The 72,089-nt window shown below is 42.2% G+C and overlaps 1 protein-coding gene across 1 annotated transcript; it reads left to right on the top strand.

Moving 5' to 3' along the window:
- Positions 1–17,916: 17,916 nt before the first annotated feature.
- On the top strand, positions 17,917–54,443 carry LOC110504820 (NGFI-A-binding protein 1). Its single transcript, XM_036975235.1, has 8 exons — positions 17,917–18,124; positions 28,110–28,930; positions 29,145–29,278; positions 36,201–36,252; positions 38,713–38,832; positions 47,987–48,170; positions 53,710–53,874; positions 54,028–54,443. The coding sequence occupies exons 1-8, from the start codon at positions 18,100–18,102 to the stop codon at positions 54,096–54,098; spliced, it is 1,572 nt and encodes a 523-aa protein (XP_036831130.1). The 5' UTR covers positions 17,917–18,099; the 3' UTR covers positions 54,099–54,443.
- The last annotated feature ends 17,646 nt before the right edge of the window (positions 54,444–72,089 follow it).

The following is a 72,089-nucleotide window of genomic DNA, read 5'->3' on the forward strand; positions in this document are numbered from 1 at the left end:
ACTGCAGCCCTCTGGCCCTGTATTACAGACCAGACCAGTACTGTATTACAGACCAGACCAGTACTGTAGAACCTTGGTCATCCTTGTGATGATTCAAGGATGTGTTAGCACATTTAGCACATTTAGCTAAGACATTAGTCATGAACATAACGGAGTTTGACTAATGACGATCACACTTCCTAAACTAGAAAAATAAATCCTGGAGAGTAAACAGAGGCGAAACAGAACCAGAACTAGAACCAATGTGGAGCGGGTGACAGCGTTCATGAACTGGGTGTGCAGGCTTTTGCTTCAGCCCTGCTCTAACACATCTTATTCAGATAATCATGGTCCTGGTTAGATGATTAGTAGAAAGATAAATTGGTGTGCTCAACTCAAAAGGTTGTAGTAGCAAAACATATTTTGGTGTCGGGTTCAAAAGGCTGGACACTGCAGAAAAGACTAAACCTGCACTCACTGAAATATTCTATTGCACTTGTTCTACCTGTATTTATTGTTTGTATACAGTATGTCCTTTGTCAATTTTCCATTATGTTTTGTTATGTATGCATAGAACCGCAAGCAAACTTTCCCGCGGGGATAACAAACTCACTATCTTATCTTAATGCCGTTTTTTAACAGCAGAAGTCAGAGCAAAATGACGTGTTTCAGAAACGTGTAGAGGATGATTTAAAAATGAATCAGAAATATGAATAAACCTTTTGATAAGAGAGAACCTGGATAGGGAAGGATGAACCTTTAAAGAAGAGATAACCTGGATAGGGAAGGATGAACCTTTAAATAAGAGAGAACCTGGATAGGGAAGGATGAACCTTTAAAGAAGAGATAACCTGGATAGGGAAGGATGAACCTTTAAAGAAGAGAACCTGGATAGGGAAGGATGAACCTTTAAATAAGAGAGAACCTGGATAGGGAAGGATGAACCTTTAAAGAAGAGAGAACCTGGATATGGAAGGATGATGATTGCTAAAATGAGACCCTACTCTCTGTTCTGGAATACTTGACTGTAATCTTAATCTCTCTCTCTCTCTCTCTCTCTCTGAATATGTTTTGATACATTTGTGACTGCTTGCCAATGGCCACTTACAGTGCATTTGGTAAGTATTCAGACCCCATTACTTTTCCACATGTTCTTATGTTACAGCCTTGTTGTAAGAATTGATTGAATATGTTTTACTCATCATTCTACACACAATAACCCATAATTACATCCCAAGACCCCATAATGACATCACAATACCCCATAATGACATCACAATACCCCATAATGACAAAGCAAAAACAGGTTTTTAGAAATTACAGCCTCGAGTATTCTTGGGTATGACGCTACAAGCTTGGCACACCTGTATTTGGGGAGTTTCTCCCATCCTTCTCGGATCCTCTCAAGCTCTGTCAGGTTGGATGGGGAGCGTCGCTGCACAGCTATTTTCAGGTCTCCCAGAGATGTTCAAATTCGTGGTCTGGATGGGCCACTCAAGGACCTTCAGAGACTTGTCCCGAAGTGACCGTCTTGCGTTGTCTTGGCTGTGTGCTTAGGCTTGTTGTCCTGTTGGAAGATGAACCTTCACCCCAGTCTAAGGTCCTGAGTGCTCTAGAGCAGGTTTTCATCAAGGATCTCTCTGTACTTTACTCCCAGTCCCTGCTGCTGAAAAACATCCCCCCACAGCATGATGCCGCAGGTCCTACATGCCCTAGTTTTGTCGCACCTTGACTACTGTTCAGTCGTGTGGTCATGTGCCACAACAAAATACTTGCAATTGGCTCAGAACCGGGCAGCATTGCAGGCCCTTGGATCTACACAGAGAGCTAATATTAATAATATGCATGTCAATCTCTCCCGGCGGAAAGTGGAGGAGAGATTGACTTCATCACTAAATAACTTTATTTGATCAAACACCATTTTTTCCAAAAGTTTGCTAAGCACTTTCAACAGGTTGATTGTTTGGCAGTTTGAACATTAAAGGGTACTCTGCTATTCTTGGCTAGTGGAATGACCTTTGACTCCCCCCAAGTCTGAGGGCACACCGTCTTCTAGGCTTAAATTGAAGATGTGGCAAACAGGAGTCACAGTGTATTCCGTTACCAACCTCAGCAATTTACCATCCAGGTTGTCAGTACCAGGTGGTTTGTCCTTATTTATAGACAGCAACAAATCTTTTCACCTCTTCCACTCCCACTTTGTGGAACTCAAAACTACATCGTATGTCTTCCAATATTTGGTCCATTACGCATGAATATGAAGGCTCAGCATTTGCTGTTTGCATGTCAGGCCTAAGTTTTCTTGCATGTCAGGCCTAAGTTTTCTTGCATGTCAGGCCTAAGTTTGTTTTGCATGACAGGCCTAAGTTTGCTTGCATGTCAGGCCTAAGTTTTCTTGCATGTCAGGCCTAAGTTTGTTTTGCATGTCAGGCCTAAGTTTGCTTGCATGTCAGGCCTAAGTTTTCTTGCATGTCAGGCCTAAGTTTGTTTTTCATGTCAGGCCTAAGTTTGTTTTGCATGTCAGGCCTAAGTTTGTTTTGCATGTCAGGCCTAAGTTTGTTTTGCATGTCAGGCCTAAGTTTGCTTGCATGTCAGGCCTAAGTTTTCTTGCATGTCAGGCCTAAGTTTGTTTTGCATGTCAGGCCTAAGTTTGCTTGCATGTCAGGCCTAAGTTTTCTTGCATGTCAGGCCTAAGTTTGTTTTGCATGTCAGGCCTAAGTTTGTTTTGCATGTCAGGCCTAAGTTTGTTTTGCATGTCAGGCCTAAGTTTGTTTTGCATGTCAGGCCTAAGTTTGTTTTGCATGTCAGGCCTAAGTTTGTTTTGCATGTCAGGCCTAAGTTTGTTTTGCATGTCAGGCCTAAGTTTGTTTTGCATGTCAGGCCTAAGTTTGTTTTGCATGTCAGGCCTAAGTTTGTTTTGCATGTCAGGCCTAAGTTTTCTTGCATGTCAGGCCTAAGTTTGTTTTGCATGTCAGGCCTAAGTTTGCTTGCATGTCAGGCCTAAGTTTTCTTGCATGTCAGGCCTAAGTTTGTTTTGCATGTCAGGCCTAAGTTTGTTTTGCATGTCAGGCCTAAGTTTGTTTTGCATGTCAGGCCTAAGTTTGTTTTGCATGTCAGGCCTAAGTTTGTTTTGCATGTCAGGCCTAAGTTTGTTTTGCATGTCAGGCCTAAGTTTGCTTGTTAAAGTGGTTGGCAATATCAAAGGGTTTTGATATGAACAAGCCTCAATGAAGGATGGAGAGTTAGCTTTTCTAGCCTAGAATTTCATTTAACAGACTCCAGAGCTTTTTTACTAGCATTCTTTATATCATTTGTCTTTGTTCCCCATAGTATAGTTAATTCTTCTTTTTGTTTAGTTTAGTCGCGATTTTTTTAATTTACTGTATGTTTGCCAGTCTGCTGTGTTGTCAGACTTATTTGCTATTCTCTTAGCCTCATCCCTCTCATCTATACGGTTTTTTCAATTCATCATCTATCCATAGGGATTTGACAGTTCTAACAGTCAGTTTCTTGATGGGCGCAAAGCCTATCAGCAACCGGAAGAAGCAGTTTCATAAATTCTTCAAGTGAAGCATCAAGATGTTCCTCATAACACACATCAGAGGAACAAATATCTTCGACATAGGAATCATTGGAAAACCTCTTGTATGATTGTTAATTAATACACAATTATAGGTTCAATCTTTGCAACTTTGGTTTTTCTAGACATGACCATTATATTATGATCACTACATCGGATGGGTGGGAATACTGCTTTAGAGCAGATTTCTGCAACATTAGTAAACATGTCATCAATAGACGCGTTCTGGTTCCTGATCTGTTTACAAATAACCTGGTAGGTTGACTGAAAACGTATAAGATTGCAGCCACAAAAAAAGGACTTGGAATTGGCTCAGAACAGGGCAGCACGGCTGGCACTTGGATGTACACAGAGAGCTAATATTAATAATATGCATGTCAATCTCTCCTGGCTGAAAGTGGAGTATCACTACTTGTATTACTACTTGAGAGCTAATATTAATAATATGCATGCCAAAATGCAAATTAATTACATAAAAATCATACAATGTGATTTTCTGGAGTTTTAGATTCAGATTCCGTCTCTCACAGTTGAAGTGTACCTATGATAAAAATGACAGACCTCTACATGCTTTATAAGTAGGAAAACCTGTAAAATCGGCAGTGTATCAAATACTTTTTCTCCCCACTGTATATACAGTATGCCAGTTAGGCTCTACACCCTTTTAAGTTAATTTAAGTTATTTGGCAACTTTAGATACAAACCTTATCAAAACATATAGGCCTATGGGCTAGGCTACATGATGTGGGACTGTGATTCAAAAAAGTTGCAAAAAAATACATTGTTTCTTATGCTGGGTATCATTCACAAGTGATAATATATAATTCACAAGTGATTGGCTAATACTGTCACCCATCAGACTATTCTTGATTTAATCTTGTCTGTACATTTACTAAATAATATATGTGGGAAATTTGTTTTGATTTAGAATGGACCATTATCATGCACCTGTATTGAAACAGGGGCAGCGGAAAAAATACATGTCATCTATGCACTTAAATAGCGAATGGAGGACGCTTTTCCCCGCGGTTCATATAATCAATGTGTTAATATTAGGAAAGTTGAGAAATAAATATAGTAGGCCTAGCCCATAGAAAACTGATGGGATCCTCCTCTTTTTAGTAGAGGCCATCACTCTGTTTTCTACCGCAATTGTATAGCCTATAGATATGTTGTGCAACATGAGCTCATGGAATGTTTGGTTAGATTTTTCATTTGCAATGATGTCATAGATTAGAGGGACAATAGGGTGCAGGTAGTTAGCAAAGTTGGTATGCTACAAATGACTAGCAGCAGCATCAGAGCTTGGAGAGCCTAATTGCCGTGACTAAACGGTCACATGGATTTTGACTGCCTTCATGACTCGTGACCGCCGGTGTGGCTGTAATACGGTCACCGCAACAGCCCTACTCTGGACATGCATGACAACACCTCCCACATTCGCATTTCTATGTTTCCTGTATATTCTATAACCATATATAGCTCCTGCATTGAATCATCAAAGGAATGATCTAAGTGTGTTTCAGAGATATGAAGGTTTTTTCAGAATATGAATGTTCTCTGATGTTAACCTCTCTGGCCAAAAGCCAGTGAAAATGCAAACGCCAAATTCAAATAAATTACTATGAAAATCTAACTTTCATGAAATCAACACATGATATGCATATCTTATCTTCTGGGGATGAGTAGCAGGCAGTTGAATTTGGACATGCATTTCATCCGGACGTGAAAATACTGCCCCCTGTCACCAAGAAGTTAATGCAACCGCTGTGTCAGATTTCAAAAAAGCTTTACGGAAAAAGCACACCATGCAATAATCTGAGTACAGCGCTCAGACACAAAAACAAGCCATGTTATGGAGTCAGTAAAAGTCAGAAATAGCGTTATAAATATTCACTTACCTTTGATGATCTTCATCAGAATGCACTCCCAGGAATCCCAGTTCCACAATAAATGTTTGTTTTGTTCGATAAAGTCCATAATTTATATCACAGACATCATTCAAACCGTTTCAGAAACTTCAGAGTGTTTTCTATCCATATATTAGCTTCTGGGTCTGAGTAGCAGGCAGTTTACTCAGGGCACGCTTTTCATCCGAACGTGAAAATGCTTCCCCTTATCCCAAACAGGTTTTAATAGCTGAATCTGATCTTCAATGATATATGGAGGCCGACCAGACTGCTTCCCACCCTACCTCCTACGCCTTGCCAGCGTCCAGTCTCCCACTGGCTGTGGAGTTGAGCCACCATCTGTCCAGTGGATTGGAGCAGGTCAGTACCGCCCACCTCATCGACCCCTTGTCTGTAGGAGGCATTAAAAACTGAAATTCTGTGTGCCTGAGATGCATCAAAGCACTTAGAAAGTACATCTTGTTTTTTCTGCAGCTGAGCTAGCAGTCGGAGAATCTCTACTTGATGATGATACATTTGGGACAGACAAAGAATTTATGGACACATATCCCAATGACTGACATGTGACTCTAATATCAGTGGACTGTGATGCAACTGGTTTTGGAAACATATCCCAATGACTGACAGGTGACTCTGATGCAACAGGTTATGTATGCTGTTTCTTCTGACAGGATCTGATTATCAATCAACACTGAGTCCTTCTGTCTATCAGTGGTTGTGGGAAATAATGCCTCATGTACATGGGGAGAAGGGGAGAGAGAAGGAGAGAGAGAATGGAGGGAGGGATGTATTGAAGGATAGAAGAAGAGAGGTAGGAAGAGGAAAATTACTGAAGGGAGAGAGAGGGAGGGAGGGAGGGAACTGAAGGGAGAGAGAGGGAGGGAGGGAGGGAGGGAGGGAGGGAGGGAGGGAGGGAGGGAGGGAGGGAGGGAACTGAAGGGAGAGAGAGGGAGGGAGGGAGGGAACTGAAGGGAGAGAGAGGGAGGGAGGGAGGGAACTGAAGGGAGAGAGAGTGAGGGAGGGAGGGAGGGAGGGAGGGAGGGAGGGAGGGAGGGAGGGAGGGAACTGAAGGGAGAGAGAGGGAGGGAGGGAGGGAGGGAGGGAACTGAAGGGAGAGAGAGGGAGGGAGGGAGGGAACTGAAGGGAGAGAGAGGGAGGGAGGGAGGGAACTGAAGGGAGAGAGAGGGAGGGAGGGAGGGAACTGAAGGGAGAGAGAGGGAGGGAGGGAGGGAGGGAACTGAAGGGAGAGAGAGGGAGGGAGGGAGGGAACTGAAGGGAGAGAGAGGGAGGGAGGGAGGGAACTGAAGGGAGAGAGAGGGAGGGAGGGAGGGAACTGAAGGGAGAGAGAGGGAGAGAGTGTGCGAGAGGAAGAGAATTGAAGGGGGAGGGAGGGAGGGAGGGAGGGAGGGAGGGAGGGAGGGAGGGAGGGAGGGAGGGAGGGAGGGAGGGAGGGAGGGAGGGAGGGAGGGAGGGAGGGAACTGAAGGGAGAGAGAGGGAGGGAGGGAGGGAACTGAAGGGAGAGAGAGGGAGGGAGGGAGGGAACTGAAGGGAGAGAGAGGGAGGGAGGGAGGGAACTGAAGGGAGAGAGAGGGAGGGAGGGAGGGAACTGAAGGGAGAGAGAGGGAGGGAGGGAGGGAACTGAAGGGAGAGAGAGGGAGAGAGTGTGCGAGAGGAAGAGAATTGAAGAGGGAGGGAGGGAGGGAGGGAGGGAGGGAGGGAGGGAGGGAGGGAGGGAGGGAGGGAGGGAGGGAGGGAAGATAACTGAAGGGAGAGAGGGGTAGGGAGAGGAAGATAACTGAAGGGAGAGAGGGGTAAGGAGAGGAAGAGAACTGCAGCACCCGTCCTCACCCTACTAGAATTTAAATTAAATGTCTACTGTTCACTGATGACCTGGTGCTTCTGTCACCAACCATGGAGTGCCTACAGCAGCAGCACATAGATCTTCTGCACAGATTCTGTCAGACCTGTGCCCTGACATTAAATCTCAGTAAGACAAAAACAATGGTGTTCCAAAAAAGGTCCAGTCGCTGGGACAAAAAATATAAATTCCATCTGGACACTGTTAACCTAGCCCTTGTGTAGGCTTAACATTCTGTATACTTTGACCTAAGGGTAAAAAGTAAAAAATTACCCGCCTTTACTAAACCCATAAAATAATCAGCTTAACTGAATTTTAAACCCCAAATCTATTTTGCATGAAGAAACAACATGGCATTCATTAAAAACTTTGTGAATTTCTGGGGTTTCCCTCTTCACAATGCAGAAAGACTGCATTTAATTAGTGGACACAACTCGTTTTTAATACAACACACCTGTCATTATTGTTTTCTTTACTAAAGTAGAGGTTATTATTATTATTGCTAAAGGTACTGCATAGGTGTTAACATGATTTTCTTAGCAAGACATAGCACTTGTATAGCCTGAGAAAGTAGCAGAAATGTGCAGAAGGTAGTTTTGAATGCATTTTATTGAAGGGAAACAATAACAGTCGTCTTGAACTTTGTTGGCAACATAGTGATATATTCTTATAAACTGTACCCCAATGCGGGTGAAGGTCGAGCTGGTAGAGGAGGACCCTTACACCATTCAGAAGGTCAGCTGGTGCCCGCAGAGCTGTCTCTTCTGTGTGGTGGGCATCTCTGCCCACGTCATCCTCTTCCGCTTCAGCAAACACGACTCCAACACGGAGATAGTGGTGAGTGGATGAGAGATGTTTCCTAACCCGCTTCCCCAGTCAGTTGGGGAATTAAACTACAAAATACTAGTCTTCTCCCATTTTTTTTAACCTTTGCCCCAACCACAAGGTGTACAAACAAAAACAATATAAAAAATAAAAAAATAAGATAATGGATACAAAAACAAAAACGTGAAGAACATAAATCAATCAACTCTAATTAGCACATGTAGGACAGTATGCAGTGTGTGTGCATGGACTTTGTAGATGTATTTCTCACATGTAGGACAGTATGTAAGTGTGTGTGCATGGACTTGCAGATGTATTTCTCACATGGGCAGCACATAGTATTTATTTTACAGTCCTTCTTTGGGGGGCAGAATTGGCATCTCCTCCTCTTGCCTGCTCCAGGAACACCCTCCTCTTGTTCCGCTTATCAGGCATCCAGGTAGGGTTGATCTTGTTCCATATCACGAAGGCATTGTATGAGGACACATCATTGATGTTATGGAAGATGACCAGGGGCCAGCGGGCAGTCATCCTCCTGCAGCTGTAAGTTCTAATCACCTTGTCCAGGTTGTCCATGCCTCCTTTGTTATGGTTGTAGTCCAGGATGATGGCTGGCTTCCTGTCCTCATAATTACTGATCTCAGCCATGTTGTGCAGTGTGTTCAAGAGGACCACATTCTTGTTCCTCTTTGGGAGGTCAGAAACTTGAGTGGTGGTTGGGGGTCATGACTCACGGTTGCAAGTCTTGACTTGCAGGTCTTGACTCACGGTTATCAAATTGTAGCATTCTTGAGAAAGTGTGAAAGACTTTCAGCAGCATTGTGGCACGGAAAATCGCCCTTCCACTCTCTGTATCCCAGAGACTACATGTAGCCTCGCCTCGGGACCTATACACACCTGCTAAGATTAGCAGCCCTATGTAGGCATGCAGGTCAATCTCATCCATCCTTTTCCAGTTGTCCATATTTACGGAAACTCTCCAAATTTGTCATCTCCAGGATGATTTTTTGATGGCTGGTGTGATGGACATGTAGAATATTTGAGACGATGTCCTGGGCATAGGCAACTGCATGTCTTGTGGGCCCTGGGGTCATCCTTATGACCTGGTTGTCATATGGTGACAAAAATGTCTCTCTTTCAGATGGGGATTTCCTCTTCATCTGAAGATGATGCGTCATGCTCTGGGTTGTATTCTTCCCCATCTTCTTCTTCAGATACCTCCTTCTCTTCTAAATCATCGTTCTCTTGTTCTTCCTGGATATCTGAATAAATCAGACCTGCACTCAGGGCTTCAGCCTCTGACAGCATTCCCCATTAGTAAACAATGCTTTCAAGACATTTTTATTTGTATTTTATTTTGTCGTGTGTGTGTGTGTGGGGGGGGGGGGGGGGGGGGTGGAGGGGAGATGCTGCACATGCACAAGGAGGTTTTAGTTTTGTCTGAGATCAATCAGTTGCACACATAATCTCAATTTCTCATTGTGTGTGTGTGTGTGTGTGTGTGTGTGTGTGATTTTTGTGTTTTGAATTTCGCTCTCTGCAATTTCCCCGGGTGAGGTGAGGTAGCCCAAAGAGGTTTTAACAAATGGGCTGTGTACAGGTGCAATGATCGGTAAGCTGCTCTGACAGCTGATGCTTAAAGTTAGTGAGGGAGATATGTCTCCAGCTTCAGTGATTTTTGCAATTATCCAGTCATTGGCAGCAGAGAACTGCAGCCAAAGGTGGAGTTGACTTTGGGGATGACCAGTGAAATATACCTGCTGGAGCTTGTGCTACGGGTGGGTGTTGCTATGGTGACGAGTGAGCTGAGATAAGGCCGGGCTTTACCTAGCAAAGACCTATAGATGACCTGGAGCCAGTGGGTTTGGCGACAGATATGAAGCAAGGGCCAGTGAACAAGAGCATGCAGGTCGCAGTGGTGGGTAGTATATGGGGCTTTGGTGACAAAATTGATGGCACTGTGATAGACTACATCCAATTTGCTAAGTAGAGTGTTGGAGGCTATTTTGTAAATGACAAGCCAAAGTCAAGGATTGGTAGGATGGTCAGTTTTACGAGGGAATGTTTAGCAGCATAAGTGAAGGAGGCTTTGTTTGCGAAATAGGAAGCAGGTTGTAGATATCATTTTAGATTGGAAATGCTTAATGTGAGTTTGGAAGGAGAGTTTACAGTCTAACCAAACACCTAGGTATTTGTAGTTGTCCACATATTCTAAGTCAGAACCGTCGTGAGTAGTGATGCTGGGCGGGCAGGCAGTTGTGGGCAGCGATCGGTTGAAGAGCATGCATTTAGTTTTACTTTCGTTTAAGAGCAGTTGGAGACCATGGAAGGAGTGTTGTATGGCATTGAAGCTCGTCTGGAGGTTAGTTAACACAGTGTCCAAAGAAGGGCCAGAAGTATACAGAATGATGTCTTCTGCGTAGAGGTGGATCGGAGAATCACCAGCAGCAAGAGCGACATCATTGATGTATACAGAGACAAGAGTCGGCCCGAGAATTTAACCCTGTGGCACCCCAATAGAGAGTGCCAGAGGTCCGGTTACAGGCATCTCCAATTTGACACACTGAACTCTATCTGAGAAGTAGTTGGTGAACCAGGCGAGGCAATAATTTGAGAAGCCAAGGCTGTTGAGTCTGCCGAATAGAATACGATGATTGAAAGATTCTAAAGCCTTGGCCAGGTTGATGAAGACGGCTGCACAGTACTGTCTTTTATCGATGGCGGTTATGATAACGTTTAGGACCTTGAGTGTGGCTGAGGTGCACCCATGACCAGCTCGGAATCCAGATTGCATAGCAGAGAAGTTACAGTGGGATTCGAAATGGTCGGTGATCTGTTTGTTAACTTGGCTTTTGAAGACTTTAGAAATGCATGGTGGGATAGATATAGGTCTGTAACAGTTTGGGTCTAGTGTGTCTCCCCCTTTGAAGAGGGGGATGACCGCGGCAGCTTTCCAATCTTTAGGGATCTCAGACGATACGAAAGAGAGGTTGAACAGGCTAGTAATAGGGCTTGCAACAATTGCGGTTGATTATTTTAGAAAGAAAGGGTCCAGATTGTCTAGCCTAGCTGATTTGTAGGGGTCCAGATTTTGCAGTTCTTTCAGAACATCAGCTAGATTTGGGTGAAGGAGAAGTGAGGGAGGCTTGGGCAAGTTGCTGTGGGGGGTGCAGAGCTGTTGCCCGTGGTTGGCGTAGCCAGGTGGACAGCATGGCCAGCCTTAGAAAAATTCTTATTGATATTCTCAATTATCATAGACTTATCAGCGGTAACAGTGTTTCCTAGCCTCAGTGCAGTGAGTAGCTGGGAGGAGGTGCTCTTGTTCTCCATGGACTTTACAGTGTCCCAGAACCTTTTGGAGTTTGTGCTACAGGATGCGAATTTCTGTTTGAAAAAGCTAGCCTTTGCTTTCCTAACTGCCTGTGTATACTATTCCTAACTTCCCTGAAAAGTTGCATATCGCGGGGGCTATTTGATGCTAATGCTATACGCCACAGGATGTTTTTGTTCTGGTCAAGGGCATTCAAGTCTGGAGTGAACAAAGGGCTATATCTGTTCTTAGTTCTAAATTGTTTGAATGGGGTATGCTTATTGAAGCACTTTTAAAAAATAACCAGGCCTCCTCTACTGATGGAATGAGGTCAATATCTTTCCAGGATACCCTGGCCAAGTTGATTAGAAAGGCCTGCTCGCAGAAGTGTTTTAGAAAGCGTTTGACAGTGATGAGGGGTGGTCGTTTGACAGCGGTCCCATTATGGATGCAGGCAATGAGGCAGTGATGGCTGAGATCCTGGTTGAAGACAGCAGAGGTGTATTTAGAGGGCAGGTTGATCAGGATGATATCTATGAGGGTGCCCATGTTAATGGATTTAGGGTTGTACTTGGTAGGTTCCTTGATAATTTGTGTGAGATTGAGAGCATCTAGTTTAGATTGTAGGAGGGCCGGGGTGTTAAGCATATCCCAGTTTAGGTCACCTAAGAGTACTAACTCTGAAGATAAATGGGGGGAAATTAATTCACATATGGTGTCCAGGGCACAGCTGGGGGCTGAGGGGGGTCCATAACAAGCGACAACAGTGAGAGACTTATTTCTGGAAAGGTTGATTTTTAAAAGTAGCAGCTCAAACTGTTTGGGCACAGACCTGTATAGCATGACAGAACAATGCAGACTATCTCTGCAGTCGATTGCAACTCCATCCCTTGGGCAGTTCTATCTTGGTGGAAAATGTTGTAGTTGGGGATGGAAATTTCAGAATTTTTGGTGGCCTTCCTAAACCAGGATTCAGACACGGCAAGGACATCAGGGTTGGCGGAGTGTGCTAAAGCAGTGAATAAAACAAATTTAGGGAGGAGGCTTCTGATGTTAACATGCATGAAACCAAGGCTTTTACAGTTACAGAAGTCAACAAATGAAAGCATCTGGGGAAGAGTAGTGGAACTGGGGGCTACAGGGCCTGGGTTAACCTCTACATCACCAGAGGAACAGACGGATAGGAACAGTAGGATAAGTGTACGGCTAAAGGCTATAAGAACTGGTCGTCAAGTGCATTGGGAACAGAAAATAAAAGGAGCAGATTTCTGGGCGTGGTAGAATAGATTCAGGGCGTAATGTACAGACAAGGGTATGGCAGGATGTGAGTACAGTGGAGGTAAAGCTAGGCATTGTGTGACGATGAGAGAGTTTTGTCTTTGGAGGTACCAGTTAAGCCAGCTGAGGTCTATGCATGTCTGTGGGGTGGGACAAAAGAGCTATCTTAGGCATCTTGAGCGGGACTGAGGGCTTTACAGTGAAATAAAACAATAAGAACTAGCCTCGACAGCAGTAGACAAGGCATATTGATATTATTGAAAGGCATAAAGCAATCACAGGTGTTGATCAGGAGAGGTGAGACAACAAAGGGTAAGTGACGTTGAATGGGCAGAGCAGGTCAGTTAGGTACATACAGGACCTGAGTTCGAGGCTGGGGCCGACAGATAAACAAAATGACATGCTGTGTTATTGAAACAGTCCAGGGGGCATCAGCTGTGTAGCCAAGTGATCATAGGTTCAAAAGAGCAGCAATAGGTGAGTCAGGGGGGCGTTCGGTAGTCACAACGACGCTAGGCGAGCAGGGGACACAGCGTTCAGAAAGCTAGCGGGCCAGGGCTAGCAGATGGTTCTTTGGCGATATCGTAACAGAATAGCCTGTTGAGACCACATCGGGCGATCACGTTGGCATTCCAGTCGTGATGGATCGGCGGGGCTCCGTGTCGACAATAAAGGGTCCAGGCCAATTGGCAAAAGAGGTATTGTAGCCCTAGAATTAGCTGGTATATGGGCCTAGCTCGAGGCTAGCTCAAGGCTAACTGGTGCTTGCTTCGGGACAGAGGCGTTAGCCAACAGTAGCCACTCGTTTGCAGCTAGCTAGCTGCAATGATCCGGTGTAATGATCCAAAGCGGCAGGAATCCGGTGATGGCACACCGTAATTTGGGGCATAATATTTTAAAAACTATTAGACATTCCTGCGCCTGTCTCTCGAATCTCTTCATACCAGCGTGACAAATACATTTTGATGATTTTTTAAACTTTTGTACATCTGTGGTGTTCCCAGTCAAAAATGACCGGTCATTAGAAATTAATGGGTGAGACTACAATTAGTGTATAAAATTGAGTTCAGGCACATGCCCATTCATCAGATAGACACACTTCCTCTCCCAGACCCCCACATACATGTGTGTTTGAGCACAAACACACACACACACACACACACACACACACACACACACACACACACACACACACACACACACACACATGCACCTCACTCCCCTTCTTGGCTTCCATGGCAACCTCCATGGGATCCTTTCCCCAATAGAATCCCCACGGGATCCACACCTGTTGGCATTCTCACAAACAATCATGACATTATTTCAATAATACATAGAACTTTTCTCGCAGCTCTGGTATATAAAGCATTTTTGAGGCCTTGCTCACAATTCATTCTGTGGCAGCACAATGACCTAATGATATACTGTATGTGAGGCTCTTGATCATATCTTTGATCATGAGACTGGTGAGGAGGAGAAATTCCTTGTTAAACATTGACACGAAGTAGTTTGTGATAAATAGCACAATATGTTTCATCTGAGTATTTGTTATAGTCAAAATAATCCCTACATTATGCTTTTTGTACTCAAAAACGAGTTGTATGAACTCTGGTCAATGAGGCCTACAGGCCATCAATAGCAAATAGAAGTTCAAAACGTGTAATGTTCACAAGAACTTAAGTTGATAAAAAGATCTAACACAACATTAGGTGATAATATATGTATTATTATGGATTTATAATCAGCTTAATGGGGCGGTCATTTTGGACCGGGAACACATAATTAATTAACATGAAACGAACACAACAGAAGGGTTAAGACTACACAAGGGCTAGAGCATAGGGCTACCTTCTATGCCACCAAGAGGAACGTAAAATTTGACATACCAATTAGAATCTGTCTAAAAAATACTTGAATCAGTTATAGAACCCATTGCCCTTTATGGTTGTGAGATTTTGGGTCCACTCACCAACCGAGAATTCACAAAATGGGACAAAAACAAATTGAGATTCAGCAAAAATATCCCCCGTGTGCAACTTAAAACACCAAATAATGCATGCAGAGCAGAATTAGGCCGATACCTGCTAATTATCAAAGTCCAGAAAAGAGACGCTAAATTCTACAACCACCTAAAAGGAAGCAATGCCCAAACCTTCCATAACAAAGCCATCACCTAAAGAGAAATGAACCTGTAGAAGAGCCCCCTAAGCAAGTGTAACGGATGTGAAACGGCTAGTTTAGTTAGCGGTGGTGCGCGCTAAATAGCGTTTCAATCGGTGACGTCACTTGTTCTGAGACCTTGAAGTAGTGGTTCCCCTTGCTCTGCAAGAGCCGCGGCTTTTGTGGAGTGATGGGTAACGATGCTTCGTGGGTGACTGTTGTTGATGTGTGCAGAGGGTCCCTGGTTCACGCCTGGGTATGGGCGAGGGGACGGTCTAAAGTTATACTGTTACACAAGCTCGTCCTGGGGCTCTGTTCACAAACAGAGCCCCAGGACAGCAACACAATTAGACCCAACCAAATCACGGGAAAATAAAAAGATAATTACTTGACACATTGGAAATATATTTTTTTAAACTCAGAGAAAACTAGAATGCTTTTTGTCCCTAAACAGAGAGTACACAGTGAATACCTGAACCAAACTTAAACGAAGCTTTGACTACAGACTCTTGCTCGTGAGAAAGGCTGCTAGAGGCAGACCTGGCTCTCAAGAGAAGACAAGCTATGTTCACACTGCCCACAAAATGAGATGGAAACTGAGCTGCACTTCCTAACCTCCTGCCAAATGTATGACCATATTAGAGACACATATTTCCTTCAGATTGCACAGACCCACAAAGAATTCGGAAACAAACCCAGTTTTGATAAACTCCCATATCTACTGGGGGAAATACCACAGTGTTCCATCACAGCAGCAAGATTTGTGACCTGTTGCCACTAGAAAAGGGCAACCAGTGAATAACAAACACCATTGTAAATACAACCCATATTTATGTTTATTTATTTTCCCTTTTGTACTTTAACTATTTGCACATCATTACAACACTGTAATATAGACATAATAAGACAATTGAAATGTCTTTATTCTTTCGAACGTCCGTGAGTGCAATGTTTACTGTTAATTTGTATTTTTATTTAACTGTTGTTTATTATCTACTTCACTTGCTTTGGCAATGTTAACATATGTTTCCCATGCCAATAAAGCCCTTATATTGAAATTGAATTGAGAGGTAGGGAGAGGAAGAGATGAAGAAGAAGATATATGAAAGGTAAAGAGAGAGGATGAGGGAGAGCCCATCCCTGGTGTCTGCTAGTGAAGTAGTGTGTGTGTGTGTGTGTGTGTGTGTGTGTGTGTGTGTGTGTGTGTGTGTGTGCACGTGTGAGTGGACGCGTTTAACTATGTTTGTGAGGACCACAAGAATAGTAGAAGAACAAAAATTGGACCAAATGGGTCCCCACAAGGTCAAATGCTATTTCTAGGGGGTTTATGGTTAAGGTTAGAATTAGTTTTAGGGTTAGAATTACGTTCAGGGTCAGGGTTAGGAGATAGGTTTATGGTTAGGAGCTAGGGTTAGGTTTAAGGTTAGGAGCTAGGGTTAGGTTTAGGGTTAGGAGCTAGGGTTAGGTTTAAGGTTAGGAGCTAGGGTTAGGTTTAAGGTTAGGAGCTAGGGTTAGGTTTAGGGTTAGGAGCTAGGGTTAGGTTTAAGGTTAGGAGCTAGGGTTAGGTTTAGGGTTAGGAGCTAGGGTTAGGTTTAAGGTTAGGAGCTAGGGTTAGGTTTAGGGTTAGGAGCTAGGGTTAGGGGTTAGAGAAAATATAATTTTGAATGGGAGTGAATTGTGTGTTCCCAGAAGGTTAGCTGTACAAGACTGTGTGTGTGTGTGTTTGGAGAGGCTGCTTGCCTGCTAGCTGAATCACTCAGTGTGGGAGTGTAAACATCCTGTAGTGCCTGCTGCATGTGGGACCTCATCCTGTCCTCTCCAGCTCTGTCACTCTTTCTCCATCTCCTGTAGTTCATCTCTCTTCCAACTCTCAGTCCGCCAGCACCAGTCCCTTTCCCCTGCCCTTTTTCTCCCTCCACCTATCTCCCTTTATCTCTCTCCCTCCACCTCTCTCCCTTTATCTCTCTCCACCTCTCTCCCTTTATCTCTCTCCACCTATCTCTGATTCTCTCCATCCACCTCTCTCCCTTTATCTCTCTCCACCTATCTCTGATTCTCTCCATCCACCTCTCTCCCTTTATCTCTCTCCACCTATCTCTGATTCTCTCCATCCACCTCTCTCCCTTTATCTCTCTCCACCTATCTCGGATTCTCTCCATCCACCTCTCTCCCTTTATCTCTCTCCACCTATCTCTGATTCTCTCCATCCACCTCTCTCCCTTTATCTCTCTCCACCTATCTCTGATTCTCTCCCTCCACCTCTCTCTTTTAACCTCTCTACTCCTCTCTCTCTCTCCCTTCACCTCTCTCTCTAGCTCTCTCCTCCTATCTCTCTGTCTCTCTTCCTCCACCTCTCTCTTAACCTCTCTAATCCTCTCTCTCTCTATCTCTCTTCTCCTATCTCTCTGTCTCTCTTCCTCCACCTCTCCCCCTCGTTGACCTAAATTACTCCTCTCTTGATCTTTTTCTCTCTCTTTCCCTGTCTTCTCTCTCTCTCTCTCTCTCTTTCTCTCTTTCTCCTCTCTCCTTCCATCTTTCTCAGATATCCCTCGCTTTATCATTGGACACCGTCTATTATCAGAATGGTTCAGAGTTCAGTGTAATGTAAATGTCCCCTGTCTATTTTTTTTTTACAGCATCTTGATAGCACTTTATGTAACCAAGCACAGGAGTTGTTAGCATAATGTTGTTGTTTTTACTGTTCTCTTACCGTGGGACTGAAAAAAAATAGGTGAAAAGAAGGTGGCAATGGAACACACTTGAATCGCAACAAAAACATAGTGGAGAGGTTGTCCCGAAGACAGTAAAATAGGCTACATAATGCTTGGGGAACCGCTGCTTATTTGGTTGACAGTGTTAATTGACATTTGGGCGTAGACCTATTTTCAGTATGCTACAATTGGCTTTTCAAAAATGAAGTCAAACCTCTACCATCCCTCTGACCGCGGTCGCTGCCTGGTGTGATAGGATGCTTGGTATTCCACACAGCGGCTCCCACGCCCCCCAGACACACACGTGGGGATCTGCGTCACGCAGTCGCGTGGGAGTGAGAGATGTAGCGAGGGAGGAGCAGCCCAACAGTAGGGGAGTTGGGTGGAACGTATAGTTAGCAGGTCCTTTATTATAAACCTCTATTTCACGTACTCATAATTTGTTTTCTCGCCGTGAGAGAACGGAGAAGTGAAGAACGGAGGTTGGATGAGCGGCGTGAAGAGTTCTGCAGGTAGGCTATAGATGTTTTCTTTCCTTTTCTAGCAGGGCGCAAACTTAAGACGCATCCATAGACGATCTTGGTTGGACTTTAATAGGCTAAATAATGTTGTAGACATGAAATGGCATGACCAATATCACAAAGAAGGGACTGGGAGTGATACGACTAATTGTTGATAAGCGTACCTATTGTTGATGAAGTGCACGTCCTGTAAGCGTCATTCATTCTGTTGGCACACAAACTAATTGATACGTTTTGTAGGACTTTTGTATGCGGAGAGTAGAGTTGTGAACTGCTGTGCATTTGGGCAACAATGACAGTGGAAGCGGGACGGAGTTTTTAGGCTAGTCTATGAGTGGGAAACTCAAACCCTTTATTCCCGGGCGCAGGGACACAACCGGTGGGCGTCTACACTACCCCAATGTGTTGTCACTACTCAAAACATTTGAGGAATATGAAGAAACCTGTTGGACATAATATATCTGAGTACAGTTAATTAAAGTGATTTTGTTGTCATTACTAAAACCGAAAATTACAGCAACAACAAAAACACACACAGCTGAAGTCTATTGATGCACCTGTGCGTCAACCTAATTAACATTTTAAAAATTCCCCATCAAAATCCGCCAGTTTAAACGAGAGAGATCCGTTTTTTTTTTTTTTTTTTGCATGGGCTGCATCTCAATCCACCACATCCGCCTTGTCGGCCTTCAGCATCTGCAGTGGAAAGTGGCAGAGCTACAGCACTGTTTGACAGACTAGGAGATATCCAGGAAATCAGTCTTACCAGGAAAACATCTGGAGTGACTGAACCATTTGGGTTACAAACTAATATGACCCCACTATGTACTGTAAAAAAAATTGATTCAGGTGGTTAGTAAACTATACTTGAAAATACAATTATTTTGACTTTAGTTTTATGTTGTCATCTTTAGTGATTATAATTATTACTACTTTACTGTGTGTCACTTAGCAAAACCAACCTAAAAAATTTAAAATGAATTCAACATAAGATAAATGCATAATTTTTAAACAAATATTTGTGTGTAAAAACAATTACAAGGAAAATTGTGTTTAATTTACTCAATTTTCATAATATTTCCTTTCAACTGAACTTTACCATACGTTTACACACTGTTGTATGCATGTTTGAAGAAGGAAAAGCACATTTCTATATTAATATCAAACTATTTGCTATGCTAGGACATGTAATGGATCATGATGAATGGATATCAAAACTGTCAGGCAAATTGACGTTCAATGATGAGACCACCCATTCTCACCGTTAGCCAGATCATGCCGCCACTCTTGACAGAGGCAAATGCATCAAGCTACAGTACAATGCTTGCAGCTTGACCTCCAGTTAGTGTTAGTGGAATGAGCACTGCGCTCAACAATTCCTGCTGAAGTGGTTAAAAAAAGTCAAGAGATGAAATGCATAAATCGTGTCTTAGTGTTAAACAAGGATCATTGAAAGTAAAATATACAAAAAAAAAATAATATATATATATATATATATATATATATATATATATATATATATATATATATACAGTGGGGCAAAAAAAGTATTTAGTCAGCCACCAATTGTACAAGTTCTCCCTGCTGACCAGGAGGGAAGAGTTGTTTGGTCTGGCTAGACAGGTCTCTCGCGAGGTCACCTACAAGTACACCTACAGGACTAGCAAGTGAGAACACACACACACACACACACACACACACACACACACACACACACACACTGAAAGTAGTGTGATTTCGTAAGCAGTCCAAGCATCAGGAGGATGAATGGAAATACTTTCAATGTGTATAAAGGTAAGCCTCCTGATGGGTCATAAAAAGAAAACATATATATATACAGTTACAGTGGGGCAAAAAAGTATTTAGTCAGCCACCAATTGTGCAAGTTCTCCCACTTAAAAAGATGAGAGAGGCCTGTAATTTTCATCATAGGTACACTTCAACTATGACAGACAAAATGAGGGAAAAAAATCCAGAAAATCACATTGTAGGATTTTTAATGAATGTATTTGCAAATTATGGTGGAAAATAAGTATTTGGTCAATAACAAAAGTTTATCTCAATACTTTGTTATACACCCTTTGTTGGCAAAGACAGAGGTCAAACGTTTTCTGTAAGTCTTCACAAGGTTTTCACACACTGTTGCTGGTATTTTGGCCCATTCCTCCATGCAGATCTCCTCTAGAGCAGTGATGTTTTGGGGCTGTTGCTGGGCAACATGGACTTTCAACTCCCTCCAAAGATTTTCTATGGGGTTGAGATCTGGAGACTGGCTAGGCCACTCCAGGACCTTGAAATGCTTCTTACGAAGTCACTCCTTCATTGCCCGGGCGGTGTGTTTGGGATCATTGTCATGCTGAAATACCCAGCCACGTTTCATCTTCAATGCCCTTGCTGATGGAAGGAGGTTTTCACTGAAAATCTCAAGATACATGGCCCCATTCATTATTTCCTTTACACAGATCAGTCGTCCTGGTCCCTTTGCAGAAAAACAGCCCCAAAGCATGTTGTTTCCACCCCCATGCTTCACAGTAGGTATGGTGTTGTTTGGATGCAACTCAGCATTCTTTGTCCTACAAACACGACGAGTTGAGTTTTTAACCAAAATGTTATATTTTGGTTTCATCTGACCATATGAAATTCTCCCAATCTTCTTCTGGATCATCCAAATGCTCTCTAGCAAACTTCAGACGGGCCTGGACATGTAATGGCTTAAGCAGGGGGACACGTCTGGCACTGCAGGATTTGAGGCCCTGGCAGCGTAGTATGTTACTGATGGTAGGCTTTGTTACTTTGGTCCCAGCTCTCTGCAGGTCATTCACTAGGTCCCCCCGTGTGGTTCTGGGATTTTTGCTCACCGTTCTTGTGATCATTTTGACCCCACGGGGTGAGATCTCGCATGGAGCCCCAGATCGAGGGAGATTATCAGTGGTCTTGTATGTCTTCCATTTCCTAATAATTGCTTCCACAGTTGATTTCTTCAAACCAAGCTGCTTACCTATTGCAGATTCAGTCTTCACAGCCTGATGCAGGTCTACAATTTTGTTTCTGGTGTCCTTTGACAGCTCTTTGGTCTTGGCCATAGTGGAGTTTGGAGTGTGACTGTTTGAGGTTGTGGACAGGTGTCTTTTATACTGATAACAAGTTCAAACAGGTGCCATTAATACAGGTAACGAGTGGAGGACAGAGGAGCCTCTTAAAGAAGAAGTTACAGGTCTGTGAGAGCCAGAAATCTTGCTTGTTTGTAGGTGACCAAATGCTTATTTTCCAGCATAATTTACAAATACCCCCCATTTTGAGAAAGTTAGAGGACGTTTACTGTAAAACTTAAATTCATAGCCCAGGCGTTTATATGCTTTAATCACTGAACACAACAGCCGCTAATTAGAGACAGGCGTCGATTTCCTTAATGCATACAGGTTTTGCTAATTTGCATAGTTAATTGTTTAATTCCAGCATTCACTTCCAGAATTTTAATCAATTTCTTAATTTCTTGCATTAATGTGTTCACACAATGTCATGTTTCTTTTGTCTTCGTATGCCTCTATAAAAAAATACTTTCCTTGACAGAATAATTTATTATTCTCTTTTGACTGTGCATTTTCGTCAGTTCTTACTTACGCCACTAGAAGGTGATCAGATGATTTCTAGGGCTCTATTCTCCCGAAATGGTTGATTGTTTTTGTGCTTGCCGGTTACCTAGCGGTTCTCAGCTGTTACCAGCCAATGGCTAGCAGTTTCTTACTGCCAATAATAGAGGAGGATTGCCATAATTTGTTCAAATCAAATGTTAAACCTAAAAAACAATTCATGGTAATCTTGTAAACAATTCATTTAGACCAGGTGTTTATTATTTTTATTTCACCTTTATTTAACCAGGTAGGCTAATTGAGAACATGTTCTCATTTACAACTGTGACCTGGCCAAGATAAAGCATAGCAGTGTGAACAGACAATAACACATTGCTGAAATGTATGCTGGTGCCTGGCTATGGAAAGTGACAGGCGGCTATTTGAGTTGAGTTGAATTGAAGTTTTACGGTATTTTTTTAAACCTTTGTTTAACTAGGAAAGTTAGTTAAAAACAAATTCTTATTTACAATGACGGCCTAGGAAGTTGTACGGTACAAGGTTAACTGCCTTGTTCAAGGGCAGAACGACAGATTTTTACCTTGGCAGCTCAGGGATTCGATCTAGCAACCGTGCGGTTACTGGCCCACTAGGCTACCTGCCCGCTCCAGCACAGGGTATGTGCACAGCTGTCTCTGTAGTGTCCTGGGTAAGGGTGTGTGTAGGTAGACTAGGTGTGTGTGTCGCTCTAGTGTGCTGGGTTAGGCTGTGTGTAGTTAAGCAAGGTGTAAAGCTTGTTCCACGGTGTCTGACTTTGGACGGGGGAAAAAGGAAGCCCATGCAGCACCTGTCTGTCTGGATCAGGGTGACTCACAGGGAGAGAAGAGGAAGGAGGGAGAGAAGAGGAAGGAGGGAGAGAAGAGGAAGGAGGGAGAGGCAGGGACGAGAAGGAGAGACGGGGAGAGAGGGAGGTGGGGGAGAGGAGTGTGAGGAGAGAGAGAGAGAGGATATGTGGAATAGTAAGTGACTGAGAGAAAGAAGATAACAGAGAGATACTGAGCCTTCTTGCCCTGTCCAATTGTAATTGATCTTTAATTGAGATGTCAACTGACTCCATTTAGGAGTACTGGGCCTCAGCCAAAGTGTAGTGGGCCTCAGCCACAGAGCAGTGGGAAGAGCAGTGGGCAGAGCAGTGGGACTCAGCCACAGAGCAGTGGGCCTCAGCCACAGAGCAGTGGGACTCAGCCACAGAGCAGTGGGACTCAGCCACAGAGCAGTGGGACTCAGCCACAGAGCAGTGGGACTCAGCCACAGAGCAGTGGGACTCAGCCACAGAGCAGTGGGAAGAGCAGTGGGAAGAGCAGTGGGCAGAGCAGTGGGACTCAGCCACAGAGCAGTGGGACTCAGCCACAGAGCAGTGGGACTCAGCCACAGAGCAGTGGGCAGAGCAGTGGGACTCAGCCACAGAGCAGTGGGACTCAGCCACAGAGCAGTGGGCAGAGCAGTGGGACTCAGCCACAGAGCAGTTCGTCACGACTATTTAGTATGGATGTTTGAATCTCAATGCTACATTCAAATCTCCCTACCATGATATCATTCAAATCCCCCTACCATGATATCATTCAAATCCCCCTACCATGATATCATTCAAATCCCCCTACCATCCAATATGACACCAATGTCGATGAAACTTCAAAAATAAACTTGATTGGAGGTACCCAACACACTCCCTGCCTCTTGTCATGAGCCGTCCGGCATTAGGAAAAAAAAGACAAGGTCTTGGCCCGACCGAGCTCAATATCTAGGCATTGGATAAGAACGAGACTACAGCATCTATAAAGTGATCATCAAACTTGCCACCTTGTCGGACTGAAAACGTTTATGGGGCAACAGTTTTGATTAAATGTATAATATGTTGCTCTCACATGCTCATTTCTGTCAATTAAGAACCAACAATATGCTGCGAAGCGCAGAGTTCTAACACTGGGTCGGTTGCTCGGCAACAACACAGTTGCTTGCACCAGATTGACAGTCATAAGAAGCCTATGTGAACTAACCTAGGATACTGTAAATAGCTAGCTACAGTGCCTTCAGAAAGTATTCATACCCCTTATTCCACATTTTGTTGTTACAGCATGCATTCTAAATGGATAAAAAACTTTTTTCATCTCACCCATCTAAACACAGTACCCAATAATGACCAAGTGAAAACATAAATACAGAAATATCTAATAGAAAAAGTACATTTCTTTGCCACATTTTTTGCAGTATTACTTAAAGATGCACCATGCGGAAATCACTCCACCATTTCTTGCTTCCTGAAATTATAATAGTTTGCTTAATTTTGTGACAAACAAGCGTAGTGTAAAGAATCATTGTACCATTTAAACCGTGAAATATATAGTTTTCATACCCCAAATTATTATTTTTTTCAGTTGTTTGGAGTAGAAAACTGAAAGTAAAAGACGCAATAATGACGTTTTAAAAACGGAAAGCATAGAAATAGAACATATCTACCACTTCTTAGACTTGCTTTCAATGCGAATTTGAGTTCTATAACTTGCATTTCTATGTGAATTTGGTCAGGTCGCCCAAAAAGTGACATATTGCAGCTTTAAGTGCCTCGTTGAACTGTACACTCTGTCATTTAGGTTAGTGTTGTGGAGTAACAACATTTTCAGTTTTCTCATATCTCAACTATTAAACTCTGCAACTGTTTTAAAATCACTATGAGGCCAATGGTGAAATCTCTGAGCAGTTTCCTTCCTCTCCGGCAACTGAGTTAGGAAAGACGTCTGTATCTTTGTAGTGACTGGGTGTATTGATACACCATCCAGAGTGTAATTAATAACTAGGGATATTCAGCATCTGCTTTTTTTTTTTTTTACCCATCTACCAATCAGTGCCCTTTGCGAGGCATTGAAAAACCTCGCTGGTCTTTGTTGTTGAATCTGTGCTTGAAATTCACTACTCGATTGAGGGACCTTACAGATAGATGTCTTATATGTCTGAGATTGGGTACTCATTCAAAAATCACGTTAACAACTTTTATTGAACATGGAATGAGTCCATGCAACTTATTATGCGACTTGTTAGGCATATTTCTACTCCTGAACTTATTTAGGCTTGCCATCACAAAGGGTTGAATACTTACTGACTCAACACATTTCAGCTTTTAATGCTTTATTAATTAAAAAATATTCTACAAACAAAATTCCACTTTGAAATTATGGGGTATTGTTTCTAGGTCAGTGACACAAAATATCAATGTGATCAATTTTAAGGAGTGTGAATACTTTCTGCAGCATTGGTTACTTTTTCCACATGTTGTTATGTTGCAGCCTTATTGTGCATTTTTTTTCTTAATTTAGTCCATTTTACATCAATCTACTACACACAATACCCCAAATTGACAGAGGAAAAACAGGTTTTTAGAATTTTTTGCGAATGTATTAAAAATATAAAACGGAAATACCTTATTTACATAAGTATTCAGACCCTTTGCTCAGGTGCATCCTGTTTCCATTGAGCATCCTTGAGATGCTTCTACAACTTCATTGGAGTCCGTCTGTAGTAATCTCTAGGAGAGAGAACGCGTCTCCTTCCTGAGCGGTATGACTGCTCCGTGGTGCCATGGTGTTTATACTTTTGTACTATTGTTTGTACAGATGAACGTGGTACCTTCAGGCATTTATAAATTGTTCACATAAATGAACCATACTTGTGGAGGTCTACAATTTGTTTTCTTCTGAGGTTTGATTATTTTTTTTTCCTATGATGTCAAGCAAAGAGGCACTGAGTTTGAAGGTAGGCCTTGAAACACATCCACAGGTACATCTCCAATTGACTTAAATTGTCAATTAGCCTATCAGAAGCTTCTAAAGCCATGACATCATTTTCTGGACTTTTCCAAGCTGTTTAAAAGCCCAGTCAACTTAGTGCATGTAAACTTCTGACCCACTGGAATTGTGATACAGTGAAATAATCTGTCTGTAAACAATTGTTGGAAAAATTACTTGTGTCATGCACAAAGTAGATGTCTTAACTGACTTGCCAAAACTATAGTTTGTTAACAAGAAATTTGTGGAGTGGTTGAAAATGAGTTTTAATGACTCCAACCTAAGTGTATGTAAACTTCCGACTTCAACTGTAGGTAGCCAGCTAGCTAGCTAACGTTAGCTAATGTTAGGTTGCTTGTCCAAAGTCCAGCAGCTTGCCTCTCTCGCTTTAGAGAGATATTTGTTTTGATTTGTCACTAAGATACAGGCATCCTTCCTATCTCAGTTGCCAGAGAGGAAGGAAACCACTCAGGGATTTCACAATGAAGCCAATGGTGTGTAATGGCTGTGATAGGAGAAAACTGAGGATGGATCGACAACATTGTAGTTACTCCACAATACTAACCTAATTGATAGAGTGAAAAGAAGGAAGCCTGTACATAATACAAATATTCTAAAACATGCATCCTGTTTGCAATAAGGCACTAAACTAAAACTGCAAAAAATGTGGCAATTAACTTTAAAATTAACTTTTTGTCCTGAATACAAAGTGTTATGTTTGTGGCCAATCCAACACAACACATCATTGAGTACCACTCACCATATTTTTAAGCATGGTGGTAGCTGCATTATGTTATGGGTATGCTTGTCATTGGCAAGGACTAGGGAGGTTTTTGGGGATACATCTAAACAGAATAGTGCTATGCACAGGCAAAATCCTAGAGGAAAACCTGGTTCTGTCTGCTTTCCAACAGACACTGGGAGACAAATTCACCTTTGGACAATAACCTTAAACACAAGGCCAAAAATACACTGGATTTGCTTTCCAAGACAACATTGAATGTTCCTGAGTGGCCTAGTTACAATTCTGACTTAAATCAGCTTGAAAATCTATGGCTAGACTTGAAAATGGCTGTCTAGCAATGATCAACGACCAACTTGAAAGAGCTTGAAGAATTCAAAAAAAGTTTAAAAGTGCAAATATTGTACAATCCAGGTATGCAAAGCTCTTAGAGACTTACCCAGAAAGACTCACAGCTGTGATCACTGCTAACGGTGATTTTAACATGTATTGACTCAGGGGTGTGAATACTTATGTAAATTTGATATTTCTCCAGTTCATTTCCAATACATTTGTAAAACCTTCTAAAACACATTTTCACTTTGATTATCAATTTTGAATTCAGGCTGTAACATGCTGCAAAATGTGGAATAAGTCAAGGGGTATGAAAACTGGGATTGAGTTGATTTATAATTGCACATTGGGATTGGCTGAAGTTTGTGTGTGTGTGTGTGAAATTCTCAGTGCACAACCCACTTTTTGTGCGCAGATGCAGTGCAATGTCATGTAAATGGGCCACTGTGATAGACAGCAACCTGCCTTGTTGCTCCATTTCACTCCCTACTCCCTGTCACTCTTCTCACTGGCTCTGTTGGGTAGCTAGCTATAAACTGTACTGGGGACAGGGAGTGGGGGAGGAATTCACACATACAATACATACACACACAATGGTTGACTCCATGCTGAGAGAGAGACTACTAGAATCTGAAGTCAAATGTCTACTCTTTGCTGATGATCTGGTGCTTCTGTCCCCAACCAAGGAGGGCCTACAGTAGCAATTAGATCTTCTGCACAGATTCTGTCAGACCTGGGCCCTGACAGTATATTTCAGTAAGACAAAAATAATGGTGTTCTAAAAAAGTTGCCAGGACCACAAATACAAATTCCAACTAGATACCGTTGCCCTAGAGCACGCAAAAAAAAACTATACATACCTCGGCCTTAACATCGGTGCAACAGGTTACTACCACAAAGCTGTGAGAGAGAGAGAGGAAAATGTTTTAAAGCGCATAAACCTTCCAATAGTGAACAGGATAACATTATCTTGATCTACAATGCCTAACGGATCTAAAGAGAGAGCGAGCAACTACGTGTGCTGAAGAGTATGTATGATGTGTAACTCTCCCTGGTCTCCAGGAGTGTTGCATGCTGGGTTGGGTTCAGAGCTGCCTCTCTGTGTCTGCATGCTCTACTGCTTCATGTTCTCTATCCCTCTAATCTACAGGAAATTAGAAGTGTATATATCTGGTATATTTTTGCTGTGTTTTTTATATTCATAGATTATTTATGATTTATTTATTGTTCAGGTCTTTCACGGCTGAAATTGACTTTATTTCTGGGGTTTGAATATTAACAATTTATTTGTATTATGTGCATGTGGCTGGTTTTATAATTTCATAGTGGTTTTCACAGTGTTAAGACTATCCCTTCTCAGACTTGACATCTCATGTTATGTCATCATTTTTATGACTGTTAAAGTATATGACAATACTGTGTGTGTGTGTGTGTGTGTGTTCTGTCAGTTATGTTGGCAGCATTGAAACTAAGTTGTCAGTGTGTTCTGTCAGGGATGGCGGCGGTGTTACCCAGGACCCTTGGGGAGCTCCAGCTCTACAGGATCCTCCAGAGGGCCAACCTGCTGTCTTACTACGGGGCCTTCATCCAGCAGGGTGGCGACGACGTGCAGCAGCTGTGTGAGGCGGCCGAGGAGGAGTTCCTGGAGATCATGGCCCTGGTGGGCATGGCCAGCAAGCCCCTCCATGTTAGGAGGCTCCAGAAGGCCCTGCGAGACTGGGTCACCAACCCGGCCATGTTCAACCAGCCCCTGGCCTCTCTCCCTGTCTGCAGCATCCCCGTCTACAAGCTGGAAGCTAACGGTAATTCTAAGGCTAGCGCCCACGTCACAGTGCCCACTCTACTGGCGGCGGAATGTGTGGGGGCGTCAGGGGTGGGGGGCGAGGGACGAGGATGTTCGGCCACTGGGTCTCCAGTGCAGATTGGCAGCGAACCTCGTTTCTGGGGCTCCTTGTCCTCTCGCGGCGGGGGAGGGGGAGCGGAGAGCGAGCGAAGCCTGTCCCCTGCTGAGTTGACCCTGGGTCTGGGTTCTCCCTCGCCGCCGTCCCCCCGCGGCGAGGAGGTACTAGATGCCGCAGCGTTGAGGTCGCTGGCAGAGTGCGTGGAGCGGCTGGCCCAGGCGCTGCCCCGGAGCGACCCGTCCGAGGTGAAGGAGGGGCTGCGGGGCAACAAGAAGTTGTCCAAGGTGATCTGCCACATCCTGGACATGGAGGAGGAGGACCCGAGGAGGGAAGAAGAGATACGCAAGTACAGCGCAATCTACGGACGCTTTGACTCCAAGAGGAAGGATGGCAAGCACTTCACGCTTCACGAGGTAGATGGGGAAAGAGGGTGTTTGTGCATGTGTCTGTTTGTGTCTGTTTGTCTGTGTGTGGCATCAGTGTGCAAAAAAGTAACATTTTCAGATATTTGGGAACTTGATTGTTGTTATTCAACTTTCCCGAAATTGAGAACTCGTTATAACAATGACCCTCCAACTCCTCTTCTTCCCCTCCTCTCCTCTCCTCCTCCCCCTCCTCTGTGTCTAGCTGACAGTGAATGAGGCAGCAGCTCAGTTGTGTATGAAGGAGGTCTCCCTGCTGACCAGGAGAGAAGAGTTGTTTGGTCTGGCTAGACAGGTCTCTCGCGAGGTCACCTACAAGTACACCTACAGGACTAGCAAGTGAGAACACACACACACACACACACTGAAAGTAGTGTGATTTCATAAGCAGTCCAAGCATCAGGAGGATGAATGGAAATACTTTCAATGTGTATAAAGGTAATCCTCCTAATGGGTCATAAAAATAAAACATATATATATATATATATACACACACACAGTGGGGCAAAAAAGTATTTAGTCAGCCACCAATTGTGCAAGTTCTCCCACTTAAAAAGATGAGAGGCCTGTAATTTTCATCATAGGTACACTTCAACTATGACAGACAAAATGAGAAAAAAAATCCAGAAAATCACATTGTCGGATTTTTTATGAATTTATTTGCAAATTATGGTGGAAAATAAGCATTTGGTCACCTACAAACAAGCACGATTTCTGGCTCTCACAGACCTGTAACTTCTTCTTTAAGAGGCTCCTCTGTCCTCCACTCGTTACCTGTATTAATGGCACCTGTTTGAACTTGTTATCAGTATAAAAGACACCTGTCCACAACCTCAAACAGTCACAGTATATATATATATATATACTTTGGCAAGTCGGTTAGGACATCTACTTTGTGCATGACACAAGTCATTTTTCCAACAATTGCTTACAGACAGATTATTTCACTTCTAATTCACTGTATCACAATTCCAGTGGGTCAGAAGTTTACAAACATTATGTTGACTGTGCCTTTAAACAGCTTGGAAAATTCCAGAAAATTATGTGATGGCTTTAGAAGCTTCTGATAGGCTAATTTGAGTCAATTGGAGGTGTACCTGTGGATGTATTTCAAGGCCTACCTTCGAACATAGTGCCTCTTTGCTTGACATCATGGGAAAATCAAAAGAAATCAGCCAAGACCTCAGAAAAAAAATAGTAGACCTCCACAAGTCTGGTTAATCCTTGGGAGCAATTTCCAAATGCATGAAGGTACCACGTTCATCTGTACAAACAATATTACGCAAGTATAAACACCATGGCACCACGCAGCCGTCATACCGCTCAGGAAGGAGACACGTTCTGTCCCCTAGAGATGAACGTACTTTGGTGCGAAACGGGCAACTCATTCCCAGAACAACAGCAAAGGACCTTGTGAAGATGCTGGAGGAAACAGGTACAAAAGTATCTATATCCACAGTAAAACAAATCCTATATCGACATAAACTGAAAGGCCACTCAGCAAGGAAGAAGCCACTGCTCCAAAACCGCCATAAAAAAGCCAGACTACAGTTTGCAACTGCACATGGGGACAAAGACCGTAGTTTTTGGAGAAATCTCCTCTGGTCTGATGAAACAAAAATAGAGCTGGATGGCCATAATGACCATCGTTATGTTTGGAGGGGAAAGGGGGAGGCTTGCAAGCCCAAGAACACCATCCCAACTGTGAAGCATGGGGGTGGCATCATCATGTTGTGGGGGTGCTTTTCTGCAGGAGGGACTGGTGCACTTCACAAAATAGATGGCATAATGAGGGAGGAAAAGTATGTGGATATATTGCAACATAAGCAACATCTCAAGACATCATTCAGGAAGTTAAAGCTTGGTCGCAAATGGGTCTTCCAGATTAACAATGAGCCCAAACATACTTCCAAAGTTGTGGCAAAATGGCTTAAGGACAACAAAGTCAAGGTATTAGAGTGGCCATCACAAAGCCCTGACCTCAATCCTATAGAAAATTTGTGGGCAGTACTGAAAAAGCGTGTGCGAGCAGGGAGGCCTAAAAACCTGACTCTGTTACACCAGCACTGTCAGGAGGAATGGGACAAAATTCACCCAATTGAACAATTTAAAGGCAATGCTACCAAATACTCATTGAGTGTATGTAAACTTCTGACCCACTGGTAATGTGATGAAAGAAATAAAAGTTTAAATAAATCATTCTCTCTACTATTATTCTGATATTTCACATTCTTAAAAGTGGTGATCCTAACTGACCTAAAACAGGGAATTTTTACTGGGACTAAATGTCAGGAATTCTGCAAAACAGAGTTTAAATGTATTTGGCTAAGCTGTATGTAAACTTCCGACTTCAACTGTAAAAAGTATTTAATAAGAATATTTCATTAATTCAGATCTAGGATGTGTTATTTTAGTGTTCCCTTTATTTTTTTGAGCAGTGTATATATATTTATATATAGAAAAGAGGATTAGAAATTGTGAGTAATGTTATTTGATAATTCTATATTCTAATTTCATAGCTGATCAATCCCTGATCAAATACTTTTATTTGACAACATTACCTTCTCATGGCTGGTCCTTGAGAATAAAGTTGAAGTAGAAAATACCACATGAGTTATTTGAGTATAAAATCTCATGTTCCATCTTGGAAGTTGCCAGCTTGTTTGTGCCAGCCACTCCTTCTTTACTCCTTCTTGATGACAGAGGTTTTAAATCAGACATGCAGGTGCTTCCTGGCTGGCAACCACGACGACGGAAAATTCCACCCAACGCCTGTGTCTTTCTCACTTCTTCGCGTCGTGACGTTGTTGCATGCTGATTCATAAATAATTATTTTTATGGGACGGACATTGTCCCCGCTTCCACCATCCTTTTGGCTTAGTTGATGTAACCTGAATGTTTCAATTATTAAAATTATTATTATTATTTCAATTATTAAAAAATAATCACTGATTTTACATTTGTTTTTTCATAACATTTAATGCACTATGCATTAATGTGGGTTAAATGCTGTGGTAAAACAGAATAAATCGATTAATAGATTGTAGTGACTATCCATTAGTGCTTATCACTTATTAACCATCATTTATACAAATAAAATGTTTGTCACATGCGCCGAATACAACAGGTACTGTGAAGCCCTTAACCAACAATGCAGTTAAGAAAAATAAGAGTTAAGGAAATATTTACTAAATAAACTCCGTTAAAAAAAATATATAATAATAAAATAAAGTAACACGGTAAAATAACAACAGTGAGGCTATGTACAGGGCTTTTCACAATTACTTTAATAAAATATTTCAGTTGTGTATATTACATTTGATTACTTTTATTATTTTCATTCCAAGTCAACATATCATCTCCATAGAGCTGCTGTCTATGCTGTCTGACAAAATCACTATGTAGTTCTTCAAAGTAAATAAGGCATACTATTATGACTGCTGAATACCAACTGTCAATCAATTAGATCATGTATTTTCAGTTAGAGATACCTCGCAAAGCAACTGCTCTCTATCCCTCTCGATTGCACATTATTCTCCCTCTCTCTCTCTCTCCGTCTTCCCCACACTAACTTAATGTAGCAGGTGTAAAAGAAACACAGACTGGACAAGTAGGCGCGCAATGGATTATGGTCATTGTTAGGGATGCACGGTATATCGGTGAACATATCAGAATCGGACGATATTAGCTAAAAATGCCAACATCGGTATTGGCCCGACGTCTAGTTTAACTCCGATGTTATAAACCGATGTCAAAGCTGCCATGCATACCTATAATGTGACGTAATGACGCCGCGTAAAATGTTGCGCTACACGTGCAACACAGCATTCCTAACCTAGCCCACAATGTCTGCTGTGTGGATCGAGCAGTCAACAAGTCGAGCAGTCATTTGAAAGAGCAAGAACATTTCAGTGAGACAACTCAAAGGCGAAATCCATTAAAGCCAAGATAATGGAATTCATTGCCCTTGACAATCAGCCGTTCACTGTCGTGGGTGATGTTGTCTTTCGCCGACTGGTCGAGCACCGGTTAACACTACCAAGTGTGCTATTATTCAGATGTTGCCCTACCGGAGTTGAACAGTAATAGCGTCACTGCTATTAGCTTCACGAAATACATACTATGGAACGCTGTTTGGGTCTTTGTGCGTCAAAAAAAGAGTAGCACTGTCAAAGCGGTGCAAACACCCGCCCCCCCCAAAAAAGTCTGCAAACACCGGCCACGAACGATGTGTTTACAATACCGCGTTGGTAATAAAGCATCATTTGTTCGACCACAACTTCTTGGGTAGCTAGCTTTAGCTTGGTACCTAGCTAGCACCAATACAACCAGCCTGAAAACAATGACCAGTAGAAACTGCAGTCATTTTCATTATTCTTAGCAATGATTTAGGAATCCTTGTGAGTAAATATTAGCTAGGTTGCTACTTGTTGTTCGCCTATTGAAATTGAACTTCAGTTCATGAAAGTAAATAGCTAGCCAACTACTTAACCCTGTTGCCCAAAGCTAAGGTCATCTGGCTAGTGAGGCTCAACCGGACTGGGTTATGTGTTGTGAAGCTAGCCACAATAAGAATTAGGCACAATAGTGGAATTTCTGGTTTGCCTTCAAAATAAAAGTATGTCATTGACAGTGACGCAAATTAATACAAATAGTATAATTATGTCATACTTTTATTTTGAAGGCTAACCGCAAATTCCACTATTGTGACTAATCCTTATTGTGGCTAAATTCACATAGATGGGTCCGACCACCATTAATCAAATAAGATTAAATAAAAGGTTACACACACCAAAAAGTTATTTTGATGGCATTCACATATGTCCCCATTACCAGTAAAACATAATCAAAACCTATTTATGTCACTTACTTGCTGTGCTGTTTCGTTGTTCATTTGTTCAATTGTTTCATTCTCAACCAGGATTTCTATGGAACGCCGTTTGGGTCTTTGCTAAGGAACGCCGTTTGGGTCGTTGCTAAGGAACGCTGTTTGGGTCTTTGCTATGGAACGTCGTTGTGGTTTTGCTATGGAACGCCGTTTGGGTCTTTGCTATGGAACGCCGTTTGGGTCTTTGCTATGGAACGCCGTTTGGGTCTTTGCTATGGAACGCCGTTTGGGTTTTTGCTATGGAACGTCGTTGTGGTTTTTGCTATGGAACGCCGTTGGGGTCTTTGCTATGGAACGCCGTTGTGGTTTTTGCATGTCAAAAACGATACATGTCAAATAACACTAAGAAGTGAGAAAGACACACGGCGCTGGGTGGAATTTTCCGTCGTCGTGGTTACCACTCAATCAGGACCTGAATATGACTGCATGTCACATCATTTAACGCGTTTGTACAGTTTTTACATAGTGTGATATCTATCACTCGTATTTCATATGTTACAACAACTCATCAATACATATGCTATGATGCAAGTAAAGTTGTCTCGCGCACCTACAGTGCTGGTTATAAAAAAAAAAAAGCTAGCTAGCTCATGGACGCAAACAATGTTCTTCCCCTAAAACATAGCATAACAACATAATCTGTTTCAGTAGCTATAGTTAGCTAGCTAACTATCTAGCTAGGTGTCATCATCTAAAATAACCCTAATATTTAACTAGGTAAGTCAGTTAAGAACAAATTCTTATTTACAATAACGGCCAAACCCGGACGAAGCTGGGCCAATTGTGCACTGCCCTAAGGGACTCCCAATCACTGCCGGATGTGATCGAGCCAGGATTCGAACCAGGGACTGTAGTGACGCCTCTTGCACTGAGATGCAGTGCCTTAGACCGCTGTGTCCATGTGTGTGTGTTAACTATTTATCTATACTAGAAAGCTTAAAAGGCAGCTAAAATTTTGAATATCGGTTATCGGTATTGTTTTTTTTGGGGGGGGTCAAGGAAAATATCGGATATCAGTATTGGCCAAAAATGTCATCAGTGCATCACTAGTCATTGTAGTTAATTGCCACATTTTCTGCACTAAACTACAGTATGTATATAGACTATTGACCTGTTGGAAACTACAACTCCCTACTACATTGCACAGTTCGGGCTTGGTCCGATTTATCTCTAGAAAAGTTGAGCATTATGTGCATTGAGCTTGCAAAATTGTTCAAATAAAATGGAATTCTAATAATTTAACCAACATTGGTCAATTAGTTGTTAAACAAAAAATAACTAACATTTCGGTTAATCGGATTAAATGGGCATGTTTGTATGTTTGTATAGTGAAATCTGTACATTTGTTTTTGAAGTGGGCTTTATGGCAAGAAAGGGAAAGGGGGATACCTAGTCAGTTCTTCAACTGAATGCATTCAACTGAAATGTGTCTTCCTGCATTTAACCCAACCCCTCTGAATCAGAGAGGTGCGGGGTGCTGCATTAATTGATGTCCACGTCATGGGCGTCTGGGGAGCAGTTGTTGTTGGGGGTTAACTGCCTTGCTCAAGGGCGGAACGGGCACATTTTTCCACCTTGCCGGTATTGCGTCATTGGTGTTGCACCATAAATTAAAAATAAATAAATCAGCATTTGACAATATTTTACAGGAATTTTCATATGTACCTTTTTTCCTTTAGGGATTATAGATCCTTTAGGGATTATAGATCCTTTAGGGATTATAGATCCTTTAGGGATTATAGATCCTTTAGGGACTAACATATCCTTTAGGGACTAACATATCCTTTAGGGACTAACAGATCCTTTAGGGATTAACAGATCCTTTAGGGATTAACAGATCCTTTAGGGATTAACAGATCCTTTAGGGATTAACAGATCCTTTAGGGATTAACAGATCCTTTAGGGATTAACAGATCCTTTAGGCATTATAGATCAATATAATGTTATCCTGTTCACTATTTGAAGGTTTATGCTATTTAAAATGTTCCTCTCTCTCTGGTCTCTCCCTCTCTCTCTCTGGTCTCTCTCTCTCTGGTCTCTTTCTTTCTTTCTGGTTTCTGTCTCTCCCTTTCTCTCTCTGGTTTCTCTCTCTCCCTCTCTCTCTCTCGTTCTGGTCTCTCTCGTTCTGGTCTCTCTCGTTCTGGTCTCTCTCGTTCTGGTCTCCCTCGTTCTGGTCTCTCTCGTTCTTTCTTTCTTTCTTTTCTTTCTTTCTGGTTTCTGTCTCTCTCCTTTCTTTCTTTCTTTCTTTCTTTCTTTCTTTCTTTCTTTCTTTCTGGTTTCTGTCTCTCCCTCTCTGGTCTCTCTCTCTTTCTTTCTGGTCTCCCCCTAAAACACTCTCTGGTCTCTCTCTCTCTCTCTCTCAATCTCCTGTAGGTCTCGATGTTGTGACAGAGATGATCCTTCTCACAAGATGATCAAAACAGAGGTGAGCTCATCTCTTTCCTCTCACACCGCATGTTCTGATGAGCACCACGTTTGTCTATATATAAATTTAAAGCTCATTCCTATATCTTCAGTTTCAACTTCAACAACTTGTGTGTTAAGTATATTAAAAAGGGTTAATCCATTAACAATCTGATTCCCACAGACAGACAGACAGACAGACAGACAGACAGACAGACAGACAGACAGACAGACAGACAGACAGACAGACAGACAGACAGACAGACAGACAGACAGACAGTGCATGGTTCTGGCTGGGTGTGTTCAGCGCCTTAATGTTTACTTAGCTGCCTGTCAGCCAGCTTGGCTGTGTGGGCATGGCTTGAATGAGAGGGGGCATGTCCCTCAAGACTACTGGGTGTCATAATGTAAGTGAGCACTCAAAGTTCACTGCAATAAAAACTTTCTCTGTCGAATCAGGTCACCTCCTCCGCACCTTAAGTCACGCCCTAAGAATCCACATTGAGCGACTGACACACCTCCTTGCATCCCCTCCTTGTCTTTAGAAGTGCGTCAGACGCTGCGTAGTAGGGCCTTGTCTGTCAGTGTGTCAATGCCTCTATTTCCATTCCTCACAGTGTAGTGCAGCTGTTGAGTAAAGAGTTTCCCCAGAAACTCCTCTGAATTGTTCTGAGCTGTTGAGTAAAGAGTGGCTTTGTGTAGTGAGCTGTGTGAGATTGTGGCAGCTGTTCATTCATCTCTCTCCAGTGGTTCGTTTGATGGCGGTCCAAACCTCTGAGTGATCAAACTCCACGCCTCCACAGTACAGGGGTGGGCCAGGGTGGGACCAGCTAGGTAGCAGACACACTCCCCCATCTCTTTCCTCCTGTTTCTCAATCCTTTGGGGCAGTCACATTGCAGAACTTTGTAGAACACATATACAGAGTTATTTGTTTGAAGGGAAAGGGGGAATACCTAATCAGTTGTACAACTAAATGCAATTAACTGAAATGTGTCTTCGGGGGGGGGTGCCTTAATCGACATCCACATCTTCGGCGCACAGGGAACAGAATGAATGAATGAATGTTTTGGAGTGGATTCTTTTCATAGACAATATGTTTTCTGTAACTTATTGGAGTCTACTGAAGACCCAGTTTGTTACATACATTAAACACATTTTCCTTAAAACAACTTTTGGAGTTGTTTTCATTTTGAGGTACTTTTCTCTTGCTGAAGGGCCAATTGTTCTCACGACCTGGTGGTTTTCTTTTGACTGTACATGACTGTGTGTCCTTCTTGAGAAGTTTCACATATTTACCACAACAAAGGAGTTAACGACCGACAGAGTTCTAAAATGAATCCCCACCCACCTGCCTTCCTGCTGCTGTTTCAGTCCTCTCCTTACCACACATACACACTGCTGCCACCCTCCCATTAAGGGCCAGGCACACGCCCATGTGGACTCTTAACAACAGAAATGCCCAAATGAGTGCAGTCGCGCCTACCCATATGCCTGATGACATCACCACGTGGGCGCTCTGTGAATCACCCACACACTTGCACAGTTGAGTTGTCTGCACACATACTCACACCGTCATATGGTCTTTAACTCTCCTTCTGTCTCTCCCTCTCTCTCACACACACACACACACACACAGACACACACACACACACACAGTCTGACTGGACACCTTCTGTGGGTTCTGTAAAGGAGTGACACATCATAAGGTAGGGTTAGCTCAGGGTTGATCGACCAGCAGACATGCGTTAACCCTCCTCGTCCAACCTTCACTAACCCCAGTACAGCAGGAAGGATCCACCTCAGGTGGTAGGTTTACTTACTGACTTTATTGTCCCCATGGGGAAATGTTATTGCAGTGTCATGTACACGTTTAAAGTGGCGTTTGAATACAAAACAAAATTGACAATACAACTGTCATAAGTTACATACCAGCCTGCTGGCTTTACAGTCGATCGGAACATTAGCCTGCTGGTCTTACTGAGTGGATAGGAACATTAGGCTGCCGGCCTTACTGGGACGGTAGGAACATTAGCCTGCTCTCCTTACTGAGTCGATAGGAACATTAGCCTGCTGGCTTTACTGAGTCGATAGGAACATTAGCCCGAGCTATTTAGGAGGAATATCACACCTGGCACAAATGATTGTCTAGTTCTGTTAGGACCTCATATTGAAGCTAGCAGAGAACCCAACTGATGTAAAGAACAATCTTAAAGTGATCAACTTTGGATTAGATACAAGCATCAGTAAGTCTTAGACAATACATTCATTCAACTTGGATCTAACTTTCTTACCACTTTGCATGTTGTTTTCTTCCCTCTGTGAATTGGTCAAATGTGGTCAAATGATACATGTTGTGTATGGTTTCCTAGAAACAAGGGTGTCTCAACTTACCCCACTCTACCCTAGAGTAGAAAAAAGGGGCTCATCAGGACTGTGGTCTCAATGTTCCTCAATGTGACTCTTGTCTCTTTATTGTGTCAGGAGGGCTTCTTCGACCTCCAGGAAGCCCTGCAGTCAATCTACATGAGAAGGGAGGCCCTGAGAGAGCAGCTGGCCACAGCCAAGTCTAAAGGAGAGGAGACTATGGGGCGCTGCATCCAGGTGACGACACTACCACTGACGGACTGACTGACTGGCTGTCTGATGGATGGATGGACTGACTGGCTGTCTGACTTGACTGGCTGTCTGACGGACTGATGGATGAACTGGCTGGCTGGCTGGCTGGCTGACTGGCTGGCTGACTGACTGGCTGTCTGACGGAGTGATGGATGAACTGACTGGCTGGCTGACTCGCTGACTGTGTGACTGGATAACTGGATGCATGGCTGGCTGATGAGCTGGATAACTGGATGGATGGCTGATGAGCTGGATAACTGGATGGATGGCTGGCTGATGAGCTGGGTAACTGGATGGATGGATGGCTGATGAGCTGGGTAACTGGATGGATGGCTGGCTGATGAGCTGGGTAACTGGATGGATGGATGGCTGGCTGATGAGCTGGATGCATGGCTGGCTGATGAGCTGGATAACTGGATGGATGGATGGCTGATGAGCTGGGTAACTGGATGGATGGCTGATGAGCTGGGTAACTGGATGGATGGATGGCTGATGAGCTGGGTAACTGGATGGATGGGTGGCTGATGAGCTGGGTAACTGGATGGATGGATGGCTGATGAGCTGGGTAACTGGATGGATGGCTGATGAGCTGGGTAAATGAGAAGAAATTAAGTGAGGAAACGACTGCATATAATCAGCAAAGTTATTGACAAGCTGTTTTGTTTCCTCTCAGCTTATCTTGTTTCTAGTTGAGGGGAAAAAAACGGAATCATGAAAGCAGTCACTCGTCCATGCCTTCCTCCACATCTGTTAAGACATCATCCACTGTGCTTAAACAGATACTTCAGGATTTTGGCAGTGAAGCCCTTTATCTACTTCCCCAGTCAGATTAACTCGTGGACACCATTTTTATGTGTGAAGTTTGAATGAAGTTGCTAACTAGTCATGGTCAATTGCTAACTAGCATTAGAGCAAAGACTGGAAGTCTATGGGTATATGCTTCCAGTCATTACACTAATGCTAGTTAGCATTGGCTCACGAAACTACGTCTAACCTCCTTCCTACTGAACACCGAGACAAAAAAAATGGTATCCACAAGTTCATCTGACTGGGGAGGTAGATTGAATAATTGTTAAATGGCCACTCACACTATTTACACCTTTTGTTTTTACACTGCTGCAACTCGCTGTTTATTATCTATGCATAGTCACTTTACCCCTACCTACATGTACATATGACCTCAATTACCTCAACTAACCTGTTTATTATCTATGCATAGTCACTTTACCCCTACCTACATGTACATATGACCTCAATTACCTCAACTAACTGTTTATTATCTATGCCTAGTCACTTTACCCCTACCTACATGTACATATGACCTCAATTACCTCAACTAACCTATTTATTATCTATGCATAGTCACTTTACCCCTACCTACATGTACATATGACCTCAATTACCTCAACTAACTGTTTATTATCTATGCCTAGTCACTTTACCCCTACCTACATGTACATATGACCTCAATTACCTCAACTAACCTGTTTATTATCTATGCATAGTCACTTTACCCCTACCTACATGTACATATGACCTCAATTACCTCAACTAACTGTTTATTATCTATGCCTAGTCACTTTACCCCTACCTACATGTACATATGACCTCAATTACCTCAACTAACCTGTTTATTATCTATGCATAGTCACTTTACCCCTACCTACATGTACATATGACCTCAATTACCTCAACTAACTGTTTATTATCTATGCCTAGTCACTTTACCCCTACCTACATGTACATATGACCTCAATTACCTCAACTAACCTGTTTATTATCTATGCATAGTCACTTTACCCCTACCTACATGTACATATGACCTCAATTACCTCAACTAACCTGTTTATTATCTATGCATAGTCACTTTACCCGTACTTACATGTATAGATTACTTCGACTAACCTGTACCCCCGCACACTGAAGAGGTGTAACGGTTTTCTTGCAGTAAAAGAGAGGCGGACCAAAATGCAGCGTGGTTTCTATTCATGGTTCTTTAATTTATAAAGACACTATACATGAATAAACTAACAAAAACAATAAACGTAACGAGAAAACCTAAACAGCCTATCTGGTGACAACAAACACAGAGACAGGAACAATCACCCACCAAACACTCAAAGAATATGGCTGCCTAAATATGGTTCCCAATCAGAGACAACGATAAACACCTGCCTCTGATTGAGAACCACTCCAGACAGCTATAGACTATGCTAGATACCCCTACTATAATACAAACCCAATACCTAACAAAAACCCCAAGACAAAACACACCACATACAAAACCCATGTCACACCCTGGCCTGACCAAATTAATAAAGAAAACACAAAATACTAAGACCAGGGCGTGACAAGAGGTAACGGTACCACCTGTATATAGCCTCGTTATTGTTATGTTTTTGTGTTACGTTTTATTAATTTTTAGTTTATTTGGTAAATATTTTCTAAACTCTTCTTGAACTGCACTGTTGGTTAAGGGCTTGTAGGTCAGCATTTCACTGTAAGGTCTACACTGTTGGTTAAGGGCTTGTAGGTCAGCATGTTACAGTAAGGTCTACACTGTTGGTTAAGGGCTTGTAGGTCAGCATGTTACAGTAAGGTCTACACTGTTGGTTAAGGGCTTGTAAGTCAGCATGTTACAGTAAGGTCTACACTGTTGGTTAAGGGCTTGTAGGTCAGCATTTCACTGTAAGGTCTACACTGTTGGTTAAGGGCTTGTAAGTCAGCATGTTACAGTAAGGTCTACACTGTTGGTTAAGGGCTTGTAGGTTAGCATTTTACAGTAAGGTCTACACTGTTGGTTAAGGGCTTGTAAGTCAGCATGTTACAGTAAGGTCTACACTGTTGGTTAAGGGCTTGTAGGTCAGCATGTTACAGTAAGGTCTACACTGTTGGTTAAGGGCTTGTAAGTCAGCATGTTACAGTAAGGTCTACACTGTTGGTTAAGGGCTTGTAGGTCAGCATTTCACTGTAAGCTCTACACTGTTGGTTAAGGGCTTGTAAGTCAGCATGTTACAGTAAGGTCTACACTGTTGGTTAAGGGCTTGTAGGTTAGCATTTTACAGTAAGGTCTACACTGTTGGTTAAGGGCTTGTAAGTCAGCATGTTACAGTAAGGTCTACACTGTTGGTTAAGGGCTTGTAAGTCAGCATGTTACAGTAAGGTCTACACTGTTGGTTAAGGGCTTGTAGGTCAGCATGTTACAGTAAGGTCTACACTGTTGGTTAAGGGCTTGTAGGTCAGCATTTCACTGTAAGGTCTACACTGTTGGTTAAGGGCTTGTAGGTCAGCATGTTACAGTAAGGTCTACACTGTTGGTTAAGGGCTTGTAGGTCAGCATTTCACTGTAAGGTCTACACTGTTGGTTAAGGGCTTGTAGGTCAGCATTTCACTGTAAGGTCTACAATGTTGGTTAAGGGCTTGTAAGTCAGCATGTTACAGCAAGGTATACACTGTTGGTTAAGGGCTTGTAGGTCAGCATTTCACTGTAAGGTCTACACTGTTGGTTAAGGGCTTGTAAGTCAGCATGTTACAGTAAGGTCTACACTGTTGGTTAAGGGCTTGTAGGTCAGCATGTTACAGTAAGGTCTACACTGTTGGTTAAGGGCTTGTAAGTCAGCATGTTACAGTAAGGTCTACACTGTTGGTTAAGGGCTTGTAAGTCAGCATTTCACTGTAAGGTCTACACTGTTGGTTAAGGGCTTGTAAGTCAGCACGTTACAGTAAGGTCTACACTGTTGGCTTGTAGGTCAGCATTTCACTGTAAGGTCTACACTGTTGGTTAAGGGCTTGTAGGTCAGCATTTCACTGTAAGGTCTACACTGTTGGTTAAGGGCTTGTAGGTCAGCATTTCACTGTAAGGTCTACACTGTTGGTTAAGGGCTTGTAGGTCAGCATTTCACTGTAAGGTCTACACTGTTGGTTAAGGGCTTGTAGGTCAGCATTTCACTGTAAGGTCTACACTGTTGGTTAAGGGCTTGTAGGTCAGCATTTCACTGTAAGGTCTACACTGTTGGTTAAGGGCTTGTAGGTCAGCATTTCACTGTAAGGTCTACACTGTTGGTTAAGGGCTTGTAAGTCAGCATGTTACAGTAAGGTCTACACTGTTGGTTAAGGGCTTGTAAGTCAGCATGTTACAGTAAGGTCTACACTGTTGGTTAAGGGCTTGTAGGTCAGCATGTTACAGTAAGGTCTACACTGTTGGTTAAGGGCTTGTAGGTCAGCATGTTACAGTAAGGTCTACACTGTTGGTTAAGGGCTTGTAAGTCAGCATGTTACAGTAAGGTCTACACTGTTGTTTAAGGGCTTGTAGGTCAGCATGTTACAGTAAGGTCTACACTGTTGGTTAAGGGCTTGTAGGTCAGCATGTTACAGTAAGGTCTACACTGTTGTTTAAGGGCTTGTAGGTCAGCATGTTACAGTAAGGTCTACACTGTTGGTTAAGGGCTTGTAAGTCAGCATGTTACAGTAAGGTCTACACTGTTGGTTAAGGGCTTGTAAGTCAGCATGTTACAGTAAGGTCTACACTGTTGGTTAAGGGCTTGTAGGTCAGCATGTTACAGTAAGGTCTACACTGTTGGTTAAGGGCTTGTAAGTCAGCACGTTACAGTAAGGTCTACACTGTTGGTTAAGGGCTTGTAAGTCAGCATGTTACAGTAAGGTCTACACTGTTGGTTAAGGGCTTGTAAGTCAGCATGTTACAGTAAGGTCTACACTGTTGGTTAAGGGCTTGTAGGTCAGCATGTTACAGTAAGGTCTACACTGTTGGTTAAGGGCTTGTAGGTCAGCATGTTACAGTAAGGTCTACACTGTTGGTTAAGGGCTTGTAAGTCAGCATGTTACAGTAAGGTCTACACTGTTGTTTAAGGGCTTGTAGGTCAGCATGTTACAGTAAGGTCTACACTGTTGGTTAAGGGCTTGTAGGTCAGCATGTTACAGTAAGGTCTACACTGTTGTTTAAGGGCTTGTAGGTCAGCATGTTACAGTAAGGTCTACACTGTTGGTTAAGGGCTTGTAAGTCAGCATGTTACAGTAAGGTCTACACTGTTGGTTAAGGGCTTGTAAGTCAGCATGTTACAGTAAGGTCTACACTGTTGGTTAAGGGCTTGTAGGTCAGCATGTTACAGTAAGGTCTACACTGTTGGTTAAGGGCTTGTAAGTCAGCACGTTACAGTAAGGTCTACACTGTTGGTTAAGGGCTTGTAAGTCAGCATGTTACAGTAAGGTCTACACTGTTGGTTAAGGGCTTGTAAGTCAGCATGTTACAGTAAGGTCTACACTGTTGGCTTGTAGGTCAGCATTTCACTGTAAGGTCTACACTGTTGGTTAAGGGCTTGTAGGTCAGCATTTCACTGTAAGGTCTACACTGTTGGTTAAGGGCTTGTAGGTCAGCATTTCACTGTAAGGTCTACACTGTTGGTTAAGGGCTTGTAGGTCAGCATTTCACTGTAAGGTCTACACTGTTGGTTAAGGGCTTGTAAGTCAGCATGTCACTGTAAGGTCTACACTGTTGGTTAAGGGCTTGTAGGTCAGCATGTTACAGTAAGGTCTACACTGTTGGTTAAGGGCTTGTAGGTCAGCATGTTACAGTAAGGTCTACACTGTTGGTTAAGGGCTTGTAAGTCAGCATGTCACTGTAAGGTCTACACTGTTGGTTAAGGGCTTGTAGGTCAGCATGTTACAGTAAGGTCTACACTGTTGGTTAAGGGCTTGTAGGTCAGCATGTTACAGTAAGGTCTACACTGTTGGTTAAGGGCTTGTAGGTCAGCATGTTACAGTAAGGTCTACACTGTTGGTTAAGGGCTTGTAAGTCAGCATGTCACTGTAAGGTCTACACTGTTGGTTAAGGGCTTGTAAGTCAGCATGTCACTGTAAGGTCTACACTGTTGGTTAAGGGCTTGTAGGTCAGCATGTTACAGTAAGGTCTACACTGTTGGTTAAGGGCTTGTAAGTCAGCATGTCACTGTAAGGTCTACACTGTTGGTTAAGGGCTTGTAAGTCAGCATTTACTGTAAGGTCTACACTGTTGGTTAAGGGCTTGTAGGTCAGCATGTTACAGTAAGGTCTACACTGTTGGTTAAGGGCTTGTAGGTCAGCATGTTACAGTAAGGTCTACACTGTTGGTTAAGGGCTTGTAAGTCAGCATGTCACTGTAAGGTCTACACTGTTGGTTAAGGGCTTGTAAGTCAGCATTTCACTGTAAGGTCTACACTGTTGGTTAAGGGCTTGTAAGTCAGCATGTCACTGTAAGGTCTACACTGTTGGTTAAGGGCTTGTAAGTCAGCATGTCACTGTAAGGTCTACACTGTTGGTTAAGGGCTTGTAGGTCAGCATGTTACAGTAAGGTCTACACTGTTGGTTAAGGGCTTGTAAGTCAGCATGTCACTGTAAGGTCTACACTGTTGGTTAAGGGCTTGTAAGTCAGCATTTCACTGTAAGGTCTACACTGTTGGTTAAGGGCTTGTAAGTCAGCATGTCACTGTAAGGTCTACACTGTTGGTTAAGGGCTTGTAAGTCAGCATGTCACTGTAAGGTCTACACTGTTGGTTAAGGGCTTGTAAGTCAGCATTTCACTGTAAGGTCTACACTGTTGGTTAAGGGCTTGTAGGTCAGCATGTTACTGTAAGGTCTACACTGTTGGTTAAGGGCTTGTAAGTCAGCATGTCACTGTAAGGTCTACACTGTTGGTTAAGGGCTTGTAAGTCAGCATGTTACTGTAAGGTCTACACTGTTGGTTAAGGGCTTGTAAGTCAGCATGTTACTGTAAGGTCTACACTGTTGGTTAAGGGCTTGTAGGTCAGCATGTCACTGTAAGGTCTACACTGTTGGTTAAGGGCTTGTAGGTCAGCATGTTACAGTAAGGTCTACACTGTTGGTTAAGGGCTTGTAAGTCAGCATGTCACTGTAAGGTCTACACTGTTGGTTAAGGGCTTGTAGGTCAGCATGTCACTGTAAGGTCTACACTGTTGGTTAAGGGCTTGTAAGTCAGCATGTCACTGTAAGGTCTACACTGTTGGTTAAGGGCTTGTAAGTCAGCATGTCACTGTAAGGTCTACACTGTTGGTTAAGGGCTTGTAGGTCACTATGTCACTGTAAGGTCTACACTGTTGGTTAAGGGCTTGTAAGTCAGCATGTTACAGTAAGGTCTACACTGTTGGTTAAGGGCTTGTTAGTCAGCATGTCACTGTAAGGTCTACACTGTTGGTTAAGGGCTTGTAAGTCAGCATGTCACTGTAAGGTCTACACTGTTGGTTAAGGGCTTGTAGGTCAGCATGTTACAGTAAGGTCTACACTGTTGGTTAAGGGCTTGTTAGTCAGCATGTCACTGTAAGGTCTACATTTGTTTTATTCAACGCATGTAACTAATACAATTTGATTTGATGAAGGGCCTCATTGCCAATGTCCCAAAGTATCCATTTTAAAATAACTCCTACTAATCCCTCATGAAATTACAGGTTTCTTTTCTGTCGTTTCGGAGAGACAGGCGAGGCAGGAAATGGCTGACAGATACGTGCATAAACAACCAGTATCTAGACAGGAGAACAGATACGTGCATAAACGACCAGTATCTAGACAGGAGAGCAGATACGTGCATAAACGACCAGTATCTAGACAGGAGAACAGAGACGTGCATAAACGACCAGTATCTAGACAGGAGAACAGATACGTGCATAAACGACCAGTATCTAGACAGGAGAACAGAGACGTGCATAAACAACCGGTGTCTAGACAGGAGCACAGAGACGTGCATAAACAACCAGTATCTAGACAGGAGAACAGAGACGTGCATAAACTACCAGTATCTAGACAGGAGAACAGAGACGTGCATAAACGACCAGTATCTAGACAGGAGAACAGAGACGTGCATAAACGACCAGTATCTAGACAGGAGAACAGATACGTGCATAAACGACCAGTATCTAGACAGGAGAGCAGATACGTGCATAAACGACCAGTATCTAGACAGGAGAACAGAGACGTGCATAAACAACCAGTATCTAGACAGGAGAACAGATGCGTGCATAAACGACCAGTATCTAGACAAGAGAAGAGATGCGTGCATAAACGACCAGTATCTAGACAAGAGAAGAGATGCGTGCATAAACGACCAGTATCTAGACAGGAGAAGAGATGCGTGCATAAACGACCAGCATCTAGACAGGAGAAGAGATGCGTGCATAAACGACCAGTATCTAGACAGGAGAAGAGATGCGTGCATAAACGACCAGTATCTAGACAGGAGAAGAGATACGTGCATAAACGACCAGTATCTAGACAGGAGAAGAGATACGTGCATAAACGACCAGTATCTAGACAGGAGAACAGATATGTGCATAAACGACCAGTATCTAGACAGGAGAGCAGATACGTGCATAAACGACCAGTATCTAGACAGGAGAACAGAGACGTGCATAAACGACCAGTATCTAGACAGGAGAACAGATACGTGCATAAACGACCAGTATCTAGACAGGAGAGCAGATACGTGCATAAACGACCAGTATCTAGACAGGAGAACAGAGACGTGCATAAACAACCAGTGTCTAGACAGGAGAACAGAGACGTGCATAAACGACCAGTATCTAGACAGGAGAACAGATTTTGTTTATTTTTGTTTATCTCTAACTCTGCATGCCTCTATCTGTGTGTGTCTGTCTGTGTCTGTCCATCTGTGTGTGTGTGTGTGTGTGTCTGTCCATCTGTGTGCGTGTCTGCATCTGTCCATCTGTGTGTTTGTCTGCGTCTGTCCATCTGTGTGTGTGTGTGTGTCCTTCTGTGTGCGTGTCTGCGTCTGTCCATCTGTGTGTGTGTGTCTGCGTCTGTCCATCTGTGTGTGTGTGTCTGCGTCTGTCCATCTGTGTGTGTGTGTGTGTTTCTGCGTCTGTCCATCTGTGTGTGTGTCTGCGTCTGTGTGTGTGTGTCTGCGTCTGTCTGTCTGTGTGTGTGTCTGCGCCTGTCTGTGTGTGTGTGTCTGCTTCTGTCCATCTGTGTGTGTGTGTGTGTGTGTCTGCGTCTGTCCGTGTGTGTGTGTCTCCGTCTGTCCATCTGTGTGTGTGTCTGCATCTGTCTGTGCGCGCGCGCGCATGTGTGTGTGTGTGTGTGTGTGTGTCTATGTGGTCTGTTCATGGGGGTGTGTTAGCTGCAGCTGGAGCGTCTGCTGACCAGACAGATGGAGATCCATCAAGAAGCGCAGGCCCAGGACAGACTGCAGGCCCTGGAGTGGAAGGTCCCTCTGGGGGCCTTCAGGTTGAGTCACAACACTAACCCAAAACACCGTCACCATGTCAACGGAGTCTCCACTGATAGCACAAGTCTACCACCAGGTCAGTCATTCCACATTCATGTTAGGAAGTGTATATTGGACCGGTAGAACGAAAACGTAAAGTTGAATGAATTAGGTGTTGAGGTTAAGTTTAGGAACCAGGGTTCGGTTAAGGTTGGGGTTGGAGTAAGGAGAATAAAACATTAACATGGGGTCAGTGGTACCACTGTTCGCCAACCTTCTATTTCTGCTGGTTAAATATACACTGACTTTGTTTCATTTCCTAGTCACACTTTCATTTCTCTCAGTCATTTGTTTTTTTGGGGGGGGTTTTGGGGACTTTCAGGATGGGTCCAGGTGTGTGTGTGTGTGTGTGTGTGTATTTTATTACATCCCCATTAGCTGTTGTGAAGCAGCAGCTACTCTTCCTGGGGTCCACACAAATGGCACATGTAGCCTACATCTCAATATATACACACCAACTATCTAGGTCCTCAGAAAGCAGACGTGTATATATAAAGGTTATAAATGCTCTGAGTTGTTTTTAAGTTTGCTTTGAGGCAGCTATTGATTTACCCTGAAGCCCTCCTTAAATGGATAATTCACCCAAATTACAAAATTAAACATTTATTTCTTTACCCTGTAAGCAGTCTGTGGACAAGGTATGACAGCAATCCATGCTTTGCTGTAGTTTCCCTGACACTGTTTCCACATGCTAAACGTTTTAACATTTGTATCACAAGTCCCATTCAAGTCATGGGACTGATATTAGCATTTTTCGCACATGAGACAATAAAAATGCTGCGGTTTGGCTGGCGCCTAGTCGAACTCAGCTAGTACGAAACAAACAAGTGTGCTAGCATACTCCCTTAAAAGACCTTTGCTTGAAAAGACCTTCTCTTGAAAAACAGAGTGGCAATAGTACTGTTTGTCCATTATGAGTTTGTCCAAATAGTCCAAATTAAATCTAAGATATCTCAAGAAATCTGTCATGAATTTTGACATTTTTGCCAAGGAGATCTTATTCGTACAATTTTACATCTAACTGAGATGTTTAGTGCAGTATTTGTCAATTAAAACGTGCATGAAAACAAATCGTCTCTCATTGAAAGACAACAAAGACTTTATTGAATAATCCCTACTGTTGATCAATCACCCACAAAGGGGCGTAGACTTCGGCTCTGAACATCGGCTTGGATCCAGGAAACATTTTGTGTGCTCGAACAGCCGGAAAAAACCCTCAAAGATGTCCAAAACAAACAAACAACGCCACAAAATATCATCATAATATATGTACAAACTCTTCGGAAACGGTTTCGACCGGAAAACGTGCGTCGTTTGAGACAACGAAGAGTGTGTGGTGAGCACTGAGGATGACACGTCCTCTCTACTTTCACAAACTCAACCTCACACAGTCAACAGCATGACACCGCAATGTTAACACGTTCACCTGCTTCCTCTGTTTCCTTTTATGCTCGCACGGCGCGTAACCACACACACTTAAACACACACACTTAAACACAATAAAACACACACACACACATGCACTCACATGTACACAGACTGAATTATCTTCCTTTGTGCTCTACCTCTGGGTCTTCATAAACAGCATTGACAGCAATGTGGCGTGACTTTTCATACACAACAACACTACAGTACTTTTATTATCATTCTGTTATATCAGAAATGTGTCTTCTGTTGAGAAGAGGGACTCCCTGCACAATTAAATTAAATCAAAAGTTTATTTGTCACGTACGCTGAATACAACAGGTGTATTCATCTTACAGTGAGTGACCTTACATTTCACCTTACAGTGAAATGCTTACTTACGAGCCCCTAACCAACTATGCAGTTAAAAAAATAAAAATAGGAATAAGAATAGGAAATAAAAGTAACAAGTAATTAAAGAGCAGTCTGTCCATTACAGTTTCAATTACAGCTCTCTGCCTCAGTACAGGTTCAATTACAGCTCTCTGCTCTCTGCCTCAGTACAGGTTAAATTACAGCTCTCTGCCTCAGTACAGGTTAAATTACAGCTCTCTGCCACAGTACAGGTTAAATTACAGCTCTCTGCCTCAGTACCGGTTAAATTACAGCCATTGTCTAAATCAAATCAAATCAAAGTTTATTTGTCACGTGCGCCGAATACAACAAGTGTAGACCTTACAGTGAAATGCTTACTGACAGGCTCTAACCAATGGTGCCAAAAAAATTGGTAAAGAAATAAAACAACAGTAAAAAGACATTTGAAAAAAGAATAGCAAGGCTACATACAGACACCGGTTAGTCAGGCTTATTGAGGTAGTATGTACATGTAGGTATAGTTAAAGTGACTGTGCATATATGATAAACAGAAAGTAGCAGAAGCGTAAAAGAGGGCTGGGGGGGGGTACACAATGCAAATAGTCCAGGCAGTGATGCAACTGGTCAGGATGCTCTCGATGTTGCGGCTGTAGAACCGTTTGAGGTGAAATAACAGCTACCTGTCTAAATACAGGTTAAATAACAGCTCCCTGTCTAATTACAGGTTAAATAACAGCTCAATGCCTAGTTGCAGGTTAAATAACAGCTCAATGCCTAGTTGCAGGTTAAATAACAGCTCAATGCCTAGTTGCAGGTTCAAGGGACACTTCAGGATTTTGTCAATGAGGCCCTTTATCTACAGTACTTCCCTAGAGTCAGATGATCTCGTGGATACAATTTTCCTGCCTGGCGAATACTCATAGACTAGCGGATACCGATAGACTTCCAGTCATTGAGCTAAATAGCATTTGCTCGCGAAAGTGCCCTAACCTCCCTTCATACTGGACACAGAGACATAATATGGTATCCACGACTTAATCTGACTCTGGGGAAGTAGATAAAGAGCCTCATTGCCAAAATTACAAAGTATCCCTTTAAATAACAGAGGTAGTCTATCTTGTCTGTATCCTAGCTTTGTCGTTATGCAAGCCAATGTACATAATGTTTCTGCTACCAGCTCTTATGATTTGAATAAGAGCTTCTGGAAATCAGAACAGCGATTACTCACCTTGAACTGGACAAAGAATTTAACTTTAATGAGTTGGACGAAAGGGATTTACTCGAGACACCCGAACAAGCCCCCATCCCCATCATTCGCAGTAGAGACGCAGTAGAGACAGTGAAGATATAGCGGAAAGAGATCGAGGTGCCTTGTGAGGATCCGCTGATGAGTGGCGAATCTGCCCTTGCCATCCGTACTACTGGCCAACGCACAATCAGCGGAGAAATAAATTGGGAGAGCTAAATGAATGTATATCCTACCAACGGGACGTTAAAAACTGTAATATCTCATGATAAGCTGTAGACCACACTATCTACTTAGAGATTTTTCATCTGTATTTTTCGTAGCTGTCTACATACCACCACAGATCGAGGCTGGCACTAAGACCTCACTCAATGAGCTGTATATCGCCATAAGCAAACAGGAAAACGCTCACCCAGAAGTGGCCGGGGACTTTAATGCAGGGAAACTTAAATCTGTTTTACCTCATATCTATCAGCATGTTAAATGTGCAACCAGAGGGGGGGGGGGGAAACAACTCTAGACAACCTTTACTCCACACACAGAGATGTGTACAAAGCTTTCCCTCGCCCTCCATTTGGCAAATCTGCCCATAATTCTATCCTCCTGATTCCTGCTTACATGCATAAAATTAAAGCAGGAAGCACCAGTGACTCGGTCAATAAAAAAAAAGAGGTCAGATGAAGCAGATGCTAAGCTACAGGACAGTTTTTCAGACTGAAATATGTTCCGGGATTCTTACGATGGCATTGAGGAGTTTACCACATTAGTCACTGACTTCATCAATAAGTGCATCGATGACGTCGTCTCCACAGTGACTGTACGTACATAAACCAACCAGAAGCCATGGATTACAGGCAACATCTGCACTGAGCTAAAGGGTAGAGGTGTCTCTTTCAAGGAGCGGGACACTAACCCAGAAGCTTATAAGAAATCCCACAATGCCCTCTGACGAACCATCAAACAGGCAAAGCATCAATACAGGACAAAGTTCGAATCATACTACACCGGCTCTGACGCTCGTCGGATGTGGCTGACCAACTGGCAAGTGTCTTCACTGACATTTTCAACATGTCCCTGACTGAGTCTGTAATACCAACATGTTTCAAGCAGAGCACCATAGTCCCTGTGGCCAAGAAAACTAAGGTAACCTGACTAAATGACTACCGACCCGTAGCACTCAAGTCTGTAGCCATGAAGTGCTTTGAAAGCCTGGTCATGGCTCACATCAACAAATTATCCCAGAAACCCTAGACCAACTGCAATTTGCATACCGCCCCAACAGATCCACAAATTATACAATCTCTTTTGAATGCCACACTGCCCTTTCACACCTGTACAAAAGGAACACCTATGTAAGAATGCTATTCATTGACTACGACTACAGCTCAGCATTCAACACCATAGTACCCTCAAAGCTCATCACTAAGCTAAATACCTCCCTCTGGATCTGGATCCTGGACTTCCGATGGGCCTCCCCCAGGTGGTAAGGGTAGGTAACAACATATCCACCACGCTGATCCTTATCACGGGGGCCCCTCAAGGGTGTGTACTCATTCCCCTCCTGTACTCCATGTTCACTCATGACTGCAAGACCAAGCACGTCTCACAACAGTGGTAGGCCTAATCACCAACAACGACGAGACAGCATATAGGGAGGAGGTCAGAGACCTGGCTGTGTGGTGCCAGGACAACAACCTCTCCCTCAATGTGATCAAGACTAAGGAGATGATTGTGGACTACAGGAAAAGGAGGACCGAGCACGCCCCCATTCTCATCAATGGGGCTTTAGTGGAGGTGCAGGTTGAGAGCTTCAAGTTCCTTGGTTCCAAATCACGAACAAACGAACATGGTCCATGCACACCAAGACAGTCATGAAAAGGGCACGACAAAACCTATTCCCAATCCGGAGACTGAAAAGATTTGGCATGGGTCCTCAGATCCTCAAAAGGTTCTACAGCTGCACCATCAAGAGTATCCTAACTGCTTGCATCAGTGCCTGGTATATGGCAACTGCTCGGCCTCCGACCGTAAGGCACTACATCGGGTAGTGCGTACGTCCCAGTACATCACTGGGGCCAAGCTTCCTGCCATCCAGGACCTCTATACCAGGCGGTGTTAGAGAAAGACAAAAAAAATAGTCAAAGACTCCAGCCAACCCAGTCGTAGACTGTTCTTTCTGCTACCGCAAGGCAAGGGGTACCGGAGCGCCAAGTCTTGGTCCAAGAAGCTTCTAAACAGCTTCTACCTCCAAGCCATAAGAATTCCTGAACAGCTAATCAAATGGCAACCCAGACTACTTGCTTTCCCCCCCCCCCCACACCATATAGCCTCGCTATTGTTATTTTACTGCTGCTCTTTAATTATTTGTTAGTTTATTTTTTATTTTTTTAGCTATTTTTTTTAACTGCATTGTTGGTTAAAGGCTTGTAAGTAAACATTTCACTGTAAGGTCTACACTTGTTGTATTCGGCGCTTGTGACAAATAAAATGTTGATTTGACCTAGCTGTCTGTATCCTAACTTCATCCTTACCTAGCTGTGTGTTCCTGCAGGGGAGAGGCCACTGAACCTGCAGGTGGAGGGTCAAAAGTCGAATGGAGACACACCCCTGGGGAAACAACTAGCCAATGAGCTGAAGAGGCATCACGGCAACAGGGAGGGAAAGATACCGCCCACGAGTCACCATAGCAATGTCAAGTGCAAAACTCTGACCATAGGTCTGCCCCTAGAGATGCTCTCTTATTGTTAATTCACAATTCATCATTTGATACTGAGATACTGAATTAGTTTGTTGATTCTTTGTCATGGATATCTCATGATTCAGCATGAGAGAACTAACTCCTATTTATTTATTTTCTCTCTCATTCCAGAAAATGGGAACGGGGCTGACTTCTCCCAAGGGGCTCTCAGCCTTTCTGACAAGAAGACCATCAAATCATAGCCAGAGGATTCCAGATAGCACCTCTTCTCCTCCTCCTCTTCCTCTTTGTGCATCCCTCTTTCACAACACAGTCGTCGTTGGGCAATACTAAACAAGCACAGCTGCATTAGAGCCTTAACAACCAATGTTGCCTCAAGATAAGGGATTTTACATGTAGTTTCTTTATGGCCAAAGCACCTAGAGAGCCTTTATTTCTCTACTCGTAGAACCCCAGTTTTTGTATTTTCACTGACTGTGTTGATTCCCCCTCCCTTCCCTACTCTACCGTTCTCCTTTCTTACTTTCAAGACTGACGGCGAGGGGTCTGTAGATGTATTTGTACATACAGAATTCTGACACTGAAAAGTGTTTATTTGTTGTTGATGTCATTTTCATATGTGCTGTGTAAAATTAAGGACGTCAGTTACCAGGACAACACTAGAAGTTCCGCCGACTTTGAGTCAACCAGGATTTGGCTCAGAAAAGTCTTATTTATCTTGACAAGGTGCCGGGTTACCATGGTGTTACCATGGTGTTACCATGGTGTCACCATGGTGTTGCCATGGGTTGACTCATCCAAGGTTCTAATGGTGATTAAAACAAACTTAGAGGCTTTCATTTATGACACCAACTTAAATATTTATTACAATTCATTGAGAGCCTTCATTTGGAATTTACATATGGGACGACAACAACATTTACATTTTTACCTTTATTTAACTAGGCAAGTCAGTTAAGAACAAATTCTTATGTTCAATGACGGCCTAGGAACAGTGGGTTAACTGCCTTGTTCAGGGGCAGAACGACAGATTTGTACCTTGTCAGCTCGGGGATTTGATCTTACAACCTTTCGGTTACTAGTCCAACGCTCTAACCACTAGGATTCCTGCCGCCCCAACATATGGGACGACGACAACATATGGGGTGGCAAAATATTTGGACGACAACATATGGAATGACAACCTATGGGACAACAAAGTACCATATTTGTATATTATTGCAAGACAGTTTTCTGTGATAACATCGGGTGTGTATGATAGCCATCAAGAATAAGCACAAGTAGGGATTTTCATGACAAGGGCCTCAGAGGCCATATAAATGGAGACGTTGACGTACTCTGTCTTACTAAACGGAAGGGAAATCTGAACTACAAAACAGTAATAACAGGGTTTACATCCCACCTTCTCACTTTAACTAGTACAAAACCAAGTGTGTATAAGTAGAGCAACACCGACAATGTGTTGTTGAGAAACCCAGTGTCAATGTCTAGTTTTCCCAGTTGTGGGGATCGTGGTCGCTGTGCAGTAGTTCTATTTCCTGTTGACTAGCGTTAGCCATAGTCTTAGTTCCCCTCAAGATGACCTCGAACAGATACAGTCAGAAGTCAGAAGTTTACATACACTTAGGTTGGAGTCATTAAAACTTGTTTTTCAACCAATCCACAAATTTCTTGTTAACAAACTATAGTTTTGCATGTCACAAGTAATTTTTCCAACAATTGTTTACAGACAGATTATTTCACTTATAATTCACTGTATCACAATTCCAGTGGGTCAGAAGTTTACATGCACTAAGTTGACTGTGCTTTTAAACAACTTCCAGAAAATTATGTCATGGCTTTAGAAGCTTCTGATAGGCTAATTGACATAATTTGAGTCAATTGGAGGTGTACCTGTGGATGTATTTCAAGGCCTACCTTCAAACTCAGTGCCTCTTTCCTTGACATCATGGGAAAATCAAAAGAAATCAGCCAAAAATAGTTGACCTCCACTCATCTGGTTCATCGTTGGGAGCAATTTCCAAATGCCTGAAGGTACCACGTTCATCTGAACAAACAACAGTATGCAAGTATAAACACCATGGAACCACGCAGCCATCATACCGCTCAGGAAGGAGACGCGTTCTGTCTCCTAGAGATGAACGTTCTTTGGTGCGAAAAGTGCAAATCAATCCCAGAACAACAGCAAAGGACCTTGTGAAGATGTATGGAGAAAACCGGTACAAAAGTATCTATATCCACAGTAAAACGAGCCCTATATCGACATAACCCTAAAGGCCGCTCAGCAAGGAAGAAGCCACTGCTCCAAAACTGGCATAAAAAAGCCAGACTACGATTTGCAACTGCACATGGGGACAAAGATCGTACTTTTTGGAGAAATGTCCTCTGGTCGGTCTGATGAAACAAAAATAGAACTGTTTGGCCATAATGACCATTGTTATGTTTGGAGGAGAAAGGGGAGGCTTGCAAGCTGAGGAACACCATTCCAACCGTGAAGCACGGGGGTGGCAGCATCATGTTGTGGGGTTGCTTTTCTGCAGGAGGGACTGGTGCACTTCACAAAATAGATGGCATTATGAGGAAGGGATGTAGATATATTGAAACAACATCTCAAGACATCAGTTAAAGCTGGGTCGCAAAAGCACGTGAGAGCAAGGAGGCCTACAAACCTGACTCAGTTCCACCAGCTCTGTCAGGAAGAACGGGCCAAAATTGACCCAACTTATTGTGGGAAGCTTGTGGAAGGCTACCCTGAAACGTTTGACCAAAGTTAAACAATTTTAAAGGCAATGCTACTAAATCTTAATTCAGTGTATGTAAACTTCTGTGGTGAAATAAATAAAAGCTGAAATAAATCATTCTCTCTTAAAAGAAAGTGGTAATCCTAACTGACCTAAAACAGGGAATTTTTACTCAGATTAAATGTCAGGAATTGTGAATAACTGAGTTGAAATGTATTTGGCTAAGGTGTATGTAAACTTCCCACTTCAACTGTATGTAGTACTGCTTGATTCAAAAATGCATCGTCATGTTTTTAGATTCTCCATCCAATTTTTTTTTCAATTTCTCATATTCTCCCATGAATGACTATGATGTGATGTACATGTTACTTTATAAAACGCTCCAGTAATGTATTCAATTACATGAGTCCCTGGGATACTATCTTAATGTCACATTAGATCAAGCAGTTTAACAAAATAGTTAGTGACAGTTCACAAAAAAATGTACATTTAAATTATTTTCCACTTCGCCTAAATTGGAATACAGTGCCTGTACAGTAACATGCTATAAATGACATCAGAGCTCAGTGCCTGTACAGTAACATGCTATAAATGACATCAGAGCTCAGTGCCTGTACAGTAACATGCTATAAATGACATCAGAGCTCAGTGCCTGTACAGTAACATGCGATGAATTACATCAGAGCTCAGTGCCTGTACAGTAACATGCTATGAATTACATCAGAGCTCAGTGCCTGTACAGTAACATGCTATAAATGACATCAGAGCTCAGTGCCTGTACAGTAACATGCTATGAATTACATCAGAGCTCAGTGCCTGTACAGTAACATGCTATGAATTACATCAGAGCTCAGTGCCTGTACAGTAACATGCTATGAATTACATCAGAGCTCAGTGCCTGTACAGTAACATGCTATGAATTACATCAGAGCTCAGTGCCTGTACAGTAACATGCTATAAATGACATCAGAGCTCAGTGCCTGTACAGTAACATGCTATAAATGACATCAGAGCTCAGTGCCTGTACAGTAACATGCTATAAATGACATCAGAGCTCAGTGCCTGTACAGTAACATGCTATAAATGACATCAGAGCTCAGTGCCTGTACAGTAACATGCTATGAATTACATCAGAGCTCAGTGCCTGTACAGTAACATGCTATAAATGACATCAGAGCTCAGTGCCTGTACAGTAACATGCTATGAATTACATCAGAGCTCAGTGCCTGTACAGTAACATGCTATGAATTACATCAGAGCTCAGTGCCTGTACAGTAACATGCTATGAATTACATCAGAGCTCAGTGCCTGTACAGTAACATGCTATGAATTACATCAGAGCTCAGTGCCTGTACAGTAACATGCTATGAATTACATCAGAGCTCAGTGCCTGTACAGTAACATGCTATAAATGACATCAGAGCTCAGTGCCTGTACAGTAACATGCTATAAATGACATCAGAGCTCAGTGCCTGTACAGTAACATGCTATAAATGACATCAGAGCTCAGTGCCTGTACAGTAACATGCTATAAATGACATCAGAGCTCAGTGCCTGTACAGTAACATGCTATGAATTACATCAGAGCTCAGTGCCTGTACAGTAACATGCTATAAATGACATCAGAGCTCAGTGCCTGTACAGTAACATGCTATAAATGACATCAGAGCTCAGTGCCTGTACAGTAACATGCTATAAATGACATCAGAGCTCAGTGCCTGTACAGTAACATGCTATAAATGACATCAGAGCTCAGTGCCTGTACAGTAACATGCTATAAATGACATCAGAGCTCAGTGCCTGTACAGTAACATGCTATAAATGACATCAGAGCTCAGTGCCTGTACAGTAACATGCTATAAATGACATCAGAGCTCAGTGCCTGTACAGTAACATGCTATAAATGACACCAGAGCTCAGTGCCTGTACAGTAACATGCTATGAATTACATCAGAGCTCAGTGCCTGTACAGTAACATGCTATGAATTACATCAGAGCTCAGTGCCTGTACAGTAACATGCTATAAATGACATCAGAGCTCAGTGCCTGTACAGTAACATGCTATGAATTACATCAGAGCTCAGTGCCTGTACAGTAACATGCTATAAATGACATCAGAGCTCAGTGCCTGTACAGTAACATGCTATAAATGACACCAGAGCTCAGTGCCTGTACAGTAACATGCTATAAATGACATCAGAGCTCAGTGCCTGTACAGTAACATGCTATAAATGACATCAGAGCTCAGTGCCTGTACAGTAACATGCTATAAATGACATCAGAGCTCAGTGCCTGTACAGTAACATGCTATAAATGACATCAGAGCTCAGTGCCTGTACAGTAACATGCTATAAATGACACCAGAGCTCAGTGCCTGTACAGTAACATGCTATAAATGACATCAGAGCTCAGTGCCTGTACAGTAACATGCTATGAATTACATCAGAGCTCAGTGCCTGTACAGTAACATGCTATGAATTACATCAGAGCTCAGTGCCTGTACAGTAACATGCTATAAATGACATCAGAGCTCAGTGCCTGTACAGTAACATGCTATGAATTACATCAGAGCTCAGTGCCTGTACAGTAACATGCTATGAATTACATCAGAGCTCAGTGCCTGTACAGTAACATGCTATAAATGACATCAGAGCTCAGTGCCTGTACAGTAACATGCTATAAATGACATCAGAGCTCAGTGCCTGTACAGTAACATGCTATGAATTACATCAGAGCTCAGTGCCTGTACAGTAACATGCTATAAATGACATCAGAGCTCAGTGCCTGTACAGTAACATGCTATGAATTACATCAGAGCTCAGTGCCTGTACAGTAACATGCTATGAATTACATCAGAGCTCAGTGCCTGTACAGTAACATGCTATGAATTACATCAGAGCTCAGTGCCTGAACAGTAACATGCTATAAATGACATCAGAGCTCAGTGCCTGTACAGTAACATGCTATGAATTACATCAGAGCTCAGTGCCTGTACAGTAACATGCTATGAATTACATCAGAGCTCAGTGCCTGTACAGTAACATGCTATGAATTACATCAGAGCTCAGTGCCTGTACAGTAACATGCTATAAATGACATCAGAGCTCAGTGCCTGTACAGTAACATGCTATAAATGACATCAGAGCTCAGTGCCTGTACAGTAACATGCTATAAATGACATCAGAGCTCAGTGCCTGTACAGTAACATGCTATAAATGACATCAGAGCTCAGTGCCTGTACAGTAACATGCTATGAATTACATCAGAGCTCAGTGCCTGTACAGTAACATGCTATGAATTACATCAGAGCTCAGGCTCTGTGCTTCACAGCTCTGTATGGGCTCAGCTGATCTGAACTTGAGCACCACATGCAACAAGAAGTTGCCCCCATCTCTCCCGCCAGTGGGAAACTTTTGCAAATGTTATGTTGTCTAAGGGAACTGCTGTAAATTACGATGACTGGATATACTATGAAAGATGAGACTTCGAGGATTCTAATAAATATCTATTTGATGTCAGAAAAGCAAGTCAAAAACCTTTGAGTCCAAATGTGCACTTCACATTTCCATTTCACAACTCATGTCATATACAGTGTCAATTTTTATGATCTCTATGTTTGATGTTCAGCTACAAGGAGACATGGCCGTCATACCCTGGGTTGTTCTGAACAGAATGAGTCTATGTTTGATGTACAGTCGTTATTGTATAACTTAGTCATCTTGGCAATATAAAAAGCGGACACAGATTGTGATTTATAATGGACCGTTTCTGGATTGCATAAAGAACAACGGTAATTGTGTGATGGCAAACAAAACAACGACAAGTGTGCTTGCTCTAGTTCCTGCTCTAGTTCCTCAACAGCACAGCTACTTTAGGAGAGCTCAAAAACAGCACCTTATAGTTAAAGACTCTTCTTTAAAGTGCATTGAAATTACTTAGGAACTGGGCACACTTTGGAGTTAGTTCTGTCACTCAAACCCCTGTCATTTTTTGTCTTGTGTTGCACCTACCCCACATTTTCCACAAATATTCTTATAATATTGCTGAATGTATCCAGAATATTATCAGATTGCTGTGAAAAGTACAGTAAATGTCAAATGCACATAATATCAACAGTGTGATGTTTGCATTCAGTATTGTGTCCGTATTGTGAACTGTTGTGTCCTTACCTTTTGGTCAGATAATTCCCCCCATAACCTCCCAACTGTTCCCTTACAATTGTACTGTACCATGCATATGTATTTCAGATTTCTTCATTAAGAAACATTTCAATTTAGCCCAACACCCACAAGTGTAAAGGGTTAAAGCACAGTATTCAATGATGATTTAGTCAGGAGAAGCTAGCCAGAGGATATTGACACATACACAGTAGCCAGGATAAGCACTAAACAACTGGAGTATTGTGCGTTGACTTACCCTAGTAGGAGAAAATAGTGTGCATTTGTATATTTAGTGAACTAACCAACATGTGAGTATAAAATATACATTTGTATAATTTATTGGAGGTATTTTTGTTAAGAACACACATCCTTTATTGCATGCGAATCTTTGACCATTTTCATAAGTGAGATTCATTAAGTAATGGCCTAATGAGCATCTTCATCCACCCTCATCATAAAAACTGTATTGTAAGATTATTAGAACGTCTAAATTGTTTCCTCTTAAGTCATGGAAAAATGTTGGCAGGATGATTGATTCAGTAATCTTCACCTGAATTCTACCTATACATAAAAGCAAAATGTAGCTTGACTACCACCTGACTGTTTCAGTATTAAAAAAAAGCTACCTCCAAATACAGTAAGAAACAGACTGGTTCCCAGGCTACCAACAACCAGCTTCACAAGAAGGATGATGTCTGAACTACCTTAGTTCCTTGTAAGTTTCCTCTGCAGCAGCGACCTTTGACCTGACCCTGTGTTGTGACCTGTAACAGCTTTGTAAACTATACAGTAGAATGATACATTACTAACTTTGGGATGAACCCGTTTTTGTTTGTCAGTAGAATTTGTTCTTGTCAGAGTTGTTGTTGGTAAAAACATCATTAGATTATGTCATGCACCCTATTGTTTTGTAAACACTTACATTTCATTTGTTATACAGCACATGAACAATAAACTCATTTTTTTTAGTTTTATCTGATGGTGGATTACCTTTCATGGTGCTGTCCTGTTTCCCCAAAAATAATTTGTGCTTTTTTATTTACATATTTTTTTAGTTGAACTCAAATTTTTAAAAAAAATGGTGGATAGCACATAGTTTCTAAGAACTTTAGCTAGACAAGCCAAAACAACTTCTGAGAATGTATGTTTAGGTAAAGGTAAATGTCCTCTGTGGGCTGCAGATGCTCTCTCGGAATCAAGATAACAACCTGACTAGATAAGTTCTAGTGAACATTTTGTGTTCATCAGAAATACTGTTCTAGTTTCGCTTTCAGAAAACTCCAAAGACTTATGTCTTATGACTCAGCGTATTGTGATCCTTAAGGGTCACCGTACTTTGACAAAACGTTATGCGAGCTCAGGAAAATGGGCATGTTCGAGTGATCGAGGATAAACTAGTGTCGTTGATAAAGAACAAAGTCTTGTTCTTCCAACACAACAGTAAAAATGTAGTAGTGAAAAGACAATTCAGCCTCTACACAGTTATTTTTCATCTCCTCGCAAAAAAAGAACTACCTAAAAATGCCATTTTTATCAAGAGTTCTGCCCATGCAGCGCTTCTGATCCGTGTAATTCAGACAGCATATTCCAGTTCATACTCCTCAAACCTTCGACTCTCAAAACCATCTCAGTGTCCTTATTCATGTGTATCCATCTCAACTCAGATACCCTTTGAACGTTTTTGAAAAACTTGAGAGGAGAGGAAAGTTTCACGACACTCTGCTATATTCTGGGAAACAAAAGGTATTGCACAACACATACAGTGCCGTGAAAATGTATCAGCCCCCTTTCTGATTTTCTCTATTTTTGCATATTTCGGATACTGAATGTTATCAGAATGCAGTGTTGGGGTTTTGCCTGGCATAATGGGACCCATGTCATCTATGAAGTTATACTTTTGACTTATCTGTCCATAGAACATTCTTCCAAGAGTCTTGAAGATCATCCAGGTGCTTCCCAGGTAGAAGGAACCATGATCTCTGCTCTGTATCAGAATTCTACAGGAGAATGTCAGGCCATCCGTCTGTGAGCTGAGCCTGAAGCGCAGCTGCGTCATGCTGCGTCATGCACCAAATCACACTGTCAATACAATGGTGCCGGAGGAGATGGCTGCCGTTTTAACCAATTGTGCTATTTTGTGTTTTTTTTTCCGTGTTTGTAACTTATTTTGTACATAATGTTTCTGCCTCCGTCTCTTATGACCTAAAATAACTTCTGGATATCAGAACAGAGATTACTCACCTCGACTGGACAATTTTTTATTTAATGACGCAAAGGATTTACTGCTGCTACAAGACCAGGCCCAAATCCCCGTCATTCGCATGAAGAGACGCCGCCGATACAGGGAACGCTGATCTGGGTGCCTTGTGAGAATTCCTCGGTGAATGAGTGGGTAACCCGCCTCTACTATCCATCCTATTGGCCAAGGTGCAATCATTGGAGAATAAACTGGATGAGCTCCGTTCTAGATTATCCTACCAACGGGACATTAACAACTGTAATATCTTATGTTTCACTAAGTTGTGACTGAATGATGACATGAATACTATACAGTTGGCTGGGTTTTCCGTGCATCGGCAAGACAGAAAAACTGCCTCCGGTAAGACAAGGGGTGGAGGTCTGTGTCTATTTGTCATTCAACCAAGATCTTTGCGATCACTGCCTCATTGCCTGCATCCGTAATGGGTCAGCGGTCAAACGACCTCCAGACATCACTGTCAAACGCTCCTTGAAACACTCAGCGAGCAGGCCTTTCTAATCGACCTGGCCGGGGGTATCCTGGAAGGACATTGACCTCATCCCATCAGTAGAGGACGCCTGGTTATTTTTTTTTTAAATGCCTTTCTCACCATCTTAAATAAGCATGCCCCTGTCAAGAAATTTAGCATCCTTCACTCATGTTGTATATAGACTTATTTTTCTACTGTATTATTGACTGTATGTTTGTTTTACTCCATGTGTAACTCTGTGTTGTTGTATCTGTCGAACTGCTTTGCTTTATCTTGGCCAGGTCGCAATTGTAAATGAGAACTTGTTCTCAACTTGCCTACCTGGTTAAATAAAGGTGTTCTCAACTTGCCTACCTGGTTAAATAAAGGTGTTCTCAACTTGCCTACCTGGTTAAATAAAGGTGAAATAACAATTAAATACAAATTAAAAGCTGGTGCACAAAATCTAATATTAAAGAAGTCTCAAGGTTATGCTCGCCTGAGGTGGAGTACCTCACCAAGTCTCATGAAGGGATCCCGAGTGGCACATTGCATCTCTAGTGCAAGAGGCATCACTACAGTCCCTGGTTTGAATCCAGGTTGTATCACATCCGCCCGTGTTTGGGAGTACTATAGGGCAGCACACAATTGGCCCAACGTCATCTGGGTTTGGCCGGGGTAGGCCGTCATTGTAAATAAGAATTTGTTCTTAACTGACTTGCCTAGTTAAATAACAGTTAAATAACACATTTAAAAATGATAAGCTGTAGACCACACTATTTACCAAGAGAGTTTTCATCTATATTTTTTGTAGCTGTCTATTCATTCAAATAAAATTATATTTGTCACATGTGCCGAATACAACAGGTGTAGTAGACCTTACAGTGAAATGCTTACTTACAAGCCTTTAACCAACAATGCAGTTTTAAGAAAAATTATTATTAAGAAAGTATTTACTAAATAAACAACAACAAAAAGTTTAAAAATCCAAAGAAATTAAAGAGCAACAATAAAATAACAGTACCAAGGCTATATACAGAGGTAATTGAGATAATATGTAGATGTAAGTAGAGGTAAAGTGACTAATGCATAGATAATAAACAGAGAGTAGCAGCAGTGTAAACATTTTTTTGGGGGAAACAAAGCAAATATTCTCGGTAGCCATTTGATTAACTGTTCAGGAGTGTTATGGCTTGGTGGTAGAAGCTGTTTAGAAACATCTTGAACCTAGACTTGGCGCTCAGGTACCGCTTGCTGTGTGGTAGCAGAGAGAACAATCTATGACTAGGATGGCTAGAGTCTTTGGCAATTTTTAGGGAATTCCTCTGACACCGCCTGGTATAGATGTCCTGGATGGCAGGAAGCTTGGCCCCAATGATGTACTGGACTGTACGCACTACCCTCTGTAGTGCCTTGCGGTCAGAGGCTGAGCAGTTGCCATACCAGGCGGTGGTGCAGCTGTAAAAAAATGTTTTTTGAGGATCTGAGGACCCATGCCAAATATTTTCAGTCTGCTGAGGGGGAATAGGCACTGTCCTGTCCTCTTCATGACTGTCTACCACAAACCAATGCTGGCACTAAGTCTGCACTCAACTTGCTGTATAAGGCCATAAGCATACAAGAAAATGCTCATCCTGAGGCAGCACTCCTAGTGGCCGGGGACTTTAATGCAGGAAAACTTAAATCCATTTTACCTCATTTCTACCAGCATGTAACATGTGCAACCAAAGGAAATACAACTCTAGACCACTTTTACTCCACACATAGAGACGTGTACAAAGCTCAACCTTGCCCTCCATTTTGCAAATCTGACTCTCCACTGGTCCATTGACATGTCACATTTACATCATTTCAAGACATTCTCTGAAACTCATCTGCCTGTCTCCCTATACTTCACATATGCTTGGACTGATAATAGAATAGGCCCTTACGCCTACTGCAACCCACAGCCCTGTGTCCACACACACACATGCGCGCCAGCCACCATGGTGTGCATTAAAGACGTGTAGGTGGGACAACACTGTGGAGCCTAGCAGGAATGTAAAAATAGGCCTTGGTGGTATGTTATCCTTGATGATATGTTATCCTTGCTGATTTGTTATCCTTGGTAGTGTGTTATCCTTGGTGGTATGTTATCCTTGGTGATACGTTATCATTGGGGATATGTTATCCTTGGGGATATGTTATCCTTGCTGATATGTTATCCTGGGTGATACGTTATCAATGGTGATATGTTATCATTGGTGATATGTTATTGGTGATATGTTATCATTGGTGATATGTTATTGGTGATATGTTATCATTGGTGATATGTTATCATTGGTGATATGTTATCCTGGGTGATATGTTATCCTTGGTGATATGTTATTGGTGATATGTTATCATTGGTGATATGTTACCCTTGGTGATATGTTACCCTTGATGATATGTTACCCTTGGTGATATGTTATCCTTGGTGATATGTTATCCTTGGTGATATGTTATCATTGGTGACATGTTATCATTTGTAGTATGTAATTCTTGGTTATATGTTATCCTTGGTAGTATGTTATGCTTCTACACCTGCATTGCTTGCTGTTTGGGATTTTAGGCTGGGTTTCTGTACAGCACTTTGAGATATCAGCTGATGTACGAAGGGCTATGTAAATAAATTTGATTTGATTTTGATTTGTTATCCTTGGTAGTATGTTATTCTTGGTAGTATGTTATCCTTGGTGAAATGTTATCCTTGGTAGTATGTTATCCTTGGTGAAATGTTATCCTTCGTAGTATGTTATCCTTGGTGATATGGTATCATTTGTAGTATGTTATCCTTGGTGATATGTTATCCTTGGTAGTATGTTATCCTTGGTGATATAGTATCATTTGTAGTATGTTATCCTTGGTGATATGTTATTGGTGATATGTTATCATTGGTGATATGTTACCCTTGGTGATATGTTACCCTTGGTGATATGTTACCCTTGGTGATATGTTATCCTTGGTGATATGTTATCATTGGTGATATGTTATTGGTGATATGTTATCATTGGTGATATGTTATCCTGGGTGATATGTTATCCTTGGTGATATGTTATTGGTGATATGTTATCATTGGTGATATGTTACCCTTGGTGATATTTTACCCTTGGTGATATGTTACCCTTGGTGATATGTTACCCTTGGTGATATGTTATCATATGTTATCCTTGGTGACATGTTATCATTTGTAGTATGTAATTCTTGGTTATATGTTATCCTTGGTAGTATGTTATGCTTCTACACCTGCATTGCTTGCTGTTTGGGGTTTTAGGCTGGGTTTCTGTACAGCACTTTGAGATATCAGCTGATGTACAAAGGGCTATATAAATACATTTGATTTGATTTTGATTTGTTATCCTTGGTAGTATGTTATTCTTGGTAGTATGTTATCCTTGGTGAAATGTTATCCTTGGTAGTATGTTATCCTTGGTGAAATGTTATCCTTCGTAGTATGTTATCCTTGGTGATATGGTATCATTTGTAGTATGTTATCCTTGGTGATATGTTATCCTTGGTAGTATGTTATCCTTGGTGATATAGTATCATTTGTAGTATGTTATCCTTGGTGATATGTTATCATTTGTAGTATGTTATCCTTGGTGATATGTTATCCTTGGTAGTATGTTATCCTTGGTGATATGTTATCATTTGTAGTATGTTATCCTTGGTGATATGTTATCCTTGGTAGTATGTTATCCTTGGTGATATGTTATCATTTGTAGTATGTTATCCTTGGTGATATGTTATCATTTGTAGTATGTTATCCTTGGTGATATGTTATCCTGCCCTCTTTTCTTCTGCAGGTCTTTAAAAAAAAATCTGCTACAGATAAACCTGAGCTGTGCAGTTGATGATCGCTCATTAAAACCTGCCACAACTTGTAATCTTTCAAATATGCAGGCAGAAGTCTGCAATGTAGTCAGTCTGGATCACGGTGTGCTTTCCACTGGGTAGAAATTTGTTGAATCAATGTTATTTCAACAAAATTTGTCAGTGTATTGTGACATGGAATCTACGTGGAAAATGCATTGGATTTAAAAAAAGGTGAACTGTTGTTTTGGTGGTATAATTACATCACACATTTCCACATAGACAAACCTTGTATAAAATATGTTGAATTTGTGCCTTTGAAACAATGTCAGATCCTCAATGTTATATCTACTATCTGGAGAGTGGATCTATCTACTGCTATCCATTTAGTCTCCCATCCAGGGTTTTAATGAAGCCCAGCCCTGCTTAGCTTTGATATTTGCCACTGATTACTACCAATGTGCTGTCGTGAGAATTATTTTTGAGATATCTCTTAATAACTGAACATATTTACTGTTGCTTTTGAAGGCATTCCAAAGGGTAGGTTTAGCAGAGCAAATTAAATGAAACCATATTTTATAAGTCACACGTCCCCAATGATACTATTTAGGCATGTACAGTGAGCTCCAAACATGTTGGGACAGTGACACATGCCTTGTTCTTATGGCTCTGTACTCAAGAACTGTGGATTTGAAGTGCAGACTGTCAGCTTTCATTTGTCAGGTTTGTTCATTCATATCGGGTGAACGGTTTAGAATTCACAGCTCTTTTTGTACATAGTCCCACCATTTTAGGGGACCAAAAGTATTGGGACAAATTCACTTATGTGTATTAAAGTAGTTGAAAGTTTAGCATTTAGTCCCATAATCCTATTGTTTTGGATGTGTTTCAGATGACTTTGTACTCTAGAGTAAACGTAGGTTTCACTATAGTTGTTGACATTGATATGAATGCATTTCAACTCAATAGAGAGGATTTCATCAAGTGTCAGAGCTTCTAGTTTCACAAAGCAATGTTTGTACTTGATGTAAGGGCCTTCTAATGGAAAGACTGCTGTCCTTACACTCATTACACTTACAAAGTTTTGGTCTTCCCCCAAAATGCTCCCTAAATGTTATTGTCTCAGAACGAGTCTGAGCTCCAGTCTTATGGTGTTGTTCACAATAGTTACTATTGACAACCAATTTGATAAAATCCCAGAAAACAATGTTCTTTCTTCTGTCATATAGTTTCAGATTATGTGATGTCATCCTGAAACGTACAAATGATTGAGATCATTATTGAAAATGGTATACATATTTTCTATTGCTTTGTTTTGTAGTGTCAGGATATATATTTTTTCAATATTGTTTCTGTAATTTGCTGTTATAGTAAATAATTAATAGGAAAGGTTAAAGTAATGGGTTTGTAATTCAGATAAGAGATAATAATGCTACATGTATTCAATACATTTGATACTGGAAGATGAATGCCCTTGTCCTAAAACTGCCATGTGTTTTCAAACTCTCTTCTGTACGTTGCTTGTAGATGTTCATGGGTCACTGCAGAGAAGTTCAGCATCATTACAATGGAATGACAAAGTTGACAAAAACATTTCAAATGTATAGTTTGCTGTATGGAATGAACCCCCAGATGGCAGTATAGACTCGTGGACCAGACATGCATGTTGCCCTCTGAAGGGCTTGTCACTTTTTTCCCCAGTTAGAATATTATAATGATGAACACTTCTCTGAACTGTTTACAGAAAAACATTGCCAAAAATAGCAAAACATTTGCGGAAATTGGTTGCACTGAAATAACTAACATATTCCCACTTGGCTATGTTATTCCACGCTATTAATAAGAAAGCTGCCATGTGTATAGAGCAGAATAATACCCTGTTTGCTATAGAGAATACCCTCATTGCTATAGAGAATACCCTCATTGCTATAGAGAATACCCTCGTTGCTATAGAGAATACCCTCATTGCTACAGAGAATACCCTCATTGCTATAGAGAATACCCTCATTGCTCTAGATAATACCCTCAATGCTATAGAGAATACCCTAATTGCTATAGAGAATACCCTCATTGCTATAGAGAATACCCTCATTGCTATAGAGAATACCCTCATTGCTATAGAGAATACCCTCGTTGCTATAGAGAATACCCTAATTGCTATAGAGAATACCCTCATTGCTATAGAGAATACCCTCATTGCTATAGAGAATACCCTCATTGCTATAGAGAATACCCTCGTTGCTATAGAGAATACCCTAATTGCTATAGAGAATACCCTCATTGCTATAGAGAATACCCTCATTGCTATAGAGAATACCCTCATTGCTATAGAGAATACCCTCGTTGCTATAGAGAATACCCTAATTGCTATAGAGAATACCCTCATTGCTATAGAGAATACCCTCATTGCTATAGAGAATACCCTCATTGCTATAGAGAATACCCTCGTGGCTATAGAGAATACCCTCATTGCTATAGAGAATACCCTCATTGCTATAGAGAATACCCTCATTGCTCTAGATAATACCCTCAATGCTATAGAGAATACCCTAATTGCTATAGAGAATACCCTCATTGCTTTTGAGAATACCCTCACCACTCAAAGGATATTGGGCCAAATCCTCAGTTGAAATGCATCTCCATTTTAAGATTTCTCAGATATTGAATGAGATAAATCATTTGGATGCTACAGTCCCGGACATTTGTTTCGGGTGAAACTGAATCTCGGGGGGTTAATCTTATAGAAATGCAGCAAGGTGAAGAACTGCTGGCGTTTGCAGTATTTAACATTTGTTTTCGTGTCATACTTTCCATTTCATCCGTTTAGAACGCTTGAGGTGGGCCATGATGACTAATGTGTTAGACTCTAGTCAGCGTGTGGTATGTTGGCGTGGAACGTTTTATCTCTGGACAAAGGAAGTGATTGATTAGTTCTGATTATGTGTGTAGGAAAGGACAGTCGCAGTGGGGATCACCAGGCTATAATGCAGTGAAAATGCTAGTTAGATCAGCAGTGACTTACACTGGTTTTCTACTACAATTTTCCGAACACCAGGATGTTAACATAGCACCATTTATTTCTGCAGTTCGTAACAGATTAATAGTGTAGCTGCCTGCCCGTGTGAAACTCAATCACATACCATTCAGTTAGAATGCACTACCCAGCTATCACATACCGTACTTAGAACCATATGTTTCTTATAGCTTGATGAGAGGCTGGTTGTCCTATGGTTACTTAGCATACAACCTTCCCACCACTTTATGGGACTGGTGCAAGATATGCTTGGATGAGAACCAAATGTGCTAGCTGGGTACATTGTCAGGTTGCGTCTTCCCGTGACCATCTCTGCCAAATTAAAGGTTACATTACAGTAATGTATTCAGCATGTGTTTGATTTAAGACTAGGTCGATCTTTGGGCTGCCTGAGCAAGCTACCCTGATGGTCTTTCTGCTTCTGATCCATACTCATTTGGCCGGGCATATTTTGCTCGAGCAAATGTTTAGGTTGTGTATCAGTACCTCCTACTTCAGAGTTGTCCTTCTACTTTAGATTTTTGACTGAGGACAGTCGCCCTCTCTAAAGACTCTACTGTACCAGATAAATGCCTCCTTGGTTCTGCGTCTCCTCCAGTGTCAGCTAGTGAGATTGGGAGAGTTTCAGTGACCCAATTATCTTTAAAGGCACAAGGGTCCGCTTAGATGCTTTTTGTTTTACTCTTCTCCGAAAAAGGCTGTCCGATTCAAATCAAATTTATTCATATAGCCCTTCGTACATCAGCTGATATCTCAAAGTGCTGTACAGAAATCCAGTCTAAAACCCCAAACAGCAAGCAATGCAGGTGTTGAAGCACGTTGGCTAGGAAAAACTCCCTAGAAAGGCCAAAACCTAGGAAGAAACCTAGAGAGGAACCAGGCTATGTGGGGTGGCCAGTCCTCTTCTGGCTGTGCCGGGTGGAGATTATAACAGAACATGGCCAAGATGTTCAAATGTTCATAAATGACCAGCATGGTCAAATAATAGGTCTGGGACAGGTAGCACGTCCGGCGAACAGGTCAGGATTCCATAGCCGCAGGCAGAACAGTTGAAACTGGAGCAGCAGCACGGCCAGGTGGACTGAACACAGAAAGGAGTCATCATGCCAGGTAGTCCTGAGGCATGGTCCTAGGGCTCAGGTCCTACGAGAGAGAGAAAGAAAGAGAGAATTAGAGAGAGCATACTTAAATTCACACAGGACACCGGATAAGACTGGAGAAGTACTCCAGATATAACAAACTGACCCTAGCCCCCTTACACATAAACTACTGCAGCATAAATACTGGAGGCTGAGACAGGAGGGGTCAGGAGACACTGTGGCCCCATCCGATGATACCCCCGGACCGGGCCAAACAGGAAGGATATAACCCCACCCACTTTGCCAAAGCACAGCCCCCACACCACTAGAGGGATATCTTGATTCCCTAAGATCTGACCGCTCCAAGGCTCTTTACCCCTAAAACCCTGCCACAAACCAGAGGCAGCAGATGTGACAGGACTTGTGCCTCTGTCACATTGCTTACCACACATATCTTCTCCTTTAGACTTATTCAAAGTCTTTCTCTTTAAATGTGTCTAAATGTATAGATACCAATCCAACAACTGTAAAGAAAAGACACATCTAAAAGTTACCCCAGCAGTCACAGCAACACTGATTTCCAACGTATCACAGCTCGTAGTTTTACACTCCTAGCAGTATATTGCTCATTTGCATCCCTTTGGTTTATTACAAAGCTTTCTTAGTTTTATTATCTGTTA

Source organism: Oncorhynchus mykiss, chromosome 3 (genome assembly GCF_013265735.2).
Source record: "Oncorhynchus mykiss isolate Arlee chromosome 3, USDA_OmykA_1.1, whole genome shotgun sequence".
Lineage (NCBI taxonomy): Eukaryota > Metazoa > Chordata > Actinopteri > Salmoniformes > Salmonidae > Oncorhynchus > Oncorhynchus mykiss.

Bases quoted from the DNA above. Each gene is read 5' to 3' on its own strand.
- LOC110504820 (XM_036975235.1), top strand. From the start codon at position 18,100: ATGAGCGGCGTGAAGAGTTCTGCAG. The intron at 28,931-29,144 runs GTAGATGGGGAA...CTCTGTGTCTAG, and splicing joins AGCACTTCACGCTTCACGAG to CTGACAGTGAATGAGGCAGC. The intron at 38,833-47,986 runs GTGACGACACTA...GGGGTGTGTTAG, and splicing joins CTATGGGGCGCTGCATCCAG to CTGCAGCTGGAGCGTCTGCT.